The 72,089-nt window shown below is 40.5% G+C and overlaps 1 protein-coding gene across 1 annotated transcript; it reads right to left on the bottom strand.

Moving 5' to 3' along the window:
• Window positions 1-40,920: 40,920 nt before the first annotated feature.
• CNPY1 (canopy FGF signaling regulator 1) lies at window positions 40,921-48,791 on the bottom strand. The gene is given in 5 exon segments (XM_074943428.1): window positions 40,921-41,250; window positions 46,230-46,326; window positions 48,077-48,153; window positions 48,156-48,279; window positions 48,669-48,791. Coding segments are annotated over 4 exon segments (276 nt in total). The 5' UTR covers window positions 48,220-48,279; window positions 48,669-48,791; the 3' UTR covers window positions 40,921-41,212.
• Between the last annotated feature and the right edge of the window lie 23,298 nt (window positions 48,792-72,089).

Raw genomic sequence — 72,089 nt, 5'->3', positions numbered from 1 at the left:
AGAGCCTACAAAACCAGAAAACCCAATAATAATGGAGAATTTCAACTATCCCCATATTGACTGGTTACATGTCAGGACGGGATGCAGAGATTAAATTTCTGGATTTCATTAATGACTGCTTTTTGGAGCAGCTAGCCCTGGAAGCCACAAGGGGAGAGTGCATTCTTGATTTAGTCCTCAGAGGAGTACACAATCTGGTCTATATAGCTGATCTGCTTGGTCACAGCAACCATAATGTAATTTAACATCCTCTTAGGGGGGAAAATACCAAAGAAACCCACCATAATAGCATTTAACTTCAAAAAGAGGAGCTAAGCAAAAATGAGGGGGCTAGTTAAATGGAAATGAAAAGGAACACTCACAAGAGTGAAATGCCTGCAAATTGCATGGAAACTTTTAAAAAACACCATACTAGCAGCTCAGACTAAATAAACAAATAAACAAACAAATAAATAAATAAACAGCACAAGGACCAAAAAAATGTCACTATGGTTAAACCGTAGAGTAAAGGATGCAGTCAACAGCAAAAAGGCATCCTTTAAAAATTGTATATCAAATTCTACAGAGGAAAATAGAAAGGAACATAAAATCCGGCAAGTCAAGTTTAAAAGTATAATTAGGCAGTCCATAAAAGATTTTGAAGGGCAACTAGTAAAAGACACAAAACCAGCAATTTTTTAAAGTACATCAGAAGCAGGAAGCCTGCCAAACCATCAGTGGGGCCACTGAATGATCAAGATGCAAAAGGATAGGTCCATCAATGGCTATTAGCCAAGATGGTCAGGAATGCAACCCAATGCTCTGAGAGTCCCTAAAGCTCTGACTAGCAAAAGCTGGGATGGAACACTCGCTAGCTGCCTTGTTCTGTTCATTCCCTCTGAAGCATCTGGTCCACTGTTGGAAGACAAGATACTGGGCTAGATGGACCATTAGTCTGACCCAGTATGGCCATTCTTATGCGTTCATGTTCTTAAATTACACAGTTAGAAGGAGTTCGCCCTCCCTAAATTTGTGAATGCTTATCTGAATCCAAAATTACCAAATGACATCTGATGCTGAATTTGTTATCCAGCTCTGCAGTGTTTATCATAATATCTATTCTCCCTTAGAAACACATATCCCTACTGCAGTCTGTAGCTCCAGTTACCCTCTTCCATATAAAAACCAGTGGGAGAGGGCTGGCCAAAGGATAAGCTGACATCCTCCCCCTTCTGCCCTGGGAGCAAGAGCTGCACATGGAGGCTTCCCTCCACATGCAGATCTTGAGGGTATGATCAGGTCCTTTAGTTGTAGTTAATTATTCTTATGGGGTCCGATCTTGCTACACTGAAGTCAGTGCTTTTGACATCAGCAGGTGCAGGATCAGGCTGGAGGGAGGGAGAGTATCTCCATGTTAAGTAGTTACACCAGCAAAATAGACAATTGTTTGTCCTGTCAATAACAGGACAATAACAATAATGTGTCCTTATTTTCTTATTTGTACTTCCAGAAATATGAGAATCTGTTGATCAAAAATACCAATTTTATGTCACCTTTGGCAGTTTTCTATGACAATAGTACATTCAAACTAGTTACAGGGTCTGTTAGGTAAGCATGAGCTTACCAATTTGTCTTAGCTCTTGCACACTTCCAAGAGATTTTCACCATTTTAAACTCTGAAAAACAAGGGTCATTTATATACAAAAGAACCACCTAGGAATAATATAAAAGGTTTGCCTTAAACTGCTACTAGCTGGGAAACTCACAGGTAAGATGCAATTCTACTCTGAAAAGTGACTATATAAAAATGGCACAGATCAGCTCTGTGTGTGTTCACAGTCATATCCAAGTCTGTTAGTGAAAAAAAAAGTAATTACTACTTTTTACTGCAAGGCCAACACAGCTACGGAAGTGTGGGATGGTTTCTATTCTCTTTCATTCATCAACAGAATGGTCAAGTCAGGGTTTGACTACACTATGCAGGTTACAGCGGCATAACTAGGGTGCCACAGCTGTGCTGGCAGAACCCCGTTGTGTAGACACATTCTACAGCAATGGAAGGTGTTCTTCATCACTGTAGTAACTACACCTCCCTCAGCGATGGTGGCTAGGTCAATAGAAGAATGCTTCCATCAACCTAGCTGCATCTATACTAGTGGTTTAGGCTGGCGTAGGTACGGTTCTCAAAGGTGTGGATTTTTTACATCTCTGAGCGCCATAACTATGTCAACCTAAGTTTTAAGTGTAGACCAGGCCTAAGTTCCAAACGCACTCCATTAGGAACATAGGAATTGCCCTACTGGTGATCCAGTAGTCCATCTAGTACATTAGCCTGTCTCCAATAGTGTATGACATCAGACACTTCAGAGGAAGGTGCAAGAAGTTTCACAGAAGCCAGGTGTGGGATAATCTGCCCCCCAACATGAAGGTTTCATCCTGATCCCTAATAGTTAGAGATTTTCTTAAACCAATTTGGGTAACTGATATGACAAATGGGTTTACACAGTTGTAGCAGAAAAGAATGTGAAGGGACTGTGATTGCATAGGTATAAGTAAGGACAGAATCTGGCCTGCAGAATATTCATTACTGGTGATGCACAGGCATCTGCACATGTCTACTTTGATATATTTATATGGTACTCAGATGCCTTGATATTGATGAAGTATGAGAACCTAGATACATAGGCACGTGGATAGACTCAGGAAAGAACTTAGCTTGACTCTCAGATTTTGGGGAAGTCTGCAGACTGGCAGGCAGAAAGACGATTTATTTACTTGTAAACTGAACAAATTTGAGCTGGAATTTACTGAGACACAATGGGCCTGATTCTCTTCTCACTTACAACCATGTAAATCAAGTATGACTCTAGTGAATCAATGGAGTCACACTTGTGTAAAGCTAGGGTGAAAGACTGGAGAATCAGGACTAATAAATCTAGAACTTCCCTGTTTCATTTTTATGGAACGGAACCAATCCTTAAGGTTGAAACTCTGTCCTTAGCTCATCCTGGTTTACTGACATGTGGCAGCAGATACAATCTGGCTTTACTATCTGCAGACCTGACCCCACTGCATTTGAAATCGATGGCAAAACGCTCTGTAAGACTGGGGTCTGTGGCTCCTTATAACTATGTGTGATCTTAAATGCTACAAGAGTTACAAAGCCTAGGTAGAAAGAAGTAAATAATTGACTTTCCTTGGCCTGAAGCTCAGCTGGCATAAATCACTGATTTATACTAGCTGTGGGTCTGACTGACTGCCTTTTGCCCATGTACGCATTTTGGGCCAGATGCTGATCTCCACTGAATGGAATTCCACTGGATTTATATAGCAGTGTGACCAGAATCTGGCCCAAATGTACCCAGTGTGAAGTCAGTGTCATTATTCTGGATTGAGATCAATGTAAAATAAGAATCTAGCAGTCTATTTGTAATTTACTTTAGACCCTAAGCACTGGTTTCACAAGATTTGTGCTCTCATTATATGGCTTTGCAACATTTTTTGGAGAAGAGGAGAACATTGCCAAAGTGAGTACATTCCATGGTTTTCCCATTCACAAGTCAAACTCTATAAATCACTAATTGTTTATTATGCCTCAAAGAAAGTATAATCTACATACAGGGTGGTGGGAAAGTGTGAAATGACAAATGTGGCACTTATGCTCAAATAAGCAAGCTATTCCCAAATCTAACAACAGACTGAAAATGCTTTCATAATAATGGTGCATAAATTAGATTTACCGGTGGGAAAGCTCTCACTTGCATTCTAACAATAATATTTCTAATATACACAAGAGCAGATACACTAAGATTATGATACAAATGCATCCTAACAAATAATTATAAAATGCTTTTACAAACATATCAAAGTGTCTAGAAAATTACAGCAGTCATACAATTGTAATTAATGTTTTTTTTATTTTGTAGCAAATTACATGCTGGTTTATTGGCTTTGTAAATGTTTTAAATTCTCAGTTAAAGAAGATTGGGGAGAAGACCTATATCTGGAGAACAATAAAAAAGCAGCTGTGGAAAGGACAGAATTTTTGAGATGATGCTTTTTTTCTGTAGGGAAATATTTAAATAATAATCTGGTTCATATAGTCAAATCCATTTAGCCAAATTATTCATATTAAGTTCATATAGCCAAATTGTGGACTTCTGACTCATGTTGGTTGCCACTAAGGATATTTTTACATTTGTTATTATTTTAGAAAATGGTGAATGGTGCATTTCTTATTTACTAGATAACCATTGATTTTTCACTCACGGTGTGTTAAGATCAAGTTTGGATGGAAATTAAAATTCAGTTAAAAATGTACAAAAGCAACATTTTTTAATGAAAAAAACTACCTTAAATGTGTTGGACACGTAAAGGAAAAAAGTTTATCAAAACATGTTTTGCATTTGAAACTAAATTATTAATTAAACAAAGGAAGTATTTGGTATTGGTGAGAGGTGAGGACCTCATAGAAGAACTGGTTGTAGAGGACAACCTTGGTTCGAGTGATCATGAGCTAATTCAGTTTAAATAAATGGAAGGATAAACAGCAATATATGTGCAACTAGAGTTCTTGATTTCAAAAGGGCTAACTTTAAAAAATTAAGGGAATTAGTTAGAGACGTGGACTGGACTGAAGAACTCAAGGATGTGAATATGGAGGAGGCTTGGAAACACTTTAAGTCAAAGTTGCAGAAACTATCTGAAGCCTGCAGCCCAAGCAAGGGGAAAAAATTCGTAGGGAAGGGTTGATGACCAACCTGAATCAGCAAGCATCACAAACAGGTGATTAAGAGAAAATCTATAAGGAATGGAAGATGGGATCGATCAGCAAGGACATCTACCTCTTGGGGGTCAGAAAGTGCAGGGATAAAGTGAGAACTCCCAAAAGCCAAGCAGAGTTGGACCTTGCAAAGGGAATTAAAACCAATAGTAAAAGTTCTATAGCTATATAAATAAAAACAAAACAAGGAAAGAAGTGGGACTGCTAACCGCTGAGGGTCAGATGGAAATTAAAGATAATCTAGACATGGCCCAACACCTAAACAAATACTTTCAAAAAAGCTAATGAAGAGTTTAGAGGTAGTGGCAGGATGGCTTATGGGAATGAGAATATGGAGGTAGAAATTATCACATCCAAGGTGGAAGTCAAACAGCTTAATGGGACTAAATCGGGGGCCTTGGATAATCTCCATCCAAGAATTTTAAAGGAACTGGCACATGAAATTGCAAGCTGAATAGCAAGGATTTGAATGAATCTGTAAACTCTGGGGTCATATTTTATGACTGGAGAATTGCTAATATAGTTCTGATTTTTAAGAAAGAGAAAAGAAGTGATCCCGGAAACTAGAGGCCTGTTAGTTTATCCTCAATTGTATGCAAGCTCTTGGAAAAATTTTTGAAAGAGAAAGTAAGTTAAGGACATAGATGTTAATGGTAATTAGGATAAAATACAATGTGGTTCTATGAAAGGTAGATTGTGCAAGACGAACCTGATCTCATTCTTTGAGAAGATAACTGATTTTTTAGACAAAGGAAATGCAGTAGATTTAATCTACCTGTATTTTAGTAAGGCATTTGATACAGTTACACATGTGAAATTATTAGTTTAATTGGAGAAGATAGGGATTAGTATGAAAATTGCAAGGTGGATAAGGAATTAGTTAAATGGGAGACAACAATGGGCCATACTGAAAGGTGAACTGTCAGGCTGGAGGCAGGTTACTAGTGAAGTTCCTCAGGGATTAGTCTTGGGACCAATCTTATTTAACATTTTTATTATTGACTTTGCAACAAAAAATGGGAATGTGCTAATAAAATTTGTGGAGGACACAAAGTTGGGAGGTATTGCCAATACAGAGGAGGACCAGAATATCATACAAGATGATCTGGATGATTTTGTAAACTGTAGTAATAGAAATGGGATCAAATTTAATAGTGCAAGATCATGCATTTAGGGACTAACAACAATAATTTTTACTATAAGCTAGGGACATATCAGTTAGAAATGACAGAGGAGGAGAAAGATCTGGGTGTATTGGTGGCTCACAGAATGACTATGAGCTGCCAGTGTGATGTGGCTGTGAAAAAGGCTAATGTAGTCCTAGGCTATTTCCAGTAGATACGGGGAAGTGTTAGTACCATTATACAAGCACTGGTGAGACCTCATCTGGAATAGTGTGTCCAATTCTGGTCTCCATGTTTAAGAAAGATTAAGTCAAACTGGAACAGGTGCAGAGAAGGACTACTAGGATGATCCAAGGAATGGAAAACCTACCTTATTAAAGGAGACTCAAGGAGGTTGGCTTGTTTAGCCTAACCAAAAGAAAGCTGAGGGGAGATATGATTTCTCTCTGTAAACACATCAGAGGGATAAATACCAGGGAAGGAGAGGAGTTATTAAAGTAAAGCACTAATGTGGACACAAGAACAAATGGCTATAAACTGGTCATCAACAAGTTTAGGCTTGAAATTAGGTGAAGATTTCCAACCATCAGAGGAGTGAAGTTCTGGAACAGCCTTCCAAGGGGAGTAGTGATGGCAAAAAAACCCAACCGGCTTAAAGACTGAGCTTGATGAGTTTATGGAAAAGATCATATAATGAGACTGCCTACAATGGTATGTAGCTGATCTGTGACTGCTAGTAGCAAATAGCTCCAATGGCTGGTGGTAGAACACTAGATGGGGAGGGCTCTGAATTACTACAGAGTATTCTTTCCCAGGTGTCTGGCTGGTGGGTTTTGCCCTCATACTCAGGGTCTAACTGATAACCATGTTTGAGGTCAGGAAGGAATTTTCCCCTGGGTCAGATTGGCAGAGACCCTGGGGTTTTTTTGCCTTCCTCTGTAGCCTGGGACACAGGTCACTTACAGGTTTAAACCAGTGTAAATGGTGGATTCCCAACTTGAAATCTTTAAATCATGATTTGAGGACATCCGTAACTCAACCAAAGGTTAGGGGTCTATTACAGGAGTCGGTGGGTGAGGTTCTGTGGAATGCAATGTGCAGGAGGTCAGACTAGATAATCTTGATGGTCCCTTCTGACCTTTAGGTCTATGAGCCTGTAGTTAGTGAATTGAATTGATTATATCTGGTCACTACACATGCCCTTCAAGATTTTAGAATTAGTAGATCTCATCCTCCCACATCTAATTTTTATTGTTTGATTGAATGAGAAAAACAAGCTCTCCTGATTTTTCAACTCCCAATTGCTTTCTTAACATTGAATGAACTGAACTAGTTGAATAAATTGAAATGAAGAATATATTCTCTCTGCACCTGAAAAAGAGGCTACTGCAGTCAAAAGCTGGTTTAGCACTTCATCAGACTCTGGTTCCAGGTGCTTATCCAGTAACTTCTTCCAGGTCAGTGTACTAATTATTTTTTGTATTTAATTTAAATGATTTTAATAGATTATAATAAGTTTAGGTCTTAACATAGGTTGTCACTTTCAAATTTAATTTTAAACAGGTTTATTTTTTAAAAATAAACCCATAGTTAGTTTATATTAAAGAAATTGTGATTTAAATTTAAAAAATTGATTTTGAACTAAAAAAATATTCAATTTTTTATCCACCATGCTGTACAATATGGACGATAAAAAGTATTTTCAAGATATATTGCTTATTTATATATAAATTGAATATACAAATATAAAAAAAATACACTATTGTATAGTGTACAGGTTTCAGAGTGGTAGAGGTGTTAGTCTGTATCAGCAAAAACAATGAGGAGGACTTGTGGCACCTTAGAGACTAACAAATTTATTTGGGCATAAGCTTTCGTGGACTAAAACCCACTTCATTGGATGCATGCAGTGGAAAATACAGTGGGGAGATTTATATACACAGAGAACTTGAAAAAATGGGTGTTGCCATACCCACTGTAATGAGACCAATTAATTGAGGTGGGCTATTATCAGCAGGAGAAAAAACCCCCAACCTTTTGTAGTGATAATCAGGATGGCCCATTTCAAACAGTTGACAAGAAGGTGTGAGTAACTGTAGGGGGAAATAAATTAGCCTGGGGAAATAGTTTTTACTTTGTGTAATGACCCATCCACTCCCAGTCTTTATTCAAGCCTAATTGAGTGGTGTCCAGTTTGCAAATTAATTCCAATTCTGCAGTTTCTCATTGGAGTCTGTTTTTGAAGTTTTGTTGTTGGAGAATTGCGACTTTTAGGTCTGAAATCGAGTGACCAGGGAGGTCGAAGTGTTCTCCGACTGGTTTTTGAATGTTATAATTCTTGATGTCTGATTTGTGTCCATATATTAATATATTACTTCCTATTTAATAATATAGAGTGAAATACATGTCTTTCAGCTTTCTCGGCACATTTTTTCTGACTCTCTCCTTCCATCATCAGTCCCATTCTCATGCCAATATAATAAAATAAGTTTCTAAAAATAGGAAAATCAATCAATTACATTTGTTAAACAGAACTAACATGATACATACAGTGGAAAAGCAAGTAACCTCATGACCTTCTATTGTGTATATCTGCCTACCATTAACCACAACCTTTGTCGGTTGTCATGCCTCCTTGTGCCATATTTTACTTAACTTAGGGCTTGATCCTGCAACATTTACTCTTGTATTAATTCCAGTGGGACTACTGATGATTGCAGTCCCAGTCTGTATCTTCAAGTGGCCTGGGTACAGCATATCTAAAAGATCACCTAAAGCTCCAGGATGAGGATTGTGATCAACAGCTCTGTTCCTTGCACACAATGGAACTTTCTATCATCAGGGTAAAGCTTATCCATGTGAGAGACAGAGCTTTCTTGGTGGCTAGTCTGACACAGTGGAAAGAACTCCTACTGGAACTAAGGGCCATGGCAAATCTCACCACCTTCTTCTCCAACAGCAACACGCACCGACTTTGCCTTCTCTAACACAAACACATAGCAGCATGTACATTTTAAACAAAGAAAACATTACCAAAACAAAACCCTACATCTCCCTCCCCTCCCTCCAGGGAGAGGAGGAGAGAAAGAACACACCACACATGGCAAACATTAGTCATGTTGTTTAATGCACTATTGGAAGGCACTAAGGCCCAGACCCACAAAGCGACTTTGGCACCCAAATTGCAGTTTTAAGCTCCACTGCAATCCACAAAACTCCAGCTCAGCTACCACCTAACCCTGTAGGCATCTAAATTCACTCTGTGCCAAAGTTTTCAGGGTAAAAGTTCCTCGGCACCTAAATTTCTGCCTCTAGGCATGTGCACAGTTGCCAAGCTAAGCCTCAGTGTGATCCACAAACTGGGGGAAGATAGGCAGAGGAGCACCTATCTTGCCTTTAGAGCCCAAGTCAGTAGGTAGGCTCAGAGATGGCATACCAGAACAGGTCCCATTCAAAATGTGGCTGGAGGAGTAGGTGCCAACCTTGTAACTTTTAGTCCAGTGGTTAAAGCACTCACCTGGAATGTGGGAAACTTGGATTCAGTTCCCTCCTTTGGGAACAGGGGTCTCCCACATCCCAGGTGAGTGTTCTAACCACTGGGCTAAAAGTTACAAGGTGGGCATCATCACCGCCTTCTCCAGCCATTTTGTGTGGTGAGAGGCAGGCACCTAAATCATTCTCACAAGAAATGGCTTAGGTGCCTAAGCTGCCTGACTTCAGGAGAGGGCTTCCTTGCTGTGAGGCTGGGCTGGGTTTGTCTCATACCTGCCCTGATGAGACGTGAACTGCCTCTCTGCTCCTGGAGAGTTTTTGCCTGGTCTTATTTTAAGCCATGAGGATACATTTTCAGCCTCATAACCACATACATGTAATTATGACCTATAACGTTACTGTAACAATTACTAGAACATCACTATAACAACCACGCTCAGTGCATTGTGAGCCTTCCAAAGACACCCAACATGACAAACTTTGCATTGGATACCACACAATCATTTCATAAAGATGAACATGGGGGTGTAGGGTGTTCCCACAAGGTACAGAGCATCACAGTGTCCCTTAAGGGTAACGGTGACAATCGGTCAGCCAGGCATGTGGCATGGCCTTTTAAGGTTCTGGGAGTTATTTTGAGGTATACAAAGACCTAGGAAATAAGAGGTATTAGAAGAAAGGAAGAGGTTCCAGAAGTACATAGTGTCTGTGAGAAAGTTATTTGCTGTTTCTTTAAGGTGAGTCTTTCCTCACCCACGCTGCAAGGCTCCCCTCTTACCCAATGTCAGCAGAAAAGGCTGTTTGCGGAACCTGCCAAGGTGAAGGATTAATGGGGAAAGTGTGCTCAGCTGACCGTGAAACCAGATTGAAAGAACCCCTGCAAACAGTGCTCTGAAGATGAAGCTTGACTACCCTACTGTATTTATTTTAATTATCATATTCCATTATCATTTACTAATTAAAATAAGGGAATAAAGTACCATTGAGATGCAGTATTCTGGATCTCTTCCCCCATATTTGTTCCCATATTTAACTCGACATCAGTGGAAGTTTTTTCCATTTGGTATTTGATGTGTGCACTAACTTACTAAACTGAAACCAGACTTTCAGTCAAAGATGCACCTTCCATATTCCTTACTAAACTTGTCAAGGTTTTTTTAAAAATTCAAAATTTCTATAAAATACTTTCAGGAAAAACTGAATTTTGAGGGGGATAAGTTTGCAGCTCTTCTCAATGTGCTCTACTCCTTACTCAGAGAACATACCCAGTGAAATCTACTATTAAAGAATCAGTCACTGACAGCTGTAAAAAATGAATTCAAGTTTAAAAATGCTCTAAGCACAGGAAAATTCTGAGAAAGTGGATGTGAATCAATATTCTGAATCCTGCCTCAAGCACTGATGCAAAACAATCTCTGAATATGAGGGGAAAAGATGTTTGGCTGTATCCATCTGTGATGCACATGAGTACAAAACTCCTCACCCCTTGCTTTGTTCATTAAACTACACTCCCTACCTACATAGCAAAAACAGAACAAGGTTTCTTGGTTATCCATGTTATATTGAAACAAACACACAATCTTTTGAATAAAAGGAACAAGTGGTACATGAATAAAAATCTGCATCACATCACAGATTCAGGTCAATTCAGGATGATGTCCCTAGCCTCTGTTTGCCAGAAGCTGGGAATGGGCGATGGGATGGATCGCTTGATGATTACCTGCTCTGTTCATTCCCTCTGAAGCACCTGGCATTGGCCACTGTTGGAAGACAGAATATTGGTCTAGATGGACCTTTTGTCTGACCCAGTATGGCCACTCTTATGTTCTAATGATGCCTTACAGTATGCTGTCCATTCCCCTGCCAATGCAGAATTGCTCATTATGGTGTATTTCCCCCCAGTGCTTAATTCAGTACTTGTATTTTTCATATGTGTCCAGTGATGTGTTTTTCACCACTTCCTTTAGCAAACTATTCAACAGTCTAAGAGAGCTCTGTTTAGCAAGCTTTCCAGATACTAGATCTAAATTTTTCACTGAAATTCCATTGTTCAGAATTGCGCATCTTGCATTGTCCTTTCCTCACTGATGTTTAGACCCTCCAAATACCTGCAGACCCATCTATCTAGCTGAGCTTTTCTAATGCACCCATCACTGAAGTGGTATCTGAGCTCTTATCACGGCCCCACTTAGTCACTGTTTCTCCATGTTGAACCCTTTAAATCTATCCTTATGAGTTGTAGTGAAGTAAGGTGCTGCAGGGTCTGGATTCCTCATATTTTGTGCTCCCCCCCCTAAAACTGAAGCACCCCCATAATAGATACTTCCTCTTAGATGGACTCCCCACCCTCAACTCTTCCTCTTCAATCCCTTTTCCTCCATGCACACTAACGTTGCTGAAAAGGAAGCAATGGCAATAACTTACCTTTCCAGCCTTCATGCCAGTTTCCTTCCAAATCTAGGCCCAACATTAAACTGTCCCGTGAGGCTAAGTTGGGAGCAGGCTGTTGGGATCCTCTCTTGCTGGGAGTCTTTTGTTCTTCCACCCCACTCTCCCACACTCTCTTCTCCGTCCCCATTCCTTCAATTACTTGCCCATTCCCAAATCTTTCCCTCCCTCTGTCTGACTCGCTCTCTTCCTCTCACTCTTCACACATGGTGTTTACAGTCCTCACCCCATTCACTTCCCCCAATCCTTCCTTCTCTCTCTCCATATACTCTCCCCTGAACCTCTAAAGTAGAGCCATTTTGACAGCAAAGTTGGGGGAGAGAGACAGACCCTCACAAAACAATGAGTTCCTCCACACACACCCTGTGGCCCCCAGCAATATGTCTCCTTTTCCCCACTACCTCACACATAAGGCTCTGAATCCCTTCTTCTACCCAAACCTCCTCCTCTCAAAGTGTCCAGTCCCCCCTCCCTTCTTCCAAACACCTTTCAGTCCCATGACACCTCCCATCAAAGCTCTCCCAGAGCTTGTGTCCTGCCCAGCTTGCTTCCTCAGAAGCTCTCGTGTGTCTCTTTCATCCTCTAAGGCCTCCTTGGGCCTATGTCCCCCCACCTCAGCTCCAGTCCCCTTCCCCGCAGCCCTGCGCCAGTCCCACCCTGAGCTCTGGTGCCCCCCAATCCTGCACCAGTCCCACCCTGAGCTCTGGTCCCCCCAAGCCCTGGCCCCATCCCACCCTGAGCTATGGTCCCACCCAGCCCTGCGCTGGTCCCACCCTGAGCTATGATCCCCTCATCCCCCTCCCCATGGTTTCCTACTGCCAGCACAGTGCCAGCTCCCTCAGCTACAGTCCCTCTCAGCCCAGACCCATGCCCCACCCTGCTGGTGCCTGTCCCCCTCACTCCCTTCCCCCACGTTTGATCCTGTTTCATGGTAGGGGATGGGGCTGGAGCTGCTGGGCAGAAGGCTGGCAGTTTGTCTCCCCTGTGGGCCAGCCCTAGCCAGTTTGGTGAGATTACCCCCTGCTCAGCCCTCAGAGCTGGTGCGGGAGGGGAGAGCTGAGCCACCTGCCCAGTTTGGGGAGGTAGAGTAGTCCCTAATGCAGGAGGCTGCACTGCACCTTCCACCTCCCTGCCCAGCTGTCAGTCAGCCAGCTGTTCCGTGGAAGAGTGGCAGAGCCCTGAGCACAGCTGGAGAGAGCAGCAGCCTCAGACACCTGCTCTGGCTCTGCTTCCTCCCTTCTTCCCCTGCAGGTGGGGGCTGAAAATTGGGGTGAGGTGGGGGGAAATGCCTCTCTTAAAATTACATCCATGATCCCCCGTCTGCATTCACATTTGCTCCATCTCTCTGTCCGTCTTCTCTTCTCCCCTTCACTCACACATACACTCAATGACCCCTCTGGGGATGTTTTCACTATGGTGTTAATTGTTACTCCAGTGGGGACCCAACCCCTCGCCCCTTTCTACCCCTCCTCCCCCAAACTTCTGAGCTGAGTTTGGTGGTGCTTTCAACCCTGGCAGCTGGCTTTTCTGGCTCTGTAGGGTAAAACCAATGGAGGCGTTCACTCAACCACTTTGCAGCGAGGACATCAGCTCAAGCACTCGAGTGCTGATTAGTCCTCCACTGCCTTCCCACAAGTCCCCTCCCCCTCCTGTGCCCAGAAAGCTAGGCAACTTCTCCCACAGTTCACTGGGAAAGACTCATAGGGCAGCTCAGTTTACTGCAGCACAAAGAACCATGGGATATGCTTCCAGAAATCATAAAGACACAGGAGAGTGCAGCACCAGTGAGGTTACAGTAACTATGGTTGGGTTTTGTAGTGTGTCTGCTCAGATCCGGCCTTGGCAAGGTACTCAGACCCATGTGCCAATTGCCCAAGTTAGCTCTTCAGTGAAGACGCACCCTAAATTTGTTCCCTCTCAAAACCCAAACCAGGCCTCATTTGACACCCACCCCCACCCCATCCCATCTCCACAAACACCAGACAAGATGCCTCAGACTTCTCCCCTGCTTTGCCCTCCCACTCAGTTGTCTCTTGTCTTTTCTGGTCAGGGTACTAGTGATAACGGCATGTAATTCTGTCTGACCCTGCTGCCTTGGTGCTTGAGTTGTTGCAGATATCTTCTGCTTATCCTTTCCTGTTCTCCTATTGCAGGTGAACATGCTACCATGCTATGTGTTATGGACCATTTCAGATGGGGCCTCATTGTGCATGGCATAGTGTGCCCTGTGCAAATGAGAGGGAAAACAGCAAAGGACAGACAGGTCCAGGGATCAAGTATGCGGCCATCCTGTCTCATCCAACTCATACTTCCCTGGCCCCACATGTCTCTATTTGTGGGGGCCCTTCATGGAGCCACAGATCCAGGCTTTGTAGGTTCCTGGGCACCTTCCCGACCAGGGGTCTGGATACATCTTAATCTACCTCTGTTCACTAATCAGTCCTGCCAGACTCTGAATTATTTTTATTGCTCTTCTCTTAATAATTTTCAGACTGTCACTATCTTTTTATGTGGTGTCATAATTAAATACCAAAGGTGCCATTGCAGCAGAGCCATACACCGAGGGTTTGTTACCTCCATGATCTGTGATGTGATATCTTCAGTCCAAGATCAAATTGACCTTTTTCTCAAGGCAAACTCATGTCTAATTTACTCTCTACTATTATCCCTAAATCTCTGCCAGCATTACTGTTCTTTGGGTTTTTATAACGGATTGACTATCTGGCTTTTAGATAGCTTTTCCACAAATGTAGTTGCTTCTATCATCCAAGGTGAATCTTATTTTTATTTTCCATTCATATTTCCAGTTTTTTTGCATCCCTTTCCATTATTTCTCTGAACTCAATGGTGTTTGGAAGTCCTCCTAACTTAGTTTTATTTGCAAATTTCATCAACATGGTATTTACTTCCTCTTTTGGGTCATTAATGCAGATGGTAAATAGGTCCTGATTCAGCAAAGTGTTTGAGCATATGCTTAAGTCTTAAGTGACTTGCTGAATAAGGATGACTAAAGTAAAGCCCGTGTTCAAGTGCTGCATTGAACTGGGGCTTAAGGCCTCTATTCTGCAATTTACCAGATGAAGGAGGCACCCTGTGCTTTTACAGAGCCCCTGTGCTGTCAGTGGAGTACTGTGTAAGTACAGGGGTTCACCTGCACATTGTAAATTGGAAGACTGGGCCTAAATCACGACCTAACATCAATCCTTTAATTCGCCACTCAACATTTCTCCCCATCCAGTACATTGTAGGGTTGCCAGTACTCCAGGATTGTCCTGGAGTCTCCAGGAATTAAAAATCTTTAATTAAAGATTATATCATGTGATGAAACCTCCAGGAATACGGCCAGCCAAAGTTGGCAACCCTAGTACATTGCCATTCATCACGTCTCATTGTTTACAATAATTTTCCCATCCATTTTTTATTGCCAAGTTAATCTGAATTAATTTTAAGAGTAATATTTTTGAGAGGCTGCTGTAAATGTTCTGCTAAAATCCAAGGGCCCAGTTGTGCAGTCCATAGTTGTGTTGGTGAACACTTATTTGTGCAAGTAGGCCCATCTACTTTGATGGTGATACTTTAATTCACTAATTTTTAATGCTACCAAAAGGAAACCCAGTTTGCCTGTCAAGATTTGTTCTTCGTAAATCCATGCTGCTTATTTGTAATATTGTCTGGTAAGTGCCTGATTCTGCACCCATTGAAGCAGGTGAAAAGACTCCCATTGGCTCCCATTGACATTGGATGAGGCTCTAAGGGCTTGATAACACAGTAAAATTGATCAGAATAGCTATTGTGGAATAAACCAATCCACAATAGGTATTCTGGAATAGCTGTCTGTGTGGGCACTGTATTCCAGAATAAAAATCATTTTATTCCAGAATAATTATCGCACTCACAGAGCATACTAATCATTCCAGAATAAAGTTACTTTTATTCTGGAAGAGTGTGTTTACAAGTGGAGCTATTCTGGAATAGCTACTGAAGAATAGTTTACTCCACAATATCTATTCTGGTCAATTTCCTTTTATAAACATGCCTTTAGTGGTGTTTTTCTTTTAATATTTGTTCCATTATATGATTATTTTGACAGATACAGTATAGAAAGTAAGCTTACTGGATGACAATTATGAGGACCGTTCTTTTCTTTTTGTCAATGTTGGTAACACATTAATTTTTTTCTAATTTTCTAGGAGATCCTCAGTTCTCCCTATAATTGTTAACCTTTTGGAGATTTGTTAGCTAATTCTATTATCACCATAGGAGAGGAATGCAATCCAGATTGCTAACTTCTATATGTTCACATTTTCCAAAACTGCACTTTCATCTGTGAATACCTATTCAAATTTTTAAATGAATCCACCTCAACCGTGTTCACTTTCTGCACATATTCCAGTGAATATGTTTGCTTGTAGGAATATTTGTGAAACAGCAAATTTTAGGCATATATGAGTGAGTATTCTAGGAAAGCAAAAGTGAGTGTAAATGTGAGTATACACATTGGCGGCCTGATTCTAAGAGTTATGCTCATTCAGTCAGGTAATAGGTCAAATTTTATATTTCTAAGTGTTCACTGAAAACTAACTAGCACAACTGGAATTTTGAGCAGTGAATACTTGCAATAATGTGCTCATGAACAATACACAACACACAAAGAACTCTGTTTTCTTGGCAAATTTTAATAATGAATATATTTCATATAAATGCAAACATCTCTGATAATCTTAAAAAACCCCAAACAAACAAAAAGGAAAAATTACTTGAATAAATAACTAGATTTAAAAGTTTCCAAGTGTTCTTTTCTTTGATATTAATTATTTTACTAGGTCTTCATTCCTTCCAACTTCAATGATCCAGACTTCTTTCCCTTTTCTTATTAGACAGATTTTAAAAAGAAGTTCAGTGGCTCAGCCATTTTTGAGTCACCATTAACTTAATTCCTCTCCTTATTAATTAATGGCCTAATGTCTCTCCAGAATTTCTTTTTCCTTTGATATGGGTTTAAAAGCCATTTTTAACCTCTTTGGCTAGCTTTTAACTTTTCTTTCCCCCTACCTTTATTATTTTCCTATAATCCTTAACCAAACCTGAATATGCTAGTTTGATTTCCTTCCACACCCCCTCTTGCCTTACCATTTCAAGTACAGCTTTTTTTTAATTAAAAAAAATTAAAAGTCTCAGATCTTTGAGCAGTCCTTTATGAAGCCACGTTGGCTCTTTCTTGTCCTCTCTGTTTTTCATTTTCAGAAGAACTGTAGCTTTTGCAGCTTAATTATGGCTTCTTATAAGATTCCCCCTGCTTCTTCTCGCTCTGGTGGCTTGTACAGTATTCCTCATCTCCAGTCTGCTGCTTTTTTAAAAAAAATAGAATGTGTACCATATATGGATTTTGGTTTTTAAGACTTGCCTGTTCTTACTTTGAACAATACCTTTTGGTAAGATAAATTTACTCTGCTGGCATATACTTGTCGACGGATTTTTTGCTGTCCATTGGACAGACATTTTGCTTCTGCTACGAAAGCTGCTTTTATCATCCTCATTATATTGCTGGATTAAAGACTGTTGTTTAGAAAGGACAAGGAGATATTAGTACTTTTATTATTTTCAACACCGATTAATTCTTTATATTCCCGCAAGCGTGCTAAAAAGACTGCTCTCGATACAAAGTGCTGTGGCCATAGTTTTTACACATTTTACATTAGTGGATCATATTTCTCCACTTTTGAAATCAAAGGCCAGATCCACAGCTGATGTAAATCAGTGAGGTCTATTGATTTCATTGTTGCTACAGTAATTTTACACAAGCCCAGGATCTGTCTTGAAGTTACTAATGAACTGTGATACTCGTCTCAAAGCTGATAATATTGGCACTTCTAGATGCGAATTTCCTGATGGCTTGATTTTTAGTGTGTATACACACACACACATGCACACATATACACATTTAGAAATGTTGAGGTCTTGAATTTTTAGAACTAATGGCTTGTATTTATGGAATCAAGTTTTCATTTCTGTTCTATTCGGATTAATCTGTTTCAGTTGAAATAAGATGAATTTGTTCAAATAAAAGTGGCAGAAACAACAATCTGAATTGTGTTTGGATTGTAGAGCATCCCATTAATTTTGTGACTGCTGCTCTAACAACTATTTTTGATTATTATTTCTGTTCTTATGTTTTCTCCTTTATGCACATATATCTACTGTTATCTTTTTAGCTCTTTTGTTCTGGAGCCTCTAAAACCCTCCACGCCTGATGGTGGGACTAAGATACTAGGATGCGGGGAACTCCCTTTGAAGGTAGGCATATTAGAAAGGCAGGTTCAGAATATTTCTTTGATCACTGTTCTTGTCTTCTGACTGCTTGCATTCTTGCTGTTTTTTTTTACATTAGTTTGAAATTTATTGGGTTTGTTATGATTTGTTTTACTTGATTTGGTCAATTTTAAATTGATGATCTAGTTTCTCAGTTGGTGTAAATTGGATTAGCTCCATTGGATTCAATGAAGTTACGCCAGTTTACTCCAGTTGATGATCTGGCCTAATGAGTTTAATACCAGCTTTCTACATTTTCACTTTTTTAATCTTACTGGCCTAGCTGTTTTAATACCAGCTCTCACTCCTTTATCCTTGGGAGTTTCGCCCTGCAGTTTTCTGTGAGCTCCCTTTTGTGCCGGTAGGCTTTGGACATTTATTTGTTCATTCTTGATAACCAACCTTTAGCAGGGCTGAGATTCATTTCCTCTTGTCGTGACAATTGTTTGGACTGTTTGCCACTTAACGCTTGGATGATTTTTTTTCTCTCTCTCTCTGCTGCCTGTAATTCCTCGGTTGCCTTTCAGCATTTCGGCTGCTAGTCATTGGCTGAGACACGTACCAACAATTTGCTGTTTTGAGTTATTCTTTGGTGAGATTTTCCTCTGCATTTTCGGCATTTTTTCTGCCATTTGTTCTTCTTGCATTTCTCCACTCGTGTCTGGAGTTCTGTCACAGAGAATCAGTGTCATGTGGGCTACCTCATGACTGACTTTCAGTCCTTCACAACTTTTCTTTTATTTCACTCGGTTTTGGCGTCATATGGCAACTGAATATAAAGCCCTATTCAGATTCTGGCTGTACTCTGTGGTGCTGAAGGGCTCCATTCCCTGGTCTGGATAAAAATCTTACCTGTAAAAGAAATACCAGTAGAGAGGTTGAAGTAACACCATGGCTAATGCCTCTAATGTTTTCATTTTACCTTTTATTTCTGGTACAAGAAAGGTAGGAATGAAATGACAGTATGTTTGCCAAGGATTCACACAGGAGGTACTGATGATTGCTTGACATTTAGCAGATGCAGTTTTTAATTTGCACGAATAATAAAATCACAGCAAAAATATGGAAAAATCAGCCTTTCTATAATCAAAACACCAACGTGTTGGCATTTGGTTTAGTTTTAGTTTTTGTAAAACATTGAAATCCCTCACTCAATTGAAAAATGTGATGGGTGAGTAAATGACACAAATGTCGAAGGGTTGGATTCTCCTAAGTACCTAAGTGATTTAGGAACACAAGTTGCATTGAAAGTCAATTTGTGTTCCTAATTCATTTAGGCACTTTCGAAAATTTCTCCATAAGTGCACAATCCTCATCCCCATACTCACATAGGTAACTTCCCTCACACAAATATTCTCTTTGTATTCAGGATAAAGTTACTTATGTGCATATGTGGTTCAGGACTGGACCCTAAGGCTATTTCTTCTTACTGAAAATATACTAAGATGAGAGATTTTTCTGACAATTAATTTCAAATCATGCAGCTGCAATGTCTGTTTTCACCTATATGAGGAAAAACCTTCTACCTATCTATCTAAATCCTTATGTGGCTCATATCACTGTAGTATTTGAGTAGCTTGAAAACATCAAAGGATTTATCCACACACCATCCTTATGAGGTAGGGAAGTACTATTATCTCCATTTCGCGGAGGGGGAAATTAAGGCACAGAAAAGTTAAGTGGCTTGCCTGAGGTCACCCAGGAGGTCTGTGGCAGAGCTGGGAAATGACTAGACGTCTCCTGAGACCCAGACCAATGCTAGCTTTTGATGATTATTTTTAAATTCTGTTGCTCTAGTGCCTGCTTCCAGCTGCAGAAGAACAAGCCTTACTATGTCCTAGCATGATTGGTTTTCAATGCCACCAACTGAGCAGACTACCAAAAAAGCACACATCCACCTAGGCAGAAGGGGTGGCCTGGGAGTTACAAAGAGTCTGAGGGTGAGGATAAATTCCTAGAGTTGCTCTCGGAGAATCAAAGTTATCACCAGAGAAATTAGAGGTAGAAAAGAATACTGGACCTATTAGATCATCCATCTCCCTGCAAGTGCAGAATTGTCCCTTACACTAAATGACGCAGTCTATGAAAGTACAAAAATTGCAGAAGCAGCACTTACAGGGTTTCTGTCAGAACAGAGCGCAGATCAGAAAAGCAGTTGTAAGGGTGGAACAGATGGTTTAGAGCCCCTAAAGTGGCCAATATCACTGCTGAGGGAGCAAGTTCAGCATCACTTCACTTGAGTGAGTGCGGGTGGTTAGGGTGGTTACCATGGAGACTGGTGTGGGATGGCTGCTGGGCCTGCCAAGGATTCCCAGGGTGCAGTAACCAACAGCCACAATCTAGCAAGAAGAAGCTGAAGGAAGAAGTAACAGCCTGTCCACTAAAGAAGTCAGCTCCAGCTCCAATGACTGAGAAAAGAAGAATGACAAAATCTATGCTGTGGGCTGTAGTTCAGAAGATCACAAAGGTGGCTTGTCTTCAAATGTTGGACATATCTGAGGACAAATGGCATGGGGAGGTAGCTCAATATTGCCAATACTTGTGACAAAAGGAGAACGGTAGCATCAAAGGATTCAAATGAAGGGGGAAATGGACAGCAAGAGTCGAGGTGCTGTACAAAGAGGTCCTTGCCCTGAAGAGCTTACAATTTAAGTGTAAAACAAGAGGCATGTGCGTACAACAGACAGAGGGAGTGCAACATAACAATGGGACAAAACTGGTAAGCATGATAAGCCGTGGTCACAGCACACCAGCTGTATATCAGTGGGGTTTTTGTAGGCATCATGGAAGAGGAGAGTTCTAAACTGGAATTTGAAGAGAACAATGAGGTGGCCTTGATGATATTTATGGGATGCTGCTCCATGCATGAGCTCCAGAATAACCATACTGTGATACACCCTTCCCCTTGGGTTTTTAGGGGTGGTTACACATGGAATGCAAAGTAGGTGTCAGTGCATCCTGCCTCACAGCTGGGAGTATCCACAGCAGAAGTCTTAATTCAAGTGTCTGGGACTGGAGGCAGATCACACAAGATATTAGAGCTCCTGTGCTGAGGGAGGGGGCAGCATGTAGTCTGAATGGTGCAGATAATCCAGCAATGAACAGTATGGGTGTGTCTCACCATTGGAGAAAAGCTGAAGCAGATGTGAAGTTGTCAGTAGTCTGGAAAGTGAGGCAATGAACAAATGGGTGATGAATATATATAGGTATGATGACCCCACTGTAGTTCCACTTGCTGGAATTGACCAGAAAGGAGGGAAATGTGGACTTCTATGATGATTTTCTTGATACACCACAGAATGATAACAGACCACAGAATGATAATGAAGAGCACAAGACTGATAAAGACAGGATGCTTTGCTCAGAAAAGTGGTGGTGGTGAAACTGGGTAACTGTATGTCTGCAAATCTTATTTGTGCAACTGGGCTGTGTGAAAAATATTCCATTAGGTGCAAAGCAAAATTCCTGCATAAAGATCTCAGTGGCAGATGGGGTGAGATGGTTGCTGGCTAAGATATGATAAGGAGTATCAGCTGTGCACAGTAGCTGGCTCCAGCTTGTCCTGTTAATATTTTTGGCTAGCCCACAGAGTCTGACCTTTTGTCTTGGAAATGGATCACTCCAAGATCCACAGATATCTGTGCTTTTGGTACCTCCATACTGGACTTCCAACAGGAAGCTTCAGATAGTGTAGAATATGTCTGCCTGTCTTTTATAGGATGGGCTAACATGAACACAACACCTGTGCTGTGTTCTGCTCCTCAATTCACTTCTAGTTTCAGTTCACAATGCTGGTTATTTATAGATAAAGCCCTGGATTCTCTGAGATTTGGCAATCTCAGAAACTGACTCTCTCCTCCTACCCCATTGCAGAAGTCACAGCCAACTGGAATGCTCTTGCTGTTGTCCCTAGTGGTGAGCTTCCTGAGGTCGATGGCATGGTACCCTCACTGGAGAAGCCCTGCACTGGCAATCATTCTTTGATGCCATGTAGAATCCAATTTGGGTAACTTTTAGGATAGCGCAAAAGAGGAATTAATTCACTCGAGACCAAATTCCCAGGGGCTGTAACTGATTTACTCTGTTGCTTTCAATGACGCTACACCAATTTACCCAAGCTGAGCATCCTGCCCTCAGTTTTACTTAATATGTTCCAACAGATAGGGCTATTTATCTTGTCCATGAGTGTAGGAGTTGGAGATAGCTGAGTATGTGTGGTGACAATAGACGGCAATGGTTGCTTGTAGTAAATTTTGTTGCATGCACCTAAATATCAGAGAGAGGTACAATATAAATGAATAATTAAAAGCATTTCCTGTGGCAAGAAAGTGAATACTCAGAGCTGTGGTGACAATGGATGGCTCTACTTGACCTGCAATGCACACACCCAACGCACTGCAGATACTATGCGGATTGTTGGTTGCCTTGTAGCCATCAACTCAAAAGACACAAGACAGTTGCTGTGTTGGGTGTACACTGAGAGGTGATGTTTTCATCCTCTCTTTAGCCTACAATTAAATGTGAATGTTCACACCATAGCAAGTGACTGCATGCACATGTGTCACAGGAGACCTGTTGTCCAAAGGGACAGTCTACAGCAGCGTTAGAAAGTAGGGTGGGGCCATAATTCAAGAGCTGGAGTGCTGGAAGGGAATGTTCTGTCCCAGTAGTGGCTCTATCATTAAATTTTAGGTAATGCTGACTGGATTATACCACAACCTATGAGGTACATTTTACCATTATAGACTTTCCTGAGGCAACATGTAGTTGTGTTGTTCCTAGAGTAAGTAGGGAACAAATTGTGATGGAGAGTCTCAAGTCCTTTCCTGCTCTCCCGTGCGCTGGGCAGGAAGCAAGTTGCTTCAGCCCTTTTCATGGCATAGTTTCCCGCTGCGCTCTTGGACAGCATCTCAGGCCAACTAACTGCAAAACCAGGTCTTCTCCAACCCTAATGCTTGTAGTGGGAAGCAGCCACTGCCATTCCCCTCACCCTTCTTGGCTGGAATCTTAATGTGATCAGGGCTGAATAAAGGAGGAGTTACTCCCCTGTGTTTCTGAGTAAGGGGTGTAATGATCTAGCCCTAAGGGAGTTAGGAATAACACTTAAAAAAATGTAACACAGAAAATATCCTATTGAAGAGTACTTTAGGGTACAGTCCTAGTGTCTAACACAAAGTTAACTGAAGTGTGAGCTCCATGAAAGTAGCTCACAAACAATAGGTATTAAAGGAGGGTTTAATTATTGGAAGCACTGCTTGTATGTCAGCTGTGAAGCTCCCAGTGACTTTAGTGGGAGTCAAACTGCTAAAAGCTCTACTCCCAGCTTCAAAAATGTACTCCCAAATTGTAAACCATAATGCATCAGACCCTTGCCTATGACAGAGGAACACGCCCTGGGTTAGGAGGGGAGGGAATGCACATGCCCACATACAAAGGAGGCATAATCCATCATCCTTGGGCTGCTGTATACAGGGACAGTCTCCCAGTAGAAATTGTACTACTGAGAGCTACTCTAATTTATGTTGGCTGCTAAGTGCTTGAGGGGCCCAAAACCCACAACCAGGGATCAGTGCAGTGTAGGAGTCTCAGCCTTGTCCAATTTCCTCCAGCCATGTTGTCCTGTGGCAGCATCAGGCTAGGAGGTGGCAAGAACCATAGCATCACTGACAGTATCAGAAAAATGACTTACCAGTAACTAGAGATACAGAGTGGGTGAGGTAATATCTTTTACTGGACCAGCTTCTGTTGGTGAGAGAAACAAACTTTCAAGCTTCTTTAACTCTGTGGAAGCTCAAAAACTTGTCTCTCAGACTCTCACCAATAGAAGTTGATCCAATAAAAGATATTACCTCACCCACTTTGCCTCTCTAATATCCTGGGACTGGCATGGCTACAACAGCACTGCATGCATTACCAGTAAATTGGTTTGAGTAGATCACTCACCTCTGGAAAAAGAATGCACCATCTGTGCTGAGACTTGACATTCTGGAGAGCAGTGACCTTTGGGGCCACACAATCTTCTTCATACAATGGAATATTTGATGCTAGGTTTTAAAAGGCTCCAACTTCACCTCACTTACGTATTAGAATTCAGTAGAGTCTCCAGAGCAGCGAGGAAGCATGGGTCCATACTGATAATCTACTTAATTATTGTCCATACAGATCCCCATCTCCATGAGATTAATTAGCAGTAACAACCTCAAAAGGACTGAGCATTGTCAATGAAACACAGATTGCAAAACTGCTCTCCTAGAGTGGGCCCCAGGTTCCATTGCTAAGGTGAATGTAATGTTAAACTCCAGCCTTACACATGTCTGCAAGAGAGACATGCCTCAGACATGCTTTGGACTTAGTAAAAGTGATCTAAGGTACTGTGATACCTGTAAGATTATAAACAGGATTATATGCAAAGTCTGATTTACATATAAAATCTCTCAGAAGTCTCTGTCCATCTCTCTCCCCACTTGGACTTCCCTCTGGGCTTATGTCCAAATGTCACAAGCTCTGGGAAACTTGAATTAATTGTATCTTGGTGCTAGTTAAGACCTATTTTAACATCTAGACTATGCAACCTAGCTTCTCCTGGTAGTTTACGGTATAGGGCAAAATAGAGGGAGATTTATGGATTGAGTCAGATGGAAGTTAGAAATCACCTTAGTCAGGAATCTGGGGTGTGGACATAATGCTGACTTGTTTTTGTCAAAACACTGTATAGGGAGGAGTCAGCCATAAAGGCTTGGATCTCACAAATTCTCTTGACTGATGCTATATCTGTTGAAAATGGTAGGTAGTATGAGCCACTCCTCCTTAAAACGATTTAAAATGGTGATTCCATCTGTTCCCATAAATACCACATTGAAGTCCCAAGAAGCTACTGACTCATGGGAATATATGAATTAGTCCTTTCAAGAACCTCCTACTTAAGATGTGCAAAGGATGGTATATTAATATAACTGTCAAATGCACCTTGTCTGAAGCCAACAACAATCAGGTGTAATAACAGGAACAAGCAAAGTTGGAAACATGCCATGAACCATACAGTGAGGCTGACAGATTTCAGATCTGGATGAAGTAATTGGTCCTCATATCTGTTATATGAGATCCAGAAGAGTTGGAGGTTCTGATGCCAAGGTTGGGAGACTCGAGAACCAAAACTGACTAGCCCAAGTAAAATATCACAGGAACTCTGTCCTGTCTGATTATACTAAGGTTGCAGTGTAGCAAAGGCATGGGAGGCCTTGTCTACACTGAAGGGGAAAGTCGATCTAAGCTACGCAATTTGGGTTACGTGAATAGTGTAACTCAAATTGACGTCTCTTAGATCTACTTACCACGGGGTCCACACTACACGACGTTGACGGGAGATGGTCTCCCATCAACTCCCCTTACCCTTCTCGATCCAGTGGAGTACAGGAGTCAACGGGAGAGTGCTCTGTGGTCAATTTAGTGGGTCTTCACTAGACCCACTAAATAAACTGCCAATGCATCAATCGCCGCAGTGTTGATCCTCCGGTGGGTGTAAACAAGTCCAGAGAAAAGGGACATAAGAATTCTTGCCTGCAATCGAGAAGGATGATGTCCATCAAGAAACTAGGATCGCTGAAGCTCTAGAGAAGAACTGAAAGTACTTTATGTACTCCATGGAAAAGAGATCTAGTTAAGCTATTCTCCATCTCTGAAAGAAAGACATGGCCAGTGTCCAAGAGAGATGACGCATGCTGTGCACTGTGGTTCTAGCTCAGTTTATCAGCCAAGCTGTTGTCCTTGCCAGAAAATGCTAGAGGTATGATCTGACGCCGGATCCACCCTTCTGTAAGTTGGGCAGCTTCCTGGCATAGAGACAAGCTTGCTCTTGAAGACTATTGGAAGATTATTGCACGTAACCTGGGAGTGGTCTGTAAAGAACGGTACTGACTTGTTACCCATTTGAGGTAGGGAAACCCTGAAAGCCTGATGACCTGCCTTCCCCTGGTGAACCCGTTTTTCAGGAAATTTGAATTGTGAGATGGTTTAAGAGGGCTCCCAGTGTCTGTCTGAAGCATGTCACATTCACCTCCAATGGCAGAGAAGGACTGAGTCCTTCCAAATGGAGAGACTCAGATCACTTGGGGTACGGTTTAAAGAAACTGCCTGTTGTCTTGCTGAGGCTGAAGTGCTTTTCCTGCAAAGTTCTCATTCTGAATCTGGCAAATGAGGATATGCAGGTGGAGGAAGCAACGAGATTCAGAAGTCTCAGGAAGACTTGTTTAGCATTTGGATGCTCAATTACAGAATATACCGAAAATTGGTCTCTTGTTAGTAGTCAGTTGCAGATCTTGGGCCCAGTTCTCCTCTCACAGTGGTATAAATCAAGAGTAAATCCACTGAAGTCAACACTGTTACACTGGTATGAAACTGGTGTCAGAGAGAGGAGAATCAGGTTTCTAATATCTAGAAGAGACATTATGAGTAAGGCTGCGAGTTTGTCATGGAGGTCACGGAATTAAAGGATTCTGGACTTCTGCAGCGGCTGTGTGGCTGGCCCAGGGGCCACCTGAGCAACTCGGGCAGCCCCGGGGCCAGCCACACCAGCCACTGATCGGGCAGACTTGGGCCACTGCGCCCCTATCCCCCAGGAACAGCAGGAGTTTGGGTGCGTGTGGGAGGGGGCTCGGGCTGGAGGTTGGGGCATGAGAGGGAGTGAGGGCTCCATGCAGCACTTACCTTGGGGGCACTCCCTGGAGCAGCGACATGTGCCTCCCTCAGCTCCTAGCTCTGCGTGCTGCCTCTGCCCACAGGCACTGCCCCCGCAGCTCCCATTGGCTGCGGCTCCCAGGCAATGGGAGCTGCAAACCCTCGGGGCAGCGCGCGGAGCTAGGAGCTGAGGGAGGGACATGTTGGCGCTTCCAGGGAGCCACAAGGAGCCAGGTAGGGAGCCTGCCAGCCAGCCCCGCCAACCCCCCCTGCCCCCAGCACCAGTGGGGGTCCCAGACAATGCGTCGCCACCCGCCCTCCCATCATGGGCACTTAGAGCTCTTGGACCAGAAGGTGACTAATATCCCAGAGTGTTCAGAGGGGTAACTTTTGGAGCTTCACTGACCTGCACAGAGAGGGAGCAGGAGGAGGAGGTCAGCTCACACAAACACATACTGTAGAGTGGGGTCATGTAGATTGCACCCTTGGAACCCAGCCACTTAGTGCCAAGACTGTGAAACCAGAGTCACTAGCTTTGGAGGAATCAAGGCACTTGAAACTGAGACGTGACCCATGTGTTGGTCTCTAAGGTCTGAGAACAGTCTCAGCAGTGAGGACTCTTTGGAGCTGTTTCTCTTTCATGAGAACAGGAAGAATGCTCTGATCTATGGCACTTCTCTTCATGCACCATAGCCTCTGACTCCTGAGAGCACACAGGGTCAGCAGCTAACTGGGATGTATACCACTTGTCTCTCAGGACTTGTCTACACTACTCAGTTTTGTTGACAAAACTCAGGTTTCATCAACAGAGCAATGGAGACGTACACACTGCAATGCTTCTTTTGCTGACAAAATGCTCCTGCTTTGCTGACAAAATAAAACCACCTTCATGAGAGGCATAGAGCTTTTTGCAGCAAAGTTATATTGACAAAGTGTTAGTGTAGACACCATGCTTGGTTAGGTTGCTGTAAATGGCTGCCAGAAGGTGTCCCACAATGCCCATCCTGACCGCTCTGGTCAGCAGTTCGAATTCCGTTGCCCTGGACCCAGGTACAAAGGTATCCTCTCTTCCCCCCATTAAAGGCCTGGGAATTTTTGAAATTCCACTTTCTGTTTGCTTGGTGTGGAGAGTTCCCATCGCATCTTCCCAGCTCACCCTGGCGGTACCACACAGCAAATGCTCTCCCGCTTGGAGCACACCTGAGTTGTTGGATCTGCTGGCACTGTGGGGAGAGGAGGCTGTACAGTCCCAGCTCCACTCCAGCTGTAGGAACTTTGATACCTATGGTCAGATTTCTCATGGCTTGTCGGATAAGGGTTACAAACGAGACACACATCGGTGCCCTGTGACGATAAAGGAGCTGAGGCAGGCATACCAGAAGGCAAGGGAGGCAAACTGTCACTCGGGTGCTGTGCCAAAGACCTGCTGCTTCTATAAGGAGCTGGACGCCATCCTTGGAGGCGACCCCACCTCCACCACCAAGAGCCCATGGATACTTCAGCAGCGCTGGAGGCAGCAGACAGTGGACTCAATCCTGAGGATGAAGTCCTTGATGAGGAGGTTGAGTTTGAGGACAATGTGAAGCACATGGCAGGGTCATCCAGTGGCATGGCAAGCCAGGACCTCTTTTTCACACCAGAGGGGTCTAGCCAGTCCCAGCAGTCTGTCTCTGGCATGCATGATGCAGGAGAGGAGAGCCCTGGTAAGAGATTTTTTTGAGTTGATGCTGGTTGGTTATATGAGGTAGATCTGTCTTTTGCTCTGTATATTCTAGAAGTGGGTGAAGGGATAGAAATGTACAAGACTAGCTGTGTTTGCGTGTGCTCCATGATCCCTTGTACATCTAAGCAGTGTGGCAGAACTGTTAATGCACACTGAGATTTCACGGAAATCCTCCTGAGAGATCTCTAGGAAACTTTCCTGGAGGTATTTGCCAATCCTCTGACGAAGTTTTCTTGGCAGAGCTGATTTGTTCCTTCCCCCATTTTAGAAAACTTTCCCATACCAATCAGCAATCACTTATGCAGGGATCAAAGCGGCAGACAGGTGAGCAGCATAGGGGCTGGGTCTGAAGCCACATGCATGCAGGAGATGCACCCTTGCATCCTTGCTTACCCTCAGGAATGAGATATCAACGTCAATGACTCCCCACCTGTGGAAAATGGTGGCAAAATTTACAATATTGTCTCTCGTCACCTGCAGTGATCCTTTTAAAAAAACACCTAGACCCTTTGCCCCATCTTGAGTGCCCACTCGCACCCCCCACCCTGAACTCACCAGGATGTTCGCCAAGATGTGTGCTTGCCAAGGAACAGTGAAAAAGTTATTCATATGTAAAAAGAGGTGTATTTTACTATCATGAGTCAATGCTGTGCCTGCATTTACAATCATGCTTCTGTGTATTGTTTATTGTCTTTCTGAAGATGTGGCCTTTAGGGGAACATATTGGCAGAGTGCTTCCACCAGATAAGGAAGTGAGCAGGTAAGAGTCATGTTCTGAGACATGCTTCAAACCTCAGAGGCTGAAAAAGTGAGAACACAGGGAGTGGAGAGAGACCCTGAAGGAAACATTTAAAATAGAAAGGCAGGACAGAAAGAAGAGTGAGGAGTGCATTGTAAGCAGCCAGGAGTGGATGATAAAAGGGATGGAGGAGTAAACAAAGATATTGAAGTCCCTAATCACGCTCCAGGCAGAAAACATGTATGCTTGCCCCCACCCCTGCAGTTGATACAGAACTGCTTTCCATGCCCTCGCCAAACTCCTCCTCCACATTCCTTGCAACTTCCCGGAACGTCTCAATACCCCATTCACTCCACCCCTTCGGACAGCTTCCAAAATGATAGCTAGCCTTACCTGCAGTTATGAGAGCCTATGCTGACCTGCCCTCTTATCTCCCATCAAGCCTTTGGTGTGTGTTGTTAATTGGTATCTAATGAAAACAAACTCTCTGAAAGATAACCAGTCTTTATTTGTCTCCTACACATAGTGGTTGCTGCTGGTGGTAATATGTAGTGGCAATTTGATCATTTGCTGACTAGAAATCCCATTCTGAAATCATCACAATTTTCATGCAAGGCGGCAAGTTATCAAAGCATGGCAGAGTGCTGTATAGAAAGACACATTACTAGTGTTCATTGTCAAAATGTTGCCTTAAAGTCTCCCTGATTTGAATAGCTCCCCGTTGTGCCCCTCTAATAGCCCTAGTATCTGGCTGCTCCAATTCAGCAGCCAGGTGATCCACCTTCACACTCTACCCCGGGGGTAACTTTTCACCCCTAGCCTTACAAGTACTATGGAGCGCACAGCAGGTTGCTATGACCACAGGAATATTTTCCTCATTTAGGTCTAACCTGCCATAAAGGCAGCACCAGTGTGCTTTTAATCTACCAAAGGCACATTCAGCAGTCATTCTGCACCTGCTCAGCCTATTGTTGAAGCGCTCCTTGCTGCTGTCCAGGTTTCCCATGTAAGGCTTCATAAGCCAGGGGAGTAAGGCATACACTAGGTCTCCCAGGATCCCTATGGGGATTTCAACATGCCCCACTAGAATCTTCTGGTCTTGAAAGGAAATCCCTGTTTGGAACTTTCTGTACAGGCCAGTATTCTTGAAGATGTGTGCTTCATGTACCTTTTCGGACTGCCCAGTGTTAATGTCAGTGAAATGCCCACGATGACCCAGAAGCACCTGCAGTACCACAGAGAAGTAGCCCTTTCTATTGAGGTACTCCATCACAAGATGGACTGGGGCCAAAATTGGAATATGCGTGCCATCTATCACCCCTCTGCAGATAGGGAATCCCATTGCCACAAAGCCATCCACTATTTCATGCACATTGCCAAGAGTCAGTCCTGCGCAGCAGGATGTGATTAATGGCCCTGCATGCTTGCGTTACTGCAGCTTCAACAGTCAACTTCCCGACTCCAAGCTGATTCGTGACTGACCAGTAGCAATATGGAGTCGCCAGCTTCCACACAGCGATGGCCACACGCTTCTCCACTGAGAGGGCAGCTCTCATTTTGGTCTCCTTGCACCACAGTGCGGGGGCGGGCTCTGCACACAGTTCCAGGAAGGTGGCTTTCCACATCTGAAAATTCTGCAGCCAGTGCTCATCATCCCAGACCTGCATAATGATGCAATCCTGCCACTCAGTGCTTGTTTTCCAAGCCCCAAAGTGACGGTCCCTCATGTTCAGCTGCTCTGTGAACGTCAGAAGTAATCTGGTGTTGTTTCTTTCCATGGCACACAGCAGGGCAGGCACCTCTGATTCCCATTCAGATTGGAAGCTCATGATATACTGCAGGACTGTCCGCAATGTGTTCATAATAGCCACCACAACAGTAGAGAGCAGGACAGGAGCCATCCTTTCGGACAGAGATGGTGGGTGCACAGTAAACAGGGGCCATTGAAAAATGCTGCGAAACACAGTCGGAAGCCCTTGGAATGCTGGGACAGAGAAAACTGCATCACGGGACATTGAGCCCGAGCACTGCAATCCACTCTGCCTTCCCACCCCTCCTAGCTACAGAAGGTGGCGAGTAGCACAGCAGGATAGCTACCCACAGTGCACTGCTCTCACTGTTGATGCTAGAGCACCAACTGTGGACGCTCTCTGCCGACAGAAGGAGCGTTATGTGAACATGCAATGTAATTATATCGGTTTTTGATTGTTGGCTTACCTTTCGTGTAGTGTAGACAAGGCCGCACTCTCACTTGGATCTGTGCTGGATGTAAGTCACGTCTTCACCTCCTCTGAGTCTTTTTAACAGCCTCGTCATTGAGGTAGCTGTTGGTGCAGAAACTCTTGAGAAAACTGCCTTAAAGTGGGAGCAGGCTCAGCAGCTGTGCCTGAAGAACCTCCTCCGTCAGGAAAAGCTGCAGCTTTCTCATACCTTGCAGGCTTGAGGTGCAAAGTCTACACAGGCCTTCAGTGTATGTCCCTCTTCTAAAAACAAAAGGCAGCAGACGTGCTGATCTGTGTCAGGTTTTGCAGCATAGACACAGTTTGCAGCCTGAGCACTTAAGAGCCCGCCACAGGGCAACAGACACAAAACTATGGGAAAGACAATGGGAACCAAACAGTTTGGATAAAATATTAGGAATCGGACAAACCATGTAGTTGTACAATGCCACTAACTGTCACACAGAGTCACACAGTTAGTGATGGATGGAGTGGCCTCCAGGTAACGTGCGCCAGTCCTATCAAGGACTCTGAAAGAGGAGGGCTGAAGCCTTGAATTTGGTGTAGCATTGTGCAGGGAACCAGTAAAGGAAGAGTTTCACTGGGTTAATGTATTTCTGACTGCCTATACTGCTGAGCAGATGGGTGCTGTGTTCTGGTCAAACCTAGGTACATAATCAAACCTGGAGGCCATGAAGGTGTGCATCATCCCAGCTAAGTCATTTTAAGCAATGTGGTGCAGTGGGTAGGCACTAGACTAGGAGTCAGGAGACATGGGTTATATTCTCATTTCTTCCACTGAATCATGGTATGACACTGCCTTTGTGTGCCTTGGTGTCTCCATTTTTGTAAAGTGCTTTGATAGCCTCAGATGAAAAAGCATAATATAAATGCTATGGCTTATATAAAGATGACCTGGGGCCACAAGCCTCCAAAACTCTTGAATTTCTCTAATGGCCTAGGGTGGGCTTACAAACCCAGGCCTTAAAAAAAAGGGCCAATTCCCATCTCCAGAACTATATGGACTCTTTATTGCTCTCCCACCTCTGACATTTTTATCTGGGTTCCACTGTTGAGCTGCCGAGGGGGGCGTTACCACAGTTCATACTTAACAAGCAGCCAGATGCCAGACCCACTGATTCGGGATGTATGTAAACAAGATTGTGAGGGAGAAGTGTCAGGCTGCTGCTTTCTGGCATTTGTAGAGGAATGGGGCAGGGCACTGTGGGGAGCAGGGATTTGATGGACTAGAATTAAAGCCAGGGGACTGGACAGAGGACAATCGTTGGACTGACAATGTCTACCAACTGAACCAGCTCAGTTTTATATTCTGAAAATTTGGCGACGGGGGGGAGTTAAGAGGGGGACTCATACTTGAGTGTATTCATTTTCAAAGCCTAATATGAAGCATGACCTTATCTCCCCCTACCTTCAGCAATCTAGGTGCAAAGCACCTGGGGGCTCACAGAGGGCTTTCTGGTGCTCTCTTTGCATGCGTCAGTTTAAACATAAAATCTGCTCATACTCTGTTTCCTTTGTTAGCCGATGCTTTGTCTGAGCCTAACAGGATAACTGTGGTGTTGTTCCTCAGGGATCCATGTGGACTGAGCCAAGTGGAGGACAGCGCTGCTCAAGGGCACTACCACACTGGGAGAAAAAGCACATCCTACATGCCAAGGACAAACCTGCACACAGAAAACAATTCTAAGTGGGCATCGAAAGCAGCCCTCCTGTTGCTTGCCAAGAGTGAGGCTGTATCTGTACCTCTCCTGTATCAGTTCTTGTAGCCATTTGAATGTGTCAGACAAAACTTTCAAATATGGTAGCAGCAGTCATACATGTCATGGATTGCGAATGATACTGGCTCTTGTTTATCTTCCAGAGGAGCCTAGAACCCTGTCTTGATGGTGGTGTGTTCCCTGCTGGTAATCATGTTAGCTTAAACACAATTGAAATACCCCATTAAAATGCAAGTAAACATGTTTGGAGCCCTGTCTTTTCATAGAGGGAGAGCCTAGGCTATAACACAGCCAGCTAACACAGTTTCAGATGTGTTACCATAACACACTTGAAAAGCCCCACTAAGATGCAGGACACTGTCTGACCATTGTGACATACCCTAGGGTGGTAAAGCAAGATAAAACACTAGCCCTTGAGTTCTTGGGTAGCAGTGAACATGCACTTGGTAGCTGCTCTTGATCTTAAGGATATGTTTGTCTAAAAGACAAAGCCATATAATTCATGTCCTCTGTTCAGGACAGGAAGGATTGTTGTGTGTAGGGTTGCCAACTTTCGAATTGCACAAAACCGAACACCCTTGTCCACCCACCCTGCCCCTTCCCCGGGGACCTGCCTCTGCCCTGCCCCTTCTCTGAGTCCTCACTCACTCCAGCCCCCCTCCCTCAGTTGCTCGCTCTCTCCCACCCTCACTCACTTTCACTGGGCTGGGCAGGGGGTTGGCGTGCAGGAGGGCTCTGGGCTGGGGCTGAGGGGCTTGGGGTGCAGGAGGGGGCTCTGGTCTGGGGCCAAGGGTTTTGGAGTGAGGGAGTGGGCTCAGGGCTGGGGCAGGGGATTGGGGTACAGGATGGGGTGTTGGGTGCAGGCTCCAGGAGGGAGTTTGGGTGCAGGAGGGGGCTCAGGGCTGGGGTAGGGGGTTGGGGTGTGGGAGGAGGTTTGGGGTGCTGGCTCTGGGAGGGAGTTTGGGTGTAGGAGGGGATTCTGACCTGGGACAGGGGGTTGGGTTGTGGGAAGGGGGTCAGGGTGAGGGCTCCAGCCAGGCAGCGCTTACCTGAGGTCGCTCCTGGTCAGTGGCACAGTGGGGCTAAGGCAGGCTCCCTTCCTGCCCTGCCTCTACGCTACTCCCAGAAGTGGCTGGCATTTCCAGCCCCTAGGCGGAGGCATGGCCAGGTGTCTCTGCATGGTGCGTACTGCCTGTGCCCACAGGCGCTGGCCCCATAGCTGCTGTTTCAAGCCAATGGGAACTGCAGAGCTGGCACTGGGGGCAGGGGCAGCACATGGAGCTTCCCTGATCGTCCCAGTGCCTATGGGCCGCAGGGACACGCTGGGAGCTGTGTGGCGCCAGGACAGGGAGACAGCCTGCCTTAGCCCCGCTGCACTGCCGACCAGACTTTTAATGGCCTGGTCAGCGGCGCTGACCGGAGCTGCAGGGTCCCTTTTCGACCAGGCATTCTGGTCGAAAACCAGACACCTGGCAACCCTAGTTGTGTGGTTAAGGCTCAAGACTGAGGCCTGGTTTATATCTAAACCTAGCTACATCGCTTAGGGGTGTGAATAAGATGTAGTTAAGCCCCAGCATAAACACCACTAGGTCGACGGACAAATTTTCCTGTTGATACGGCTACCACCTCAGGAGGGAGTGGATTAAATACAGCAATGGAAAAACCTCTTCCTTTGCTGTAGCTGTAGTGCAGACAAGTCCTGCAACTCAGAAGTCCTGGGTTCAATTCCTGGCTTTGCTTGTGACTTCAGGGAAGTCACTTAATCTCTCTGAGTTCTCTAGCTATGAAAATAATAATACTCCCACCTTTTCATTGTCTATTGAGATTGTAAGCTTTTCGGGTCTGGGATCATCTCTTACCCGAGCACAAGGAGGTCCTGATTCTGGTTAGAACCTATAGTCGCTACTGTAATACAATTAATAATGATGACAAGAGCATATATAATGCACATTAGACGTGATATTTTGTGAGAAACTTTACATAGTGCTTATCCTTTATTTAAATGGCTCTAGCCAGCTCATTTTTATGAGTCCCAAATTCACACTGAAAACTATTTGCCTCTATTAAATAGTAAGTTGCTGTAATTGGGTGTTGACTACTAAACAGTTGACACTGTTTTAGATTTATTTGGCCCTCACCACAGATCTGAGCAGTGGCATCTCTTTGCTGCTTCAGTGCTTATGTGACATCAAAACTGGCTGGAGTTCAATTCCAATAGAACAGAGGTTCTCATTAGCAGAAAATGCAATTGATCAGCTCCCTCTCTCACACGAAAAAAGAAGAAAAAAGCCAAATATATACACTAGTATTTAGCCTGGTACTGAGTCATTCTGAACTCCCATCTTTCCTTCATCTCGCATTTAATATGAGAATGAAGAATTTTTACCACTTGAGAAACATATTGAAATCTTTTCTTTCTTCCTTCATTAATGCTCGTGTCACCTCCAGGGTTGTTATAATTCTTTATTGGCTGTTCTTCCAGAATGTGGGCTAAGAAAACTTCAGCTGGTTTAGAATGCTGCTGCAAGATTAGCTAGCAATATAAAATGTCATGAACATGCTGGATATATATCCCATCTGCTCCTCTGCCACTAAGCCAGCTTCTCATAAAGTTTGAAACTGATATTAATATTTAACTTTTAACTCACAAGATCCTTCATGGTCTCAGCTCTGCTTAATTAGCTGACATTTAGCTCCCTGTATTCCACAGCACACACCTAAGATTCCTTAGGTACCCGTTTATTAGCATTCCCCAAAGTAGATTGGAGCAGGCAGTTACCAGACTCTTTATCAATTGCTCCTGAAGGCTATGGAATTCATTGCTGAGTGCCATTAGACAAGACAATTCTGTAAATATGTTTAAAGGCACGAAGACATCCTTGTTTTCAAAAGCTTTTCAATCAGTTTAAATGAGCTTTGTGAATTGTTATTTTAAACAGAAAGCTTTCTTGAGATGCTCCTCAAGAAAGTCACTGTATTAACCTAGGTTGTATTATGCACAATTCTGCTGTTAATCAACATTTTTACAGCAATATGTGATCCTACAACTCTGCTCAGGCACTTAGGTCCGTGAAAGCCATTAAGTGTAGCAACTCCATCTTGCATTTATTTTCTAACCCCCTTGCTCTCTCCTTATTGAAAGCCCCCCTGCATCTTTTGTATGATCTCACAATGTCCTGGATTAGACACTTTAGGGTGTATATTATTTTTTAAATTGACACTTTGCTCACAATAGAAGAACATACCAAGATAATTTGATCATTTTTCCTCTCATGCCCATTTCTAACCTCTTGGGAAAAGATTGTCCCCTATTCCACCCCCTCTTCCCCCAGGTGAAAGCTACAATTCTGAACAGTGCCCACCTTACCTGGCTCAGTGACGTAATTCAAGTAGTCTTACTTGATGTATATCTGGATTTACCTTCAACAGCAGCATATAAATGTAGGAGCAGTTATTAGAGACTAACATAGCTTAAGCTATCTAGCAACTGAATAATCTTAATACTAATTATCTACTTAGCTACCATAACAAAATATGCTGCATATGAATGTGTATAATATAATTGCAGAGCATTTCATACAGCTCACTATGTAAGAGCCATTAATAGTATTTAATTAAATTTAGATTTGGATGCCCTAATTTGTGACAAACTTAATGTGCATTAGGAATACCATACAAGTTAATATTTGGCTCAGAATATTTTGACATAATTACACTTTATGGCAATAAAATACCAAAATACTGCAGACTAATAAGCATTTTCTAAAACTGTATTTTGATGAAGCTATCATATGTATAAACAAATGTCAGACCACAGAGAAAAATATGAATAGAAAATATGACTAGTTATTGAACAACCTTGTTTTTAGGGCTTATCTTAGTAAATAACATATTGATCTTTCCCATTTGGGACCTTGGTTCAATTCCACTTGCCATTCCTGAGTGAAATGAATGTAGTGGTTTCAGCTCATTCCTAGCAAAGAGTAATCCACATTAACACTAAAATCTATCACAGCAAATTTGTTCTTTGCCTGGTAGACTTGGCATGGAGAATGAAATAAACCATTAAAAAGTAAATGTATAATTTTAATGGTGTCACCATCACTTGAACAAAAACTTGGGGCCCAGAACCCCAGTTGGGTCAAATGGACATAGTTCCTTTTGAAGCCAGTAGAACTACCCTCAATTAATTACACTAGCTGAGAAACTGACCCTGGATTCTTCCAAACAATCTCTATGTTTTTGTTGAACTAATAGGACAGATTCTTCATGCAGTTATACTTGTATAACCCTATGACTTCATGACTGTAGGATGGTATAAATAAGGATGGGATAGGGTTTAAAAAAGAAATGTATCCTGATTCCATTTCCCCTGAGTTTTGAGTGAATATTCATGTATTGGAAAAGTAAGAACCTATCAGAGCTGTAAACCAAACTTTCTATTTATAACAGTGGATTACTTTTTATTAGCTAACTATTAACTAAGCAGCAATATTTCACTTGGCAATCAGATATCATGGTGAGCAGTGTGATATAAATACCTCAATAGATGGGATCCCAAGTACACCCAGGATGTCTTTTACATAATCTGTTAATTTATAAAAGGTAAAATGCATCCAGTGTTTTATTAGGCACAACATTTCTCACTGAACAATAATTAAGATGCTTTAGAGAGAGCCTCAAAGATGAAATACATTTCTCAGTATATAGTAATTGCAGTAGCAAAACAGTACTAACGAGAGGTGAAAATTCACACAAAAGTCTTTTTCAAGATGGTCACAGCAGATATTAGGTGGAATCCACTACTGTGTTACTCCATTTTTACAGTAGAGCAACCGGACTGATTTCAGTGGAGTTATGCTGGCGTAAAACTGGAGCAATGTGGTGGTGACTCTGGCCTACATTTTATAACCAAGAGTATCGATATGAAAGTCTCCCAATACTGTTTTCACTGTGAATATAAAAACAGAGTGAAAATGTGCAGAAAGAGTCTTGAAAAGATAACAACGGATACTGAAGGGCCATATACCGGTACTACCTTCTAGATGCAGCAGAAATCACACTGACCTCAGTGGCTGTATGCAAGGATTGAAGACGGCATATGGCCGTTGATGAATAGTAAAACACCCCAGACGGACAGTCAGAGTTTCATTCATATCCTGTAAGTACACAGCATTATCACAAAAGATTCTCAGCGCTTAGCCAAGAAAGTATAACGTAACATCAACATTTTAAAGGGGGCATGAAAAAAAAAGTCTGAAAATATTTATTACATGCAACGCCTACGATTAATGTAACTGAGAAAGATTTGAGGAAAATATTTCCTCTACTCCTCTACTCCAACCCCCAATTTGTTTACTTTATTCAAAAAAAAAATGGGGCTGTCAAATACCCAATCAGTTGGTTTGTTTCTCCAGTATAATTAGTTTCCTTTGTTTTTTGTATGGGTCTTTCACACAGTAATGGAGAGAGAAATAAATTCTTATTTATTTATTTAAGAGGGAGGAAATTGTGATTGTCAAATCCCCCAAACTGGCAGGGCAGCTAAGAGGTACTATCTGAAACCACTTCTGACTTCTTTTTCTAAATAGATGAGATTCCACATGGACTGCGTGTCTCTTTATTATAACATTTTAATACATTTCTTTTTAAAAATACACTCAGAACCAAATTCTGCCCTTACCATCCCCTCAAAAAAATCAATAGGATTGCATGAAGTGTAAACAAGGGAGGAATTCGATCCTTTCAATTTAATTTTATACTCAAATATGGATAGGAGGCCTTTTCCTACTTCATCCGATGAAGTGAGCTGTAGCTCACGAAAGCTTATGCTCAAATAAATTGGTTAGTCTCTAAGGTGCCACAAGTACTCCTTTTCTTTTTGTGGATATAGACTAACACGGCTGCTACTCTGAAACTTTTCCTACTCTATGAGTCTAAATTAAACCAACTGGAAACCTAACTGTTTATGGTTCGTATTCAGTGCGTTTGCTAAGTAAATCAGTTTTATATCAATACTGAAGTCCTCAACTTGGTAAAAGTTGACCAAGTTTACCCTTTTGTTGAATAATGTAATAGAAATGTAGTTTAAAGTTTAATGTAACTTTTTTGCTCTTGATGTAATGTTAATATATACATGCAAGCTTATAGTTCAACTATATTATTGAAAAATGAGAAATGTTCTTTAACTATGGCAAATGTTTCCCTTTTACTTAGTACTATTGCTTTGTTGTATTCAAACTGTAACTCTTGCTAATTTGTTCTATAACACTGAACTGCCAATAGCAGAGGGCAGAAAATATTCCACATTTAAAAAAAAAGTAGAACACTTTTAGAGAACATTAAATCATACAACATATCCTTGCGCAATAACTGTATGGGGCCAGATCCTCAGCTGGTGTAAATCAGCATAGCTCTATTGGCTGCAGTGGTGCTATGCCAGTTTACACCGTTTGAGGATTTGTGCCTGGCTTTATAAATACTCCATCTTGTAAATTTAAATGTTTGTAAATATGCCAAAAAGAAACTTTCACAGATACTAATACTTTCTTTTAGTCAGTATGCATGATTTGTTTGCATAATATTGTACGCCAGTTTATATATCTTAGACGGTAGTCAAATTGCAACTACAGTGACATAAATTTTTAAGAACTCTTTTTAGGTTAAACCAATCTGTTTTTCCTCTGAACATTCTACTGAACCTTCGTAATGGTTTGGATGAGCTATCCTGGCAAACTCAAAAATACAACTAAGTTGTTCAGCCTTTCAAAATAATATTTTCAACAGATATTTGAGACCTAACCAAATATTCTCATACAGCATCCTATGGGGAATATTCCACACACTAAACGCCAATTTACAACCATCGGTGTTCTGCGTGTGGAATGACTGCAGAATGTGCTCATGTATTTTTAATAATCAAAGACAAATAACTTTAAGCAGAATTTTTCAGAAAGTGAACAAAGATTTTGATAGCTAGATTATTAATATATCCCATAGCTACTGTACTAGATAATGTTATAAAATATTGAGAAATATAAAGAAATACTTTGTGTTAGTTAATAAATACCTTGCACTAAAAACAAATGACTGGATGCATTTTACCTGTGTGGGGTATATTAAGGGTACTTTAATGTTTCTCCTTTTGAAAAGCTTGTTTAAAATCTGAATGCCATTACAGTAATTATTAGTATTAAATAAGATCACTTTTTAATATCTTTTGATTGCAGCCTTTCTGAACACTTACAGCATGCATCAGTAGTGCTTTGCCACCAGATTAAATATTTCAGTGTTTGTTCAACTTTTCATTGTACATAAAGTTTTGAAACTTAGGGTTGGAAATTTTAAGGGAACGGCTTGTTTTAAAGAAATCATGTGTGTTTCATTAACTTATATAATTTATAAGGGAAAGGATAAATATTTGGAAAGAGTCTCACTTTCATCCATAGAGAGAATATAAAGCTAACAGGTACTCAAAACTATTTTGTAGTAAAATTTGTTCATGTATATTTGGAAGTACATTGGAATCAACCATTTGTTAAAACAAAGGACAAATGCACAAGAACAGTAAGAGGTTTCTTAAATTGCATTAAGTATTTGTTTCAGTTAAACAAGAGCCATAATTTTTCACACTCAAATAGTACATTTTTTTTATAATTAGACATTGGTTTTGTCAAAATTAACACACCTGGCATGAATATCTTGAGAAGTCAATTGTTTTACCTATAGAATCGGTCAATAGTTAATTACATGTTAAACCTAAGATCTTGCCAAAACCATGCAAACTTCAGTTTAAATATTTTAATATGAAAACATAAAAAAAATTAAACAAACAGGAACTGATGCACATCTAAAAATATAAATGTAAAAAACAAAAGACATTACAGGGGCAAAAAGGGCAGAGAATCACTATTTGATTACACAGGAAGATTTTTTTGTGGTTGTCATCTTACTTCACTCTGTAAAATTCATAGTTTAGTCGATGCTATAGCTCAGTGTGAGTAGCAGATTCTTTACAAAGACCTGAGGGGGGAAAAAGTTACATAACATTACTAATGTTTTAAACAGTTACATTTTGTTGAAAGCACATAACTTTTGAATAAATAATAATAAACCAGTGACAAGTGGGTGTCTGAAGCATAATACTGAGGCTTTGATACCAAGCCTGTATTTTTCCTGGATACTGATGATCCACCCCTCTTTAACACAGAGCAACCAGGCCTTTTTAAAAGTACTGTAAAACTACCAGTCATTGCCCCCTGGTTTTCAGATAAGTTATTTTAGGGGCCAACACTTCTGTTACATGCTATGAATCAGATCTATCCAAACGCATGTGGTGTGGCATCTTTGCAAAATGTTTTAAATGCTATGAAATAATCTGTGTGTTCATTTTAATTCAACCGTTATCCCATTATGAGCCATGCAATACAGATTCCTTAATTATCACATCACAAAAACATAGAGGCATATTTTACTGAAATACATATTTAAACACTTCAAACTCAGGAAACGCCCAAGGTTTCCACAGTGACCTTAATGTAAGCACATTGCACACACGGGTTTCAATCCGTTCTTCAGACATTTCCACGCACGCGCTGAAGTTGACTGGAGTTATGTGTGGATCTCTGAGGGTAGAACTGGGCATATTATGTCCTAAAGTTACATTTAGCAACATTAGTAGTGGTAGAAAATACTCACTATTATGCAATCTGAAGAGTTCGGGTTAATATGAAATTTAATTTGTGTATTGCCTGAATTCTGAGTGTTTAATTGTAACCTTAAGGTCTACATTAAAATATGGTTTGGGGTTTATTATTGAATTAATTTTTTAAAAAAAGTAAAAGGAGATTATGGCCCCAATTCTGTAATGAGACTTGCCAGCATGTACCCTGCTATCCCTGTAAAGTCTTACTGAAGTCTGTGCTAACAGATTCCATTGCAGGAAAGGAGCCTAAAACACAAGTCTTTGTATTGACTGTGAATTTCCATAGCTGCATGGTCAAAACAAAACAAAACAAAAAAATCAGTGAAACTACGGAATTCCACAGTGAAATATCAACAAAATACCACATCTATATAACAAATGAATGTGCTTTATTTCATAACCCAGTAAATGGTATCATAATACTTAACCTAGTGGAAATTTAACATGCCACACATACACAAAACAGGTATTTTCTTTGCTTATAACTGTTATATTTTTTAGCTTTGGCAAACTGTCCTGGAGATTAGTTCTCAGTGAGAACTAGCAACCTAGAAAGTATCAACTTGCAAAACACAACTGTTTGAGTAATACAATTGCAGAAAAAGTCTTTTTACAGTAGAAAAGGGTTCCCCCCCATCCTTGCATAACTCAAAAATGGGTGAATAGAATCTGCTCAAAATTTCATAATTAGTAAATGAATAATTAAAAATTACCTTTGGGATGAGACCAAGAATGGAAAACTTCAGCCAAAAAGAATAATTTTGCAGAGTTATGAGCACGTAAAAAAAGGATTGTAATAGAAGTCTCACTGTTACGTTAATTATAGCTTTCACTGCTAGTGCTTGTATTGTTTTCCACTGATAAAACAACTGACACTAAACTATACATTAATATAATCCACTGTTGGCTCGTTTCCTACTTCTCATTGGTCTAAATGCACTTTATCGTAATTCAATACAAAATTTGAATTAGAAACAACTGATATGTCAGTGTTCCACAATTATTATGGGGTGGGGGGATGAAAACTTTTGGACAACACTTTTTAATTCAGGATACATCAGTCTGATTTTATTTATCAAATACTTTATCATTTTATTGGTCAAACTGGAAATTTGACCTTCCTGTTTGTAGCTTGAAAAAAAAAGGTAATATGTTTGAGAACTAACTCCTAGACTCCCGGGCATGTGAAAAATTGCAGAACATCTAAAGGCATGTCTCTTCACTTTTGGTTGCTTGTCTATGGAATGGGTAGTAGAGAGATTTTTTGTGTGATCAAAGAATACATGTGACAGAAAACTGATCTATGGTTACAAATATCAAACAGTTTGATCTTTCTAAAACACTTCACTGAAGTTTTTCCATTCTTTAATCAAACAAGAAACACCAGTGTATTATGAACATGTATATAACATCTAGAATAGAGATGCGACTGAAAAAAGAAGTACTAAACATGTCTTGTGGGTAGTTTCTTCTTAGTGTGCACATGACTCCCATTAGCATCATGTTTATGCATGGAGAGGATATTGTGCCCTTTAATATTTTACCTTAGCATGGATTAGAAGGGATATATTTGATTATACTGATAATAGGACATTTGTTATAGGTTACCAGCATAAGTCACATTCATGTCCTTTGCTTTCAACAAATTAACATTATGGAGATTAAACCGACTATTTTGATTTTCCCTTAAGATGAAATGCATAGCAGCAAAATCAATTATTTGCCCATAGCAAAACTTTATATAAAGTTGTGTCCACTTTGGTCACTCTGGTATGATAATTTTTGCGCCCACAAAATTTAAAATGGTATCTTGAATGCACACATACAACTACGGATGCAAAGCGCCAAAAGTTGACAGTAAGAACATGTCTATAATATTGCTTTAATTTAACATATGAATGAAGTATACCATTGTAATATAGACAAAATATTACAAAAGTCACTTTTAGTTCTTATCAGCTGTACTCCTGGGTAAGTTACATATAAGTGTTTTATACTTGGCACACATCTTCACACAATGCTTTTCAGAGAATTGCAATTTCCATTTTCTCGGGAGTTTGATGCCAAATTCCATGGAAAATTCAGACAGACATTTTCCCACCACTCAGGTATCATACTTTTCCTCAACCAGCTGTAGCCGCAAGATTATTTGTGGCATCTTGCTTTCACTGAACTTCACTGGTGTTTAATAAATGTCTTTTTATCTCTTTTCATGGCTTATTATATTAATTAATTTTAAAAATTGTGCATAGTGGCCTTTTTTAAAAAAGTCTTCTTATGAGTAATCTATTATCTTTGCCCTTTAACATAATGACTTTTTTTCCTTGTAAAATCAGATCATACAAAGAATGGCAGATTAATTTATTTCCCTCTGCATTTCTTCACAGTGTTAGAGAGGTTTTCTTTTTAGTGTGACTATGGTTTTTGCAGCTTCTTGAATTTGCAGTGGCAACTATTTGCATTGTTTTGTTTACTAAATGGCACCTTATTTGTCTGTGCTAATTGCTGGTAAGAGGAAAGAGTACTAAACTTTCCCCTTCTGCAAAGAATTTTTGATTTTGCCTCAGTCACGCAAGTTCCAAGCCCTGCTCTCCCTACTCATGTAAACAGTCACCTACTTCAATGGGGATGCTCATGTGAGTAACACTAACACGTAACAATGAGAATCTTCTCCACTGTAAATTAGGGAATTGTTTTATCAAAGTTATAATGTTGAATGAATATACGCAGAAAATATGGTCATACAGCTGAGTTGAAGCCCAACAAAATGATTATAAAAAAAAAATGAGGACATCTTGTTAATGAAAAAAGAGATTTCAATAGCTTGCTCTTTAGCATAAATAATTTCTGTGTAACTTGGCCTATTATCTAAGGTGTACAAAACAGCAAGTTATTTTACACCAGGTTTACAGGCAATTGTGACAACAGCCAGCAAGGTGAAGAAAGCTACCCAACTTATTCGTTTACGAAAAGCATATTCATGATTGCTTTTCTGCACTGTGCTTTCTATGTCTTTATTTTTACCTTTGATTTGCCTTTTTCTTTAACAAGCAGAACAGCAAAAACCATACTGTGCGTTTTGAAGGAGCTGTGGTGTTTTGAGAATGATTTGTGCTAATCTCTTCATCTACTGATTATTAAGCCCAAATATAGCTCTATAACCACAGCATACATTATTTTTTTAAAAAATTGAAACATTTTTGGAAAGTTCCATTTTTTAAATGATTTATCTGCATAGCTGATAAAAAGAACTTTAAACTTTATAATAATGGATTTTTCCAGTCCTCTAGATCGAACTTTTTCAGCATATGTTAAAATACACACTAACATGAACAAATTCTATATACTTATTTCCTTTAACTTCTATCAAATCAACTTTAGCACTTTTACTGTATGTGCTACATAGTGAAGACTTTGAACCTTAAAACACATACTAATATTACAAACATTGATTCTGAGATCAATATTTCAATGCATATTCTATCACTTTTCACTATAAAAAGCACATCCCAAAAGGATGGTCCCGCCACATTTATAATTTTATGATATTAAGTGCAGTCAGTGATGTGCTTCTTGGTTTTAAAAATGATTGCATAAAATAAAATCCCATTGAAAACATGACTAACAAATAGCATAATGTATGAATTTTCGTAATAAATAAACTAAATGTCATTTATCAAGGCATTTTTTCCTAGTTTCAAAGTTCTAAGAGGCATTACATTTTTGAGAGGAATATATTTGACATAGGAATACCAATGTATTTAAATGCATTTTTTCTAACAAACATCTATAGCATGCCAGCAGTTTTAAAGTTTTAAACAGAACTCCTTACTGATCTCAATGAAGAGTTCTGTTCACAAATTGATAGCTGTATGTTAATTCTCGCTTGTAACATGAACTATGAGCAATAAACAACTAAACTTTAAAAAAAAGCCTCCCCCCACACCTCTGTTTTATTGCAAGAGGTTATTTTCATTCCTTGCTTTGGGGTGGCAAAACAAATACACAGAGTAAAAATGTGCTGGCCGTGTAACACTAGGAGAAAAACACACTTCATTAGATGTGGAGTGCTGAAATTATGCTACGTTAAAATGTGCAAAAGAATTAAAAACAGATGTTAAAATCTTTCTTTTAAAAGAACCATTTTTAAGCTAGCTATGTAGTACTGTTGTTTATGCAGCTAACACTTCCCCTCCAAAGTGGTTTGTTGCACCCAGAGCAGTAGACTAGGTTTCGGGGTGGGGGGAGGGAGAAAAAAATGCTGTAGAGAGAGCACATGTTACATCAGACACAGTACCTGATTTTTCACTGCACAGCTTGTCAGCTAGATAGTCTGCCTCCTGGGCGATAAGTGAGAACATTTCATCTTCATACTCTTCTATAGTACTTTCACACTGTAAGAATAAAACAGGACCATATATATTATATATACATGCACATACACACACAGACAGTACCACTCCAGCAAAGAAATAAACAAGATTGCTAAACCAGAACTGTAAAGAAATACAGTGGAAAGGGGAACCTTATTTTGGTTTGCACTTCCTGTTTGTACAAACAAATGATTGACTGTTAATTTTCAGAAAAATTACAGGGCAAAATATTCCTTAAAATTTAACTATATGCTCTGTCTGGTTGTCTTTTTAAAAATATACTAACTAGGAGAAGAAATCACTTACAGGTCACATTTTACTTGCTTTTGAAAGAACCCCTTTCAATGTCAGTCTCTATACTCAAAGAACAGTCACTCAAAAGTTAAATTAAATAATAATCCATTTCATGTTATTACACTAGTATTCACAACATGCAGATAAATAAAGCTCTTTGATCAAACTAATGCATCCTTGATTTCACTATAGATAACAAAATTGACAGTAATCTACCAAGTGGTCTCTTTTCAATGTTGTAAACATTTTAAAGACTATCAGTAATTTGACTTCACTTATAGAAGATGGATTTCTGATGTTTTGAACTACTGCTGAGGCAGAGTCTTGGTGGAGTGTGTCTAAAGAGACGTTTTGTTCTGAAGAGCTGTATTATCTACAGTTATCTTTTGGCAATCCTGAGCACATATTACGAAGGACATAAAGTACTTTCCCAAAAGCCCAGACTATGGTTTAATCATTAAACAAGGGTAGAAGCCCCATGAAATGGATTGCAATTAAAAAAAATACACTAAGGAAAACTCTGATTTAAATAAAGAAGTCATAACTCCACTACCAAAAAAAAAAAAAATCTCTTGTATTTCTCGAAAAATTAGCTCTAGAATGTGCCATTGCAAGAATACAATTTTTAAGCTGTTTTAAGTCAACATTTCACAGCACTCAACATCTTTGAAACTCAGCCATTACCTTTACTTCTCAGTGAAAATGCAAGTCACTAAATGTGCACGCTGGCTTAATTTCATGGATTTAATAGTCTCACAACATTGCTTTTGTGGTAAATTGAGTACATGTGGAATCATATCCAGCATATCACTGCCCTATACACTCTTTTCTATATTGTGTGTTTCCTGACACTAGAAAGATACTTAATGAATAAACAAAACAAAATGATATGATGAAACTGGCACCTAAACATTTGTTTAGCTCAGCCTAAGCTAGCATTCTTGAATTAGCTCACAGAAATTTGTCTCCATTCAACAAGGCCTAAAGAAAAGATGACAGCCCTCCTCCTTCTTTAATCCAACTATAAATATTAAAATTACAGGAGTATTCATTTGGATTTTTACCCAACACCATAACTCCCTATTTCCTGCACAGAAATTAACAAAGATCCTTCCTCAGTAACACTGATTTGTATTTAATCACTTACAAAAATTCCCCAAGTAAAACATAATTTGAATTGTTCCAGTTTGGGAAATTTGTAACATGTAAACTGAGAACACACAGTATAATCCATGGGTAATTCTTGCAACTAAAATGCCATCTGTTTCTAAATAACATTATAAACCACATTATTATTTTAAAACACTTAACGCGATACTGTGACAAGCAAAAACAGAGCATATTAGAATATGTAATTATTAAAACAATTTACTATAGGCACAAATTTAGTACTTGAAGCTATATTTATCATACAGTAAAGAGTATACACTAGTAATACTTTAACAAACAATGTTACCAATTTGTTATGTTAGCTTACCGCAAATTTCAGAGGTTTGTAAGCATCAGAACAAAAATAGAATTTTTTAAAATTTGCATAGATTTTCTCATCTTTCCTGGAGCAAATCTCTTGAATGTCCTTTTTTGAGTTTGAGGATCCCCTTGCAGTTGGTAAGCATTCATTCTAGCACATATATTTTCCAATACTTCCGTTAAGTAGGTCTCTGACTTTGCTAAAGGAACCTATTGGGGGAGGAAAATGGAATTTTCTTTTCTTATTATACATATTACCAAAAATAACTTTAAGAGATTGTACCTCTATAGATAGATGGGTCATAGACAGAGAAAAAAAATCAGTGCATATCTCTTAATCTGCATAACTGTTGACCCATATTATATTACATACATAATTAAAAATGTCAGCTAAAGCTAAGGTGACACTGAAAAATAAAACATTTACTCTTGCATAAAACATCCCTTTTACACTGAACCAATTCTAGAATGCAGTTATCAGATTTTAATTTGTAAACATATTGTCATTCAAAAAGACATATACCATGCAGCAAATAAACAGAGACCATAGACTACAGTTGATATTTTATCGACATAACCATGAAAGATTTCTTAAGTACTTTGTTTCTTTAGTTGAAGTAGAGTTCTAGAAAGTCTTTTGCTTTCACTTGGTCTGCCTTAGTTGCTGTTCGTCAACTCAGATGCAGCTGTTTAATACCTCCCAGGGGTTTTGTGAAGAAAATAATAGCTTACAAAATTTAACTTCTCCCAGGTTCTACTATTTCAGCTTTATTTTCGAACAGCTGGTCCATGTCTTTGTCCATTCCCTTTCCTTCAGAATTAAGCAAGAATTCAGCAGAAACATTTAGACACTACCTACATACTTAGTGAGAGTCTCAACAGCTAGTGCTCCCAGGGTCAAAGAGCACTCCTCGCCCTTGGTAACGGGGACAAAAAACTTCTCTCCCGTCTAGACAGGTCAAGGTGCAAGATGCTCCTATCTCTGTTGCTTCTTCCGGAAGGGGGCGTGAACTGAAGCCAAGTGCACAGTAAACAACAGTGCTGCATCCTTGGACCTTTAGAAGATTTTTCTCTCCACCCTCTGCTGATCAAAGTAGGAAGTTTTCATGACAACCATAGTCAAAGGGGCTGAATCACAAATGAACTCGATTTCTGCAATGTTGATATATCCAGTCTCTATTGTCTCTTTTCAGACACAGTATGAACCCTTCCGGTCTCAATGATTACATTACAGAAGCACTTTCACATGTGTGCTTCATTTACACAAAGGGTTTCCTTGCTTCACCACCATCTGGCCACAGATCAGATAAATAGAGGCAGGAGAATTAAAATTAAAGCCTAAAGGTTTTTCTTCTTCTTAAACTAGGTCCTATTATGAAATCCTCCCTCCCCCAACCTCATTCTGGATGTGGAATCTACTTTTTATGAAACCTGGAAAAAGCAAAAAGGGCATGAGGCAAACACTGTATATATTTTTTAAAAAGTCAGTTTTTAGTTTAAAATAATCTACATTTATAGAGATGTGCATTCTAGTTTACAGTAAGGTTGGGTTGAGTTGCATTTGGCCATGAAAACTATGTTATTAATTTCAATATTAACATTTAAAAAGCAAAAGTGTATCATAAAGCAAGGAAAGCGAATGGCAGCACAACCTGGTTCCAGAAAGACTATTTGAATTGTATATTCCAATCTCAAGTGGTTTTTTCCCACCCATTAGAAGTTGAGGATAACAAGACAACATGGCACATGGATATGTCTGACTGCCTCTTCCAAATAGTTAATATGCGAAAAAAGAAAAACTACAGCATCTGAATTTGCAAATAAAATAGAACTTTTACAAATCCTCTTGCCAAAGACAAAGATTTGACATAATAGACCAAATTCTCTCCCAGTGTAACTTCCACTAAGGTCAATGAGGTTATACCAAAGATGTATCTGACCCAATGTGCTTTCAGTAGCAATAAACTATACTATACTGCACATACACACACCTCTAAACCTACTTGCATGACAATAAATCAAACCAGCTCACTGGCAGGGGGGATTTTTAATGGAAATACTAACTATATTTATTTGCAGATAAAAAGAGATCTACCATGTTTTCCTAATACAAGCAAGACTGTATTTTAAGTTCTGAAAAAGAGGTCTATTTATAGGCCAACTGTTATTCAAGAATTCACTCACATACTACACTCTTCCCCATCCCCTTACCCGTCAGTAACTCCCGATCCAATCACAAAAGTTAACAGTGGTTGAGCAAGAGTATACATCATGAGTGGCAAGTACTGTATATGAGCATAGAGAATGAGACTATTACTATATGCTGAAAACAAACCACCTTTGCATTAGGAAATGCTTTTGAAACATACTGAACGAAAATCAAACTTTACAATGCATGTAACAGCAGCTACAGATAAAATTCCCTAGATACTTTGCTTACAGGGGTTAACACTTATGGAAGGAATTTTGCAACCTGTTTATTCTTATATTTATACATCATTTTTTGCTCTCATTTCCCCCACCTATTATATTTCCCATAATGTTCTCAGAAGCCAACATATGAACTGCATTTTCTTAACTTCTCTTGTATTTCAGTATGTTGTCTTATTATATTTAGGAAAATCATATTAGGAGTAGCATATTCGTGAAGTAGATTAATAAAATCATAATTACAAGAACTCTGCTTTAAAACAGTTACTGTTGATTTTTTCTTGTCAAGTTAATAAAAAATTATACTTAACATGTGACCTCTGGATAACTTTATTTTTTCACATAACTATTAGTTTGTCTGGAATCAGACTCTCAGTCCCTATAAACTATATTGAATGGGGTGTGCATATATATGGTAAACCCTTACACAGGCTATATGTATGTATCTGTTCATTTCTGGTGTCTACTTATTAGCTTTTGGATGGTGAGCTTTTATTAAAAGCAAGTACAACTTGAATTTAAAAGAATATAAACGATTTTGTTGAAATATACTCAGAGTTATACCTGACAAAAGTTGAGTGCTCTTTTAAAAAGTGTTTTAATAATAAGAGCAATAAGTATTTGGACAAGTGGCAGAAAACTAAAGCCTTTCTTCCTATACTGTGAAGATTTTGAATAGTGCTTGTCAATAAAGCAACTCCTATTGTAATTGTACCGGAGACATGGGCCTCCTCCCCGAAAAAGCTGTCTCAGAGATACTAACCTCATTAAAATATGAATGAAAAGACAGCCATCATTGTAATGGGACAAAGCCATTTTACCCTGCACCAAACTTTATCTGCTATTTTTTGTAAAAATATAAATATGATACCCAACAAATTAGTCATTACATTTGATGTGCATATTGATGATAGAATGCATGAATTATTTTAATTTTTCAAATAAATCACAGCCTTTGATCATTCTAAATGTTTGATTTTTTTGTTAATCATTTAATAATCTGTTGATTCTCCATATTATTTAAAGAATAAAAGATACCCTTTAATTTTTTTTAAAAGTTCACTGAAATTTTTGCTGTTCATTTTTGTTTTCCAGAATATTTCAGCCAATTTCAAAAGACAGCTAGAGAATTAATTACAGACTACTATAGCAATACCTTAATATCAGTCAGTTACAGGATATTCATATGCCAGTTCATTACTATGTCTCTGTTAATCTCATCGTAAATTTCTTGCCTGATAGATACCACAACCAGCCACAAAAAGAATACAATTGCATTATGTTGTGCGTTAAGAGATATGAAAATGTAACTGCAGTATATATGCATTTTCCAAAACAATCAAGTGTTATTTTCAATAAAACTGTACATACTTGGTTATATTTTTAAAAAAATAGAGAGCGAGCCAGAACTGACCATATGCAAAGTTTTATATTTTATTGGAAATTGTTTCAAATAATTTTTAAACACGTATTTTAAAATGTTTCATGTAGTTTAATCACTATCTTTTCATCCACAAAGTGTTCAAATCATTTTTGATATTAGTTAAAAGTCAATATTTAGAAGTGAAAATTCAAACCTCCTTTGCTCTAGGCTAAAACAGGAGAAACATGAATGCTGAGCTACTCTAAAGGCTGATGGGATATATAATTAGCTATTATGTTAATTGAATCCACTGTGAGTTTGTTGTATGAGATTTCTTCATATAATATGCAAATAGCTTCTAAGGTTTACTTTTATTAGACAATATAATTAGAAATCATCTAAAGGAGTGAATTCTAATGAGGCGTAATAAAGGTTTGTAAAAATATCTGTTTGCTACATGAGCAGACCATCTGGGCTTAATCAATAAAAGAAACTGTATTGTGTAACAGAACATTTAAAAGAAAGTTTAAGAATTTACCTTTCCAGTATCCATTCATAACAAATTCTACTTTAAAAGCAGGAGAGTTCATGTTATTAAGGAAAGAGGTGAAATTCTTGTAATATGGGAGGAAGTCACTCTGTTAATCAGACAACTGGAATATTGTTTACTTAAAAATAAAAAGCAGCTCTCAGCTGTGATGTCAATTGTGTTTGTATAGATACACTATAAGTGAAGTGCTCCATGAGCAAAGTTAGCCATTATTATTTCTATTAAAGACGTGATCCAAGCAGATGTACATACATTAGCTTTTGTAGTGTAACTAATCAGCGTAACTTCACTTTCAGTAAGATTCTCCAGCATTTTAATATCTGGAATTAAGAACTCTCTTACAAAGGAAGAAATTCACACTATGGTATTCCACAGCAAGTCACAAACTCAACAGTTGCATTCCTTTTCATTTAAGGCCAGCACCAAATATTAAACTGGTTTAGTTAATGCCAGAATTCAAAACATGTGTAATCTCTGGCCTAATGCAGGCTAGTCAAACTTTAACTAGTGCCAGAAAAATTTATTGTGCAACTCTTAACCAGAACTGAACGTCATAATCATAGTAATATACTTCACTCTCCTATGGTATCCAAAGAGTAGTATGGTTTTGGCTTCTTTTTAAATATTTAAAAATGGTCACTATCAACCCACTAAGAAAAAGCAGACGCATAATGGCAGCTGAAGCTCCACCCATACAAAAAGAAATATTATCCCAACAAGTACACTGCCACTTCAATTCATGGATAGACGTGAAAGAGGACCTCAAAATATGATTAAACTACTCATTCATCATCTGGACTCTGTTTCTTCCGGAATAGGCTTAGTTTTACTGGTCTGTGTCAGAAAGCCTATGTTCCTAAAGGGTAAAAGGTCTGAAATACCAAAAAAAAAAAAAAAAAAGGTAACTTTTTTTTAAAAGGCAACATTATGCAGATGGTATGATAAACCTATCAGACCCACTTATATAGCTGATATAAACATAAGCCTATAATTGTGGTTAATTAACGCTTCTTTAATCTAGTCACTTAAAAATCTGCAGGGGCAAGTGTTTGTTATTCTAAATTATATGAAATCCTCATCACTATAGAAAAAGGATCACCTCATACACACCTGTTCTTCAGCTGAAATACAGTTTGCTCAGATATCCATTTTCCTAAGTGTTGCTCTAAACCGTTAACTGGTTGCTTACCATCTCTAATGGGCATCCAAACATTGCCCAGTGTGCCTGAAGTAACAACTGGGCAATCCAAGCAAACCATCCTATCAAAACACAAACTTTATTTACACGCCCACTTTCATTTTCTCCTTAAAATTTAACACCTTCTTCAAAAGCATGTTGAGCTGCCCTAGCGCAGCATTCAGAAATCAGGTACGTGCCCCTGAGCATTAGTGTTCCTCAAGTGTCAGAGGAGGATGTTCCCTATTCAATATTTCTACTAGTCGCTGACAAGCCCCTTTCAGCACGGAGGGAATCTATCCCACTCAAATAGGCCTAGGAAGCAGGTGAAGAGGAGTCCATGTGCCATTCATTCTCCTCTCTCACCTCTCCTGAGACAAAAAAAACCCCCTCTGATGAACACCACGTGGTTGAGGCTGAAAACGATTTTGGGTGTGTCTGTCTGAAGGCAGAGACTGAAGTACTGTTCATTTCCTTGCAAACTGGGGAAGCTATAACAGCAGCACTTTGGCTTCTGTATATGGCTTCTAGCCATGCAGACGGTGTAACTATACAGTCACAATCAGGTCACTAATGATTCAGATTGAGCTGTGCTGCTAGTAATAGGAGGGAGCCAAAGAACACAGAGGGCCAGCCTTTTACAGGAATACCCTGAGATCCATGGAATTAGTACCAGGATTTCCTGTGTATCCCCCTCAAACTCTGCACAGTTCGAGGGCACTCCCCTCTCTGAGTAGCCACTAAGATTTTCTCTCCCAGGAGTTAGTGCTTTGTAAATTGTGTAATAGATTTTCCAAATAACTTTTCCACTTCCATGCACATTTGGGTGCAGAGGGATGATGGTGCCCAACCTTCTGAATAAAAGAGCAAGACATCAAAAGTGGGGAAGCGTCTGTTTTTGATGTTCTATTAATGGAATGATTTTAAAGTAACAGCATCTGTACAGACAATGGATTCATGACTCCAGCACAGGAAACTATGTAAATAAAGGGAAATCCCTAAGGAAATTTCAACTAGGTTTATACATGACAGTGAATAAAGTTTTCTAATCAGCTGAAAGTTTATATGCTTCCTAGATTTTCTTTCTAGAAGTTCAAGAAACAGCAACTATCCCTCCCCCATATTCTCTCTTCAGAAATACAGGCCCTTGATTCTCCTCCCATATAAATCAGGAGTAATTCCACTGAAGTCAATGGAGTAACATCGGCATAACACTGAAACTTAGGCATTGTCTATATTAAAAATTGCCCCTTTTAAATTGGTTTTTAAACCGGTTTAGTTAAATTGATGTAAAACACAGTGAGGACACTCAATTCAATTTTAACCAGACGTATATCAATTTAGTTTATCAATTCCTTACCAAATTAAGATAAATTGATACCGTAGGTTTGAAACCAGATTAAGAGTGTCCACATTGTGTTTTGCACTGATTTAACCAAATTGGTTTAGTAAAAGTGATGTAACTCTGAATTCAGACAAGGCCTAGGTGAATCAGATCCCCAGCACCATGCAAATTTTTATCCTTTCCTAGATTCTTTCAAGATATTGTTGCCTTTCAATTTCCTTGTCACAGAATCATTTCAGAAGGTCACTGGAAGGGCTTAAAATAAGGTTGTGATTTTTAGGAATATGATCTCAGACTGAACATTAAACACCTAAAATCTCTCCCTAGAACCAGAGGTTTTTTAAATTAAAGACACTGGTTGTTGGAATTATCGTGGACATTGGCCACGTTTGTGTTCAGGAAGTAAGTGAGCATTATGAGTAAACTCATCTCTGCCACACCCCTTCCATTATAGAGGGTCAGTAAGAGCAGCCTTCTCCCACATGGTAGATGCTGGGGGTGTGGAATGTACACAAGTGCCACTTGCGACTCCTTGTGAAAAACGTGGAAATGAATGGTCAACTATACCACATCAGGAACTGTCTCCACAGATGTGCAGCCAAACACACCAGGTCTTCCCAAAGCACACTCATTATGCAAAGGAGCCAGCTGGCCACATATCTGACAAACAAGCCAGAACACTTTGTATGGCTTGTGGGTAAGAACACAGACAGCTGAAAGGAGCGGGGATGAAAGGTTTGCTGACATTCTACTCAACCTTAACCATTCTTTATTCACAGGAAATAATGGTTAACTGCAGGAGACTTGGCTCATGACCCCATTCATCTATCCAGCTAGGCTCGCTCAGCTCAGGAGAGGTAGAAGGCGGCACACCGTGGGGCACTCTGCCATTGAATGTACTTTTGGATGGCTGAAAACTTGCTTCAGGTGACTGGACAGAACCGGCTGGTGAGGAAGCTGGGAGAACGGACGCACTCCCCTGGCCACCTAGCAAGGGGCTCTCTTATCTATTCCAAGCTGCACAGGGTTGCAATCTAATGTATTCTATTTCCCCGGCAATACACTTTCCTTACTGAAGAAAGACACCCGACCCAAAACAACACGTGAGCCAGAGCTTGCCCCCGTTCGTCTACTATGAGTCTCCGGAGCAAAGAGCACTACTCTCACAGCTAGAACAATGACACACAAAGCCCAGACCAAGATTTCTGTAGGCACGCTTCTCGGGTAAAGGAAAGGCTGCAGGATTTCAAAATGATTGTAGCCATATAAAAACACAGAAGATCTAGAGCCAGAAGTGGGGGAGACATTAAAACAGCTCTAATTCTCTTGTTATGTCTCTCCAGACTGATGACAATTTAGATTCTGATTCACCAAAACAGTACAGCACGTTCTGAAATTGAAGTAGGTGGGTGGACCCATTGACTTCAGTGGGATTTAGCAGGTACTGAAGTGTTTTGCTGAATTGGGGCCTTGCTGTCTACTTCTTCAGTCTAGCACAGCGTCACTTTAGCTTCTCAGCTTGGAACGGCTGGGAGAATGCCTCAGTAGAGGGCAACTAAGGACCCTTGCTAAAGAAAGTCTTGGGCCTTTGCGCAAGACGGATCAACAGCCGACATGGCCCAGCTGAATTGCACTGCTGGGAAGAGTGAGAGGTAATCATGCCAGTAATTAGGCCTATTTTTTGAAGGATTTTCTATAGTAACACACAATCTTGAATTCTATTCTGCAGCAATGTGGATCCCAGAAGATGCTTTAAGACCCAGCACTGAGATGAGATGGGCACCCTTCAAACCCAGCCAAGTGTGCTGCTGAGAATCAGCTCTCTCAATACATGCAAGCTCAGCTGAGTACGAAGGTGTCATTTTTACACAGTCACCTTTCTGAGTAGAACTGTGCTTGAATGCACACTTATCTGTTAGCTGCTATGAGCCCTCCTCTGTGTATACATGGCAACATGCTGAGACCAGACCTCAAATCATCTGCATGAGCCACATTTCAAATATGGGCATTGACAGATATAAGTACATGTCCCCCATAACAGAATTCTATGGAAATCAAAGAATTATAGGGCCAGTTCCTGGTTCATACTAAGGCTCCTTTGAACCACTCAGGCAGCACTACAGGCCTGAAAACTGCCCTAAATGTGTGGCCGAGGCTTCCCCTAGTGATCCCTGGCCAATGTAACAGTTTCTAGCGGACTGTTACAAGACAGCATAGTTTAGAGAAGGTTCAGGATAGCTCTAAATTACAGAGCAGCCAACTGTCCAAGAGATGGTCAGGAAGTGCAGAAGTGGGCTTAAAGCCACCTTCATGCTCTGCTGCTCAGCTACGCTGAGTGAGCATCAGCACAGCTCAAGATTGGGACTACGCTGTCCAAAAAAACATGGTTGCAAGAAATTAACTTACTGCTCTTCCTTACTTCAATCAGTTGAAAACAAGCACATGTTGAAGCTGACAGTCCTTCCATATTTCCTTTTTGCAAAAGATATTTTAGAAATTCTTATGTTTCGGTATGGATTTTGCCCTTTTTTAAAAAAATAAGTATTAATATCAAGTTTTAGGTCTGTTTCCTAGCCTACAATATAGCTACCTACATATAAGACAAATCAAATTAGAGCAACTACAAACTTTCATTTAAATATAAACATTCTGTGTTAAACTTGCCTTCCCCACGAGTTTCCGCCAACCCATTTAGCCATGTGGAGAAATGGGATCTGTTGATAAATAAACATTACAAACTAATTCTATACAGACTTATCAGCTATCACTTAACGGAGACAAAGAGGATTATCACCACAGCTGTCAGGAAAGACTGCCTCTTTACTACACTGACAGGTACCAAAGGTCATGTTCTTATGACAGTCTTTTGGGACTACACACATTTCTCCAAAAGAATTAACCCACATTCTGAAGAAAGCAGAAACTCAGAGTTGATTTTAGCTAAACACTGAAATGTATTTTATGAATAACAAATAGATCGAGACCAACAACATCAGATAAAAGAATCAACAGTAGTAACTGATCTAAGGTTTGTCATTGTTAGATTAACTTAGGAGGAAAGGTACGACTAAGATGTTTCTTAAATTTGGTTAATATGACAAAAGCCACAAAAATCAACTGCTTTTTTGATCAGTGCATGAAGCTAATAAATAAAATTACAAAAGAAGTTGATGGGCTGTGTCTTATAGGGTGTTTCTAAAGACAGTTATTCCAAACATTGAGAGCACATAAATATTTTTCTGGGTGATCTACCTTAAGAGCTTGCCAACTGCCTTTGATAATGCCTTAGATATAGCTAAATAACTTTACTATACTATTTGGGGTATTCCTGCGTATTTTCTATAATAAGTATAAGTAATTCTACAAATACTAAAAATAATTTTATTTTTTCAAGGCAAAATGGCAAGTTTTAATGGGTTCAGCTGGACATATAAAATAACAGCATACAGGTAAGTCCACATTTTCAAAGTGAGGCATACATAATTGCATGTACGTCAAGTGCTTGTGCATGTGCGAGTTAAGAATGTGGAAATCTACGCCGGGAACTGTACATATCTAATTTTGAAAATCTGGCCAACTATAGGTGCACAAACATACAATAACAGAATACCTCCAATGCTCAAGGAGATGTTTGCAACAGTGACACTCGGCCTATAACAGCTAGAGAGTCTTTGATATTGACAGGTTTCAGAGTAGCAGCCATGTTAGTCTGTATCCGCAAAAAGAAAAGGAGGACTTGTGGCACCTTAGAGCCTAACAAATTTATTTGAGCATAAGCTTTCGTGACCTACAGCTCACTTCATCGGATGCATTCAGTGGAAAATACAGTGGGAGATTTATATACACAGAGAACATGAAACAATGGGTGTTATCATACACACTGTAATGAGAGTGATCAGGTAAGGTGAGCTATTACCAGCAGGAGAGCGGGGGGGGGCATTTCTCCTCCCCAAAGTAGCTATCACATTAACGTCAGATACGTTGCCCAACAATTGACACAGGCATCAGAACCCCATTCAGAGCTATAAAGACCTGTGAGTTGAGTACCACTGGTTTGTAACATAAGTAGAACCTCAGAGTTACAAACACCAGAGTTATGAATTGACTGGTCAACCACACACCTCACTTGGAACCCGAAGTACTCAATCAGGCATCAGCCGAGACACAAAAGGAAAAAAAAAGAAAAGCAAACATAGTACAGTGCCGTGTTAAACATAAACTACTAAAAATAAGGGAAAGTTTAAAAAAAGATTTGACAAGGGAAGGAAACTGTTTCTGTGCTTGGTCCATTTAAATTAGGATAGTTAAAAGCAGCATTTTTCTTCTGTATAGTAAAGTTTTAAAGCTGTATTAAGTCAAGTTTGACTTGAAATTAGACAAAGGTATCTAACCATCAGAGGAGTGAACTTTTGGAATAGCCTTCCAAGGGAAGCAGTGGGGGCAAAAGACCTACCTGGCTTTAAGATTAAACTCGATAAGTTTATGGAAGAGATGGTATGATGGGATAACATGTTTTTGGTAATTAATTGATCTTTAAATATTCATGGTAAATAGGCCCAATGGCCTGTGATGGGATGTTAGATGGGGTGGGATCTGAGTTACTACAGAAAATTCTTTCCTGGGTATCTGGCTGGTGAATCTTGTCCATTTGCTCAGGGTTTTGCCGATCGCCATATTTGGGGTCGGGAAAAAATTTTCCTCCAGGGCAGATTGGAAGAGTCCCTGGAGGTTTTTCACCTTCCTCTGTAGCACAGGGCACGGGTCACTTGCTGGAGGATTCTCTGCTCCTTGAAGTCTTTAAACCACGATTTGAGGACTTCAATAGCTCAGACATAGGTGAGAGGTTTTTCGCAGGAGTGGGTGGGTGAGATTCTGTGGCCTGCGTTGTGCAGGAGGTCAGACTAGATGATCATAATGGTCCCTTCTGACCTTAGTATCTATAAATCTATGAATCAATGTTTGGTTGTAAACTTTTGAAAGAACCATACAGTTTTGTTCAGAGTTACGAACATTTCAGAGTTATGACCAACCTCCATTCCCAAGGTGTTCGTAACTCTGAGCTACACAATTTATTTCCAATTGACAAAAAAATTTACACTTCATGGGCATGATATCAACCACCAAAATCACAAGTCTGAGAAAATCATAGATTAATCAGCATATCTTCTGATAATTATTGTAGATTTAAATAGAAGGCATTTCAGAACATTTTGAAGTAAACAAAGTAATTTTACTTTTAACTTGTAAGTTATCTTTTGCATCCCTACTCCACTAGTCTGGAACTGATGGATACTTCCTTTCCAAACAAGATTGACAGGCAGTAGTGACCAAAGAGGATTCTTGAAACGTTTTGGCACCAGCTGGCTGAGAGCCATTTCAATCTTTACTTCCTTCAGTGTTATAGTCTCAGAAAACTTCCCAACCCTCCTTAACTGGCAACATTCAAGGGAAACTTTTATTAACACAAACAAAAACTATGTTACCTAATTTGCAGTATGGCCAAGATTAAAAAAATGGGTGCCTAAAGGTAGCCTCCCAAATCAATAACATGACTTTCAAATGTCTCAACTTCAGTGGGAGCTGCTAAGTACTCAGCACATTTGAAAACCTTCACTTATTTAAGTGCCTAAATACAAATTTAGGAACCTAATTTGGAGTTGGTCTGGAGTCTTATATGCCTTTTAATTTCTTACTCTGTTTGAATTTCTTTTAAGTCTGACCTTAAATCTGAAGTTCCTGGATTTGCAATGCCTGGCTTTGGGATAATTACAATATGCCTGTAATGTTTTTTTAAGTTACTGATACATATTCTCAATTTTAAATCCATTTTAATACAGTTTTTTCTCTGGGAATTTCCTTAGTTTTAAAAAATTACTTAAAACGTCATAAACAAATGATAAACAAGAGAGCCAAAGAGAATGCTATCATGAGATATTTTGAATTCGTCCTCTTCTCCTTATCCCATCACCTGGGGTCATGTCATCATGCAAGCATCCACCATCTTCTTCTGTCCGAGGCCTGCTTATCATCTTCTTTGATGCAATCCATCCATTGCTTCTTCAGCATCTCCTTCCTACCATGGTATTTTCAACAGGTCCTCTTCCTTCATTCTCTGCATGTGTCCAAACCCACTTCCCAGATTTAGTCAGCCACATGAGCCTCTTTGACTTCCATCCTAATACTTTCATTTCGAAATTTGTTTCTTTGTGTGACTCCTGTTGTGGTGCAAAAACATCTCGTTTCCAACACCTGTAGGCATTGAGTCTGCTGTCTCTTTATCGTCCATGCTTCTGTGCCATACAGCACTATGGGCACATCGCTGTTCTATACTGTCGGCCTTTTAGTCTCAGTGGCACATACCTGTCATACACAACACCTAATATACCATTCCATATTATTCCAGCACCCCCAATCAGGATTGTATCTCATGTTCAAGCTTGCTATCTTCCATAACCCAGTGCCAAGGTACTTGAACTAGTCAGTCAGATTTAGTTATGTTCCATTGATCTCTATGTCTGATTTCCCTGTGGCACCTCTGCTGACCCATATGACCTCAGCCTTAGTCATGTTAATTTTCATCCCATGCCTGCATAGCTGGTCATACCATTGGTTTACCATTTTCTCTACGCCTTTTTTTGAGGATGCCCTTATCGTTATGTCATCTGCATATCACAGCGTCTCACCATTGTCCATTGGTATCTCCCTGCTGACACAGTCCATCACAGAATCTTAGAAATGTAGGACTGGGAGGGACCTTGATCAGTCATCTAGTCCAGTCCCCTGCACCGAGGCAGGACTAAGTATCATCTAGACCAGCAGTTCTCAAACTGTGGGTCGGGACCCCAAAGTGGGTCGCAACCCCATTTTAATGGGGTCACCAGGGCTGGCTTGGACTTGCTGGGGCCCAGGACAGAAGCCCTAGCCCCACCACCCAAGGCCAAAGCCTGAGGGTTTCAGGTCTGCATGTTGGGACTCAGGTTTTAGGCCCCCACCCTTTATTGTCAGAAAGGGGTCATGGTGCAATGAAGTTTGAGAACCCCTGATCTAGACCATCCCTGACAGGTGCTCGTCTAAATTGTTTTTAAAAACCTCCAAAAGATGGAGATTCCACAACCTCCCTAGGTAATTTGTTCCAGTGCTTAACTACCCTGACAGTTAGGAAGTTTTTCCTAATGTATAAAGTAAATCTCCCTTGCTGCAATTTAAGCCCATTGCTTCTTATCCTGTCCACATTAGTTAAGGAGGAGCAATTTATCAACCTCTCTTTACAACAACCTTTTACATACTTAATGATGGTTATGTCCTCTCTCGGGCTAAACAAACCCAATTTTCTCCAATCTTTCCTCATATTTATGTTTTCTAGACCTTTAATCTTTTTTCCCCTCTCCTCAGGACTTCCTCCAATTTCTACACATATTTCCTGAAGTACTTTCACTTCAAAGGGACTTGTCATTCAAATCACATAGTTTTAGGTGATCATATAAGGCATTCACCATAGTTTTTAAATCCTCATACACTCCACATTTTCTTAGCACTGGTGTCAGAATCCTTCTATTTATCATATGCCTTTTCTAGGCCTATAAAAGCTCAGAAACTATCCTGTTGGTTCTCTAGCTACTTCTCTATCCCTTGCCAAATTACAAACCTGGCATCTGTGGTTCCTCATCTTTTCCTAAAGCTGAACTGTTTTTGTTTAAGGAGGGATTCCACCATTCTCCTAGTCCTAGTATCCAGGATACATTCCAGTATCTTCATTCCATTGGACAGTAGCTTTATTGTTCAATAGTTTCCAAATTCATCCTTCTTATATATTGGGACTAGGATACACTTGCACCAGTCTTGGGGGATTTTTTTGTCTCACTATACAGCTTTAACCATTCTCCTCCTCCATTTTATGTGTCTCTTGCCCAAGACTTTCACCAGGTTCGCTGTCACTTCATCAGGTCCTGCTGCCTAACTCTTCTTAATTTCCTGGACTGCTTGTCTGACCTCCTCCTCCTCTGTTATATCAGGCTCAGGAATCACATTAGCATTACACATTAGCAATTCTGTCCTAAAACAGTTCACCTCATTTAATATACTCTCAAAGTATCGTTTCCAACTTTCTTTCACTTGTTTGGGTGTTACTAGAAGTCTCTCCAAACACCATTTACAAATGGCACTACAATACCATCCTCCTTCCCTTTCAGCTCATTTTTGTAATGCTACAGCGTTTTGCCAGCCTGCTGAGGATCATTTTCAAGCTCAGGATACAAATTGTCTAGGGCACTGTTTTTGGCCTTCTTTGCTGCCTACTTGGAAGCTCACTTTGCTTCTTTGAATTTGTTTTCATTTACACTCAATGGCTTCATTGCCTTTTCTCTTTGGACCATTTTCTTATTTCAGATTGTTACTTGCACATCTTCAGTCCACCAACACTCCTCTTTCTCCTTCGTTTGCCCCATCTGCATCAGGCAACTGTGGGGAACCGCGGACCTCCCTGCCGTGGGTGGGGAGGCCCCCGTGGGGTGGGGACATGGGCCAGGGGCTGCTCTCAATCCCCCACCCCATCCTGGGCAGGTGGAGGGTCCACAAGGTAGGGCTCCACAACTGTCTGAGCTCCCCGGCTGGGCTCCAGACGCCGGCCTGGCTGAGGGGGCGGGACCTCATGAGGAAGAGGAGGGGCGGGGCGGGGCCCCTGCCAAAAAGTGGGAGGGCAATGGCCCCCAGGTCCCGCCTATTCCAGTGCTCCTGCAACATTCTGTTCTCTTTTTTGACTGCTGCTGCACATTGAGTGGATGTTTTCAGAAAACTATCTACAATGACTCCAAGATCTCTTTCTTGAGTGATAACAGCTAATTTAGACCCCATCATTTTATATGTATAGTTGGATTATGTTTTCCAATGTGCATTACTTTGCATTTGTCAAGAACTGAATTTCATCTTCCATTTTGTTGCCCAGTCACTTAGTTTTGTAAGGTCCCTTTGTAACTTTTCATAGTCTGCTTTGGATTTAACTATCTTGAGTAGTTTTGTATCATCTCCAAATTTTGCCATGTCACTGTTTACTCCTTTTTTCAGATCATTTATGAATATGTTGAATAGGACTGGGCCCAGTACAGACCCCCTGGGGGACAACACTATTTACCTCTCTCCATTCTGAAAACTGACCATTTATTCCTACCCCTTTTTTCTCTATCTTTTAACCAGTTGCTGATCCAGGAGAGGACCTTCCCTCTTATCCCATGACAATTTACTTTGCTTAAGAGCCTTTGGTGAGGGATCTTGTCAAAAACTTTCTGAAAATATAAGTACACTATATCCACTGGATCATCCTTGTCCACATGCTTGTTGACTCCCTCAAAGAATTGTAGTAGATTAGTGATGCATGATTTCCCTTCATAGAAAAACATGTTGACTTTTCCCCAACAAATCGTGATCATCGATGTGTCTGATAATTCTATTCTTTACTATAGTTTCAACTAATTTGCCCGGTACTGAAGTTAGGCTTACTGTCCTGTAATTGCTGGGATTGCCTCTGGAGCCTTTTTTAAAAATTAGCGTCACATTAGCTATCTGCCAGTCATCTGTTTCAGAGGCTGATTTAAATGATAGGTTACATATTACCAACATCATATCAATCCAGCTTTTGTTTCCACTATTGCAGTACATAAACAAATAATGCACCCTGTTTTTGGAACCATGTATTGGTTATCATGCATTAGTTGGCAATACACATGTCTAGCAATGCTTTCCCTTCCTCATGACAGGCTAGAGGCAGGCGAACATCTGAAATAGGACTAAAACACCATCCCACCATTAGCAGTAGTCCTTGGCAGAAAAACATAAGGCTAGTGTCACCACTCCTCATAACCAGTATCTACTACTGCCCTTTGGTAACTTGCCACATAAAGAAGAAAACTGCTTGCACTGATATAGTTACTTTGCACCAATAAGAATTATAATGTCTCAGCTGATGTCTCTGATATGCACCACCGTGAGAGTGTCTTTCCCCAGTTAGACTAAGTACATACCCATTCTCTTCCCACCTTGTTGCTGTAGGAGGCCAACAGGAGGTACTGGTGTCACCAATGTCCAACACCAGACTCCATTTAACCCATAAATGGGTGGGTGGAGATCAGAGCTTTCCTTCTCTTAGTTAGGCTGCCCTTGTGTGAACTCTTGACCCAAGCCTGTCTGCAGTCTATATAATTATTTACAATTGTTGTATCTATCTTAATTAGTCATAGAGTTTATGGCCAGAAGGGATCAATAGATCATTGTAATTTCTTGATGTATTGCCTATATGCAAGATTTTAGTGTATGTTAACTATATGGAAAGTTTGACGAATCTGTGTTATTTCATTGTTAAGATTGTTCAGGACAAAGAAAAGACAGACAGTGGTAAAAAAGTGTTGAAGGACCCAGTTTTCAATTCACTTTAATTTATAAACCAGTTAACAGATTTACTTGTAAATTCTTGGAAAATTCATTCTGTAACCAAAAAGAGTAAGTGCTGCAGGTTTAGGAAGGATACGCTGTATTTTTCATACCAAAAACCAAAACCAAACAAAAAAAGAGGTTGAATACCTGCTTTAAATGCAAAATGGAACCCAATCTTAACTATGGAGTCAGAACCAGCACTTTCATAATGTAATGAAAGTATCTTTGTGAATTGGTATATGAGTAATATTTAGTCTATGTTCTTACAGTAGCTTTGTCTCTAATGATTTTTGTCTAATTAGAGCACTTGGAATTATGTTGCTCAGTGGAAAAAGATTGTTATTTGGATGTGCTTATATACTATTGCGATGGCTACTAGAGAGAAACAGATGACATTCAGATAGCTTGGAATTGTTAAAATGTCCATGATTTTGCAGATTGTATATGGGTTTATGAAAGACCAATGTTTTTACTACCCTGGTATAAATAAAAGTAAGGTATTACGTTTTTATATACCGTTCCCAGAGAAACTATGGGAAGAGCAAATAAGGTTCATTTTGACATTGTAGTTATTGCCAGTGTTATATAACAGAAGCAAAGAAAAGGTTGGATGGGTGTTAGTCATTGAGAATGTTTCTCAATTATCTCCTTTGTGAGTTGGGAGCTAAGGTTAGTGTCAGTATTTTTTATTAATTTTAGCTTGTTATTTGCATAATTTTAATGTTTGTGGGGTTTATGTATTTTTAAAGAGACATGTTTAATAGTGCATCTTACTCTTTAATTGCACCTAACAACTTGAATGGTCACATAATTAAGGGGGCTTTTTTGGAATTTTCTTGAGTTTTTCTAACTCTCTGATTTAATCTGATGCCAGGGTCATGTTATGGTCTTTGAAAAGCTGGTCATGTTCTACAGTGAATGCTTGAGTGTGAGTTCAAGCTTTCTCTGCCAGGTGTGCAATGTTATTCCCGGATCAGCTATGATAGTTTTACCAGCTCCCAGCCCCTTCCCCACCCTGCCCAGTTCCCCAACCCCACATTTCCCCAACCCCCAGTCATTCCTCATTGCGCAGGTGCATTCTTACTCCAGGGCCCAATATGAGCCAGCCCCTTCTGTTGGATCTCTTTATGTCTTTCTCCAGTTCACTGTACAAAAGGGAAACTCTACTCCACTGGACCTTGGCAGGTCTGCCAACTGCTAAAGATGCCTGCATCTCAGAGCACAGGATCTCCCCCTCATTCTGACCCCTACAGCCCCACATCAATTCAATGCTCCACTGAGAGCCACCCAGCTCTGCCACCCTCAGATTCTGGTGGTCTTTGCATGCAGGGAAGCACTTAGCACTTAAAACTTTAGGCTGAGATTTTCAAAGGGATTCAATGGGATTGGGTGCCTAAATCCCACAGGGCCCTTTGAAAATCCCAGATTTGTGTGCTAATTGTTTAGTAATAAAAATGTGAATCGCCCATCAGATAAACTACTTGAATCACCATGGCGTTGCTGGAAATTCAGTCTTCAAAGATTAATTTATAATTTTATAAAATTCCTTTGTGAAAACTGCCCTATTCTCCAGTGGGTAAAAACTAAAATACTGATGGGAAATTTGGAGTCCTCAAAGATTTCCTGTTTTGAAGAAAAAATGAGCAAAGACTCATGAGACAGTGCTGTGAAATTTAGATCATGTCTAATTTCAGATTGAGTATCGTATGAATGTGTTTTTCTTTTAATCTTCTAGTTTCTAAATTCCCAGGATAAACTCTCGTTTAAACTATTTTACACAGACACACATCCAGACAAATTATTTGGATCCTCTCCATAAATATGCCTGAGGTTGTACTCACCCTGGGGCAGGCAATCTTTTTGTTATGTTTGTACAGCATCAAACACAGGTGGGCCCTGGTCGATGATTGGGGCTCTCAGGCACTGCCACAATGGAAACAGTAAATACTATCCTGATTGGATATTAGTATCCTTAGTAGCCACTTCAGGAGGGATGTTACAAACACAGCAGAAGAACAGAATTCTCAAGAAGAAATCACAGTGATTTGCAGCTAATCACAAGGTCCAGGTCTCCCTGGCAGTTGGTATCTGGCTTTCTTTCTAAGTGTCCATGCCTTAAGCAGAAGAGTCTGTGAAATGCCTGGAGTTCTGGAAGTTTCCTAAGGGAGGGACACAAGTACTTACATAGGAAGAGGACTGGGACTCAGGAGACCTAGGCTCTGTCACTGACCTACTGGGTGAATTTAGGCAAGTAGCTTAATCTCTTGCCTCTGTTTTCCCATAAAAATGTCCATGAATGGCTATTTGAGTATTAGACTCTCAATATTTCCACAATCAATGTAGTACCTATGACCCTGTGTAGAAGGTCATGTCAGAGCTGTTTTCTTCTACTTTTAAATTGATTTCCTAGTGATGGGGAGATGTAGGAAAACAATTAGTCAGATTTTGTATTAAGTGCTTCTAAAAATAAAGCATGTCCTCACTATTTAGTGTCTAGGAGAAGGAGGAGGTCGTTGGGAATAGCAACAACCCTGAATGCCACACATACATATTCCTGTATATTGAACTGTATCTTGATCTCAGACTACATCCTTAGACCCTCCTTCTTGCTAGGAAGTATCAGTAAAATGGTACCTCCAAATGAGGGAGACTAGAGCCATTCACACTTTGGGGAATATGGAAAGTGACAAGAATTTCTATGAAGAGGTTTAAAAATACATTGTGTATATATGTCATAATATGTAAAGGCCTCAACAAGGGATCACTCAATAACTGTGCTAAACACCACACAACACACACTCCTTGCCCAAACAATGAGACACAAGAGACGGGCATAACAGACAGAGGGGAACACTTAGTAAATTAGCTGTATTTTAAATAGCAACCACTGTAGCTTTCCCTTAAAAGTTTTCCCAGCCCTATTATTTTCTTCATTTTTTTTGCTTTTCAACATATCCAGTTATCCCCCGTGAGGGAAATGAGCGGCTCCCTTCTAACTGGAGTCAACATTATTTTTTCCCCATAGTCAATTTTAACCTCTCAGCTGTACAGAGCAGTGCTTTCTGCATGTGCTAGGAGAGATCTCAGTGGTGAGTTTCAGAAAGATGGCCATGCCTTTGAGGCTACCTTTGGGGTGGCTGTAAATTGTGTCTCTAAAGAGAAACAGAGCCTCCACTTTCATTACTCTATGCAAAGCATTAAAGATACAGCTGCACACTGGATGCAGAGATATACATTAATTTTAAAGGTTTCAGAGTAACAGCCGTGTTAGTCTGTATTCGCAAAAAGAAAAGGAGTACTTGTGGCACCTTAGAGACTAACCAATTTATTTGAGCATAAGCTTTCGTGAGCTACAGCTCACTGTGAATAAAATAAATTGGTTAGTCTCTAAGGTGCCACAAGTACTCCTTTTCTTTTTATTAATTTTAAAAGTGCTATTTAAAATCGTGTATGGGCTATGACCTTAGGGCACCAAAGCAAGAAAACAACTGCAGGCTCTCCATCTGCAACTCACATTGTCGTGTCTACATGTTACAAAACCCCTTCAGTTGGGCAACCCAGCTTTCCAGATGAAGATGGGTGACCAGGGCTGCCTTCAGATCTTGTCATTGTTTTTTCTCAACTCAATAAGGGAGGCTCTATACTAGCCTGCAAAAATCCATCGAGATCACTGTCCACACACTGATCCTCACCATTACCAGCAGGGGAGCAAGCCCATATGAATCTCTTGTGCTACCGCATGTTGCACTATTAGAATGCTGGCCAGGCCTTTCATTTTATTATTTCCGGGCAATATTTTGTAAATAACTTCCCTCCATAACATATTTCTATCAAGCATGTAAAACACAATGGAAAAGAATATTTCAAAGGAAAGAACTCCATTTTTCCTGATACTGTGTAGAAGGCACCTTCAGCACAGAAGACAGGTCAGTGGACCCAATAACTATTGGCTATTATTATTTGTAGCATATATTCATGGCACTGTGAGGACAACTGTCCACTAGTGCCTAGACTAAGAGTAATGGACACATTAGAATTGTGGCCTACAGGATGTCACATAGATCCAGGTCTCAAGAAGTGAAAATGTGTACCTAACCCTTTTCTCTTGATGCTTTTAGCATAATCATAAAACCAGGAAATAGCAACACTGGAGATATCTTTTAGTGTGGTCATGAGCGCTCCATATGACCATGGATACCAACAATGAAAACAGTGAAAATGGGTGTGTCCTGGTGGATCTGAGATCTTGCTGTTCAATTGTTCTGATTTGCAGGACAATCCTAGGCAGGCAAGCTGAGAACTCAAACATCCATTTCAGTCTAGCTTTTGCGAAGGTGGGACAGTGAATGTTCAGACCTGAAAGGTTCAGACCATTTTGATGGTGTTTGTGATAGCAGCTTCAGATTTGACAGGTTGATATTTTTGGGAGTGGGGTTAAGAGTGCAGGATAAGTGGCATATAAGGCCCAAAGAGCCTATTTTATCTAACTTAAGGAAATATATTGGAGAACAGTTCCTTTTTTAACAGACGTTAAATTTTTAAATGCCTCAGTTCCACACTTCCACTTGCAATTAACCCAGTCCAAATGGAAGTTTTTTGGGAGCGGCAAAAATTGTCTTCTTCAGAAGGGGAATTGTTTTAATGGAACAGGTCCTTAAAGTCTAAAATACGCTTTGATAGGTGGCTTATGCAAATGTATTGTATTAGTGCAGTTCAGGCCTTTATATCCACAGGGCTAGATTGTGACTCCAGGCACAACCAAAGGGTGGTGTGTACACTGCACCACTGCAGAGGGATTCTGATTGGGAGACACCCTTTTGAGGTCACAATTCTCCCCTGCTTCCTCCTTGCTGGCCTAAACCAGTAGGAAACTATGACGTGCTCCATGCATCCCCTTCTTTCACATCAGCTCTGTTGCACTGGGCAGGAGGATTAGAGGGGTGGGTGGTTTGGAGCTAACTATCCTCCCATTCTCTATCCACCTGCTCCCTGGTGGGCATGCCTGCTTACTCCAGTGTGCCTGGATCCCATGTCTGAGTAACCCATGCAGGGGCTTAAGGGATTATGGCGTTCTCACTCCCTTGAACAGCCATGTAGCCCATGTCGCAATTTAACCTATAGCCACTGGACTCCATCAAGGAGCAAAGATTTAATTGAAAAAAGAACTTGGGCCTTCTGCAGCAATCGGTGCAGCATTACTGTAATAGCCATTAAATACTCCTCTCTTCAGTTCATGCAGAACTATGTTTCAAAGGTTTAACCTTGAAAAACTAATGTGGCTTTTGCCACAATAACTGTATACGTTTGTGACTTTCACATAAGCTGATCACACAGCCACAGGCCACTTCAGAAAGTTCGTCTCCTCCCAGCTACGTGGGAAGACGAAAGGTTGGGCAACAAGGAAGCCGCAGAGCCTGCTGCAGAGCAGTCTCCAAAACGATTAACACATAAGCTGTCACTTATCTTGCCCCCGCAACCCCCAACACTTTGGGGCTCCCACACACATTCACCAAAAGCTGCCTTGAAATTCGGGCAGAAATGTGACTTACATGGAAGTAAATGGATGATTTTGTTCTCCTGCTGCCTCTTCATATTGCAATCTATTTTCTGTAGAAAGGAATAACAGGGACATGATCAAAGTATATAAAATAATGACTGGAATAGAGAAGGTAACTTGGAAGCTTCTGTCCTCTCTGTCTCACAACACAAGAACAAGGGGACTTTCACTGGGTAGCTGCCCCTCTAAGATCTTTTATGAAACACACCAACCAACATAAAAACAAACACATTCTCGACAACACAACAGAAATATCAAAATACACAGCATAGGAAGGTCAAAACAGATTGAACTGATGCTAGAGAGTACAACCCCCCTACCTTTCTGCCCCTCCCTTGAAAGGAGAACACCAGCACTGATGACTTGCCACATCCTCCAGTACAGTCCTTTTGATGTCAAAAGTCCAATTAAACCAGCAGTCATCCACAGCTAGTTATCCTTGTCCGATAACAAGTGCTCCATCCCTTCAGAGAGAGTTCATTGCATGGTGCTCAAGATTCCGCTTCCTGGGTCCTCCCAATACCCGGTCACAAGTCTGGCTTCTCGATACACAGAAAGAGGTCCCTTCATGGCAAACAAAAGACAATCATAGCCAACAGCAATAGCAGTATCCTAACCTACGAAAGCTTATGCTCCAATACGTCTGTTAATCTATAAGGTGCCACAGGACTCTTTGCCGCTTTTACAGTATCCTCACAGTCACTCCACAATACTGATACCCTGGGTCCCTAACATACTGGTCTGTGTGATAGCTAGTGTAACTACAATGAACCATATTCTTGGTCCAGCATAACTTCCCTCACCCAACACAACAATCTCTTTCCAATTTCTACCATGTCATGAGCTAAAACACTCCCCAACATCCTCTTACTTCTTCACTCTTTTTCCCCAAACAAATTCCCAAAGGTTTCTGAGCCCATAGACCAGGCTTCTCCCTCACCTTAAAAGGAAAGAGGCTGGATGCAAACCCAACCATACTAAACTTGGATGTCCCTTCACCACTTTCTCTTCTTTTCCAGACAGTGCTTCCTCTCTTCATGCCTCAAACCTCCTCCTCCCCCCCGCCCCGCCCCCTCCAGCTCCTTCTGGGTGGTCTGCATCAACTCCTCCTAAGAAGCCTATGTCAGGGGGCTCTTCTGAGACACCATCTCCCACTTGGCCTTCCAGAGAAATGTA

Source organism: Natator depressus, chromosome 2 (genome assembly GCF_965152275.1).
Source record: "Natator depressus isolate rNatDep1 chromosome 2, rNatDep2.hap1, whole genome shotgun sequence".
NCBI classification, from domain to species: Eukaryota; Metazoa; Chordata; order Testudines; family Cheloniidae; genus Natator; species Natator depressus.
The sequence above is the reverse complement of the archived record's forward strand: the minus strand, read 5'-3'. Positions and strand labels throughout refer to the sequence as shown.